Source organism: Neolamprologus brichardi, chromosome 3 (assembly GCF_056152115.1).
Source record: "Neolamprologus brichardi isolate AB-2024 chromosome 3, ASM5615211v1, whole genome shotgun sequence".
NCBI lineage: Eukaryota > Metazoa > Chordata > Actinopteri > Cichliformes > Cichlidae > Neolamprologus > Neolamprologus brichardi.
The window spans coordinates 14,084,065-14,155,527 of record NC_142106.1 but is presented as its reverse complement, the minus strand read 5'-3'; the positions used below and the strand labels follow the sequence as shown (position 1 = coordinate 14,155,527).

General features: G+C 41.1%; 6 protein-coding genes across 6 annotated transcripts in view; 4 read left to right on the top strand and 2 right to left on the bottom strand.

Moving 5' to 3' along the window:
* Positions 1-8,727, bottom strand: part of LOC148103583 (V-set and immunoglobulin domain-containing protein 1-like) — a 74,034-nt gene extending 65,307 nt beyond the window's left edge. The window contains exons 1-2 of the mRNA XM_087838146.1: positions 8,664-8,727; positions 7,549-7,884 (exon numbers count right to left, since the gene is read on the bottom strand). Of these exons, the coding sequence (XP_087694272.1) occupies positions 7,549-7,884; positions 8,664-8,727 (400 nt within the window). The remainder of the gene's footprint in view (positions 1-7,548; positions 7,885-8,663) is intronic.
* LOC118455764 (Fc receptor-like protein 5) lies at positions 362-1,458 on the bottom strand. Its single transcript, XM_087839505.1, has 5 exons — positions 1,453-1,458; positions 1,085-1,358; positions 763-1,005; positions 524-682; positions 362-452 (listed from the first exon to the last, which is right to left on the bottom strand). Exons 1-5 carry the CDS (start codon positions 1,456-1,458, stop codon positions 370-372), a joined length of 765 nt encoding a protein of 254 aa, XP_087695631.1. The 3' UTR covers positions 362-369.
* Positions 8,728-15,855: 7,128 nt separating the features above from the next.
* Positions 15,856-30,034, top strand: LOC148103582 (alpha-2,8-sialyltransferase 8E-like). Its single transcript, XM_087838754.1, has 7 exons — positions 15,856-16,030; positions 21,507-21,578; positions 21,958-22,032; positions 28,237-28,378; positions 28,649-28,761; positions 28,843-28,935; positions 29,015-30,034. Exons 1-7 carry the CDS (start codon positions 15,945-15,947, stop codon positions 29,490-29,492), a joined length of 1,059 nt encoding a protein of 352 aa, XP_087694880.1. The 5' UTR covers positions 15,856-15,944; the 3' UTR covers positions 29,493-30,034.
* A 10,796-nt stretch (positions 30,035-40,830) lies between these two features.
* Positions 40,831-45,423, top strand: LOC102798801 (butyrophilin subfamily 2 member A1-like). The gene is made up of 2 exons (XM_087838869.1): positions 40,831-40,891; positions 43,965-45,423. The coding sequence occupies exons 1-2, from the start codon at positions 40,831-40,833 to the stop codon at positions 44,402-44,404; spliced, it is 501 nt and encodes a 166-aa protein (XP_087694995.1). The 3' UTR covers positions 44,405-45,423.
* Positions 45,424-55,099: 9,676 nt separating this feature from the next.
* Positions 55,100-56,689, top strand: LOC148103581 (butyrophilin subfamily 2 member A1-like). The gene is made up of 3 exons (XM_087838902.1): positions 55,100-55,335; positions 56,003-56,335; positions 56,574-56,689. The coding sequence occupies exons 1-3, from the start codon at positions 55,278-55,280 to the stop codon at positions 56,687-56,689; spliced, it is 507 nt and encodes a 168-aa protein (XP_087695028.1). The 5' UTR covers positions 55,100-55,277.
* A 14,102-nt stretch (positions 56,690-70,791) lies between these two features.
* The window catches only part of LOC148103579 (hepatitis A virus cellular receptor 2 homolog), an 8,836-nt gene continuing 8,164 nt past the window's right edge, over positions 70,792-71,463 (top strand). Inside the window, exon 1 of the mRNA XM_087838145.1 lies at positions 70,792-70,960. Within this exon, the coding sequence (XP_087694271.1) occupies positions 70,888-70,960 (73 nt within the window). The 5' untranslated portion in view covers positions 70,792-70,887. The remainder of the gene's footprint in view (positions 70,961-71,463) is intronic.

Below are 71,463 nucleotides of genomic sequence, written 5' to 3'. Positions count from 1 at the left end.
ACTGTCATTTAAAAAAGCCAAATACAGGAACAAAAGTGTATAGACGTTTGACTAAATGAATTAAAGCACTTTTTAAGTGTCTCAGTTACAGTTATTATGCTTAGACAAATGAAGAATGATACTTAAAAAAACAGGTACATCTTTCAATGACCGACAACAGTCATAAACTTAATCAATTTCTCTGCTAGTGGTAAAAATCACTGTAGATGCTGACAACAAGTTTCTTTGTGTCATCACATAAAGGGGCTTTGGCTCTGCACTTTACTATGTTTGCATTAGTAAACAGTGTATTGTAGATTTCTTTCATTGGTTAATCACGGTGATGTGACCACCTTCTGATTAAATGAACAGGAACTCTTACTGTGCAACTCAGAAGTGATGCTCAGTGGTCACCTCCACAATGTTATCAAAGTCCTCAGTGTGTCTCTGCTCAGCTTGGGTCGACAGGGATGCTAGCATAGAGAGGAGGTAAGATGAGACTTTTCTAATAGAAACAAAAGAAACTGATGAAAAAAATTGTTACCTTTGGCTCTGCGTCGATATAAAGACACCATGAGCAGAGTGGAGATGAAGTATGGACAAATTACCACCAGGTGAGAGACAACGCTGAACACAAGGTTGAGGGAGGTGGGGTCAGGAGGTGGTGCTGAGGATGGGTGTAGGATTGTGTTTGCAGGTCTATCTGCAGAGAGAATCCCACCTGTTCAGGTGAATTTCTAGGTGAAATGGTAGAAATGGTAAAATGTGAGTGAAGCTCCTCACCTGTGACAGTGATCCAGCTGGATGGAGACTCTCCATGACCGCTGATGTCACACTTGTAGAGGCCTTCATCAGACCTGGAAACATGCTGGATGGTCATGTAACCTGTCGTCTCGTTGCCGATAAGGGAGCCATCTTTATAGAAAGCAGCTGGGAGGCTGAAGTAATTCTTTTCTTCGCAGAGCAGAGTGACGTCATCTCCCTCCATCACAGGGAGGACAGGACTCTGCAGGATCACTGATCCACCTCAACACAGAGACAAACTACAGCATTTCATCCATTTACACACAGCTTCATCAACACTAACTCCACACACTCAGCTTACCAGTGACTGTCAGGTTAACCATGTTACTGATGGGACCCTCTCTGGACTCACACCAGTAAACTCCAGTGTCCCACGAGAGGACACTGCTAATGTTACAGGAAGAATCAGCTGCTGCTCCCCACTCCTCACACTCAGCTCTGATTTCTCTGCTTGTGTTTCTCCTCAGAGTCCATCCAGCAGAGCTGTCGTCCTCGTCACAGCTCAGAGAAACAAACTCTCCCCCAAACATCTGAGAGCTGCTGGGACTCACAGTCAGAAGAGCTGTGATGAAAATCTATATTAGTATATTTATATTATATTTTTCATAAACACTTAGGGCTGAAATAACATTCCTGGTGATCATCATTAACTATGTCAAACAACAGCACCTTCATCGTGATCAAACTTTAACAGAACTTTTGGGTTGAAAATATTCATTCATATTCACGAGAGTCAATAAATTTTAATCTTTCAAATGTGTTGTTTATTTCAGGTTTAAAATAGGACAAGAGAAGGTTACTGACCTTGGTTTGTGGTGTAGCTCAGCAGTGAGATCAGAACTAAAGAGAAATGAAACAGAGGTTGGTTTAGAGGTTTTACACAGTTTGATCGAGCTACAGACTCGTGCAGAATAAGCAGAAAAAGCAGGAAGTGATTCTCTCTTTGTTGTCTTCTACACAAACTCGATATTTATGTGGAGAAACAAAAGAAGTGGCATCTTTAGGCCTTTTCAAAGATGAAACCCATTACAGTATACTTACAAAGCAGAAGAAATGATTTCTCCATTTCTGTCTTTTGTTGATACTGAATTAATTCTTCTTGCATCAGTTCACTCACATAAACCTAGAACCTCCTCCTTCCTCTGTTACAGGGTGTTAGTTTATGTGGTTTTCCCCCCTCATCATTATTATGAGAAAGGATTCTTTGGTTGCAATACATGAGGAAATACACTTTTAATACGAGGCAGTGATCAAAAAGATGAAAAAAGGAGAGAAAAATACACAGAAATGTTCAACAAAGCAAACCTTTGTGGAGAGAAAGACATCTACTCCAAATTTTACAACCAACGACACTTTAGAAAGCACTGCAGCACTCAAGACGCAGGCTTGTGGGTGACAGAAACGAGGAAGGAACAGGCAGCAGAAGCAGATTTAAGATGAAAAATGAATTTAGTGCTGACGTTCGGGGAGCTGCATTTGCCATCATCAGTTAATATTACATATTTAAATAAACTATATAAAAACTATAGCAGTAATAACAGTTGAAGGTGAAAGTCCAGAATGCACCAAGATGAAAGAAGCTGCCAGCATGCCCAAAATAACAAAGCACAAAGTGTTGCTCTGTGTTGTCTGTTTTGTTTCATGTTGTAACCTGTTGTGGAGGTATTTTACAGCTCTAAATGAAAAAACTGCAAATAGTGATGTGCGTCATTGGATCCTCCAAGGAAATCCTGGTCCAGGTCAGCTGCTGGAAAGTTCCACTGGAAACGTTCTCCTCTGCCTGTCCCAGGGAGGAACTGTCTTCACCTTATCTGGAGCTAATCTGGAACAATCTGCTACAGATATTTAAGACCAGTGTTGCTGTCTCGTCACTGCCAGTTCATCAACTAACCCATGTTGGTAACAGGCACTCGTGCCTCAGTCTCAAGTCTATGTACTTACCTTGTTCTCTTGTGCTTCAATTCTCTCGTCACAGTGTAACAACCCTTTTGGATTATAGCACCACTAGGGGGGGTTGCCCAACTATTGTAGTAGCTATGGGGGTCTCCTAGTGGTTGTGTGTTGTTAGCGGCAGCCATTCCACGCTGCTCATGTTCCATTCTCCAAGAAAACACCTTACTGTTGTAACAGTAACAGCTGGCAATACCAATCCCCGCGCATGTATGCTCGGACGAGTACAGCCGAGGAGACCTGGCATTATAAAGTGTAATGTTGCTGACGGCGAATAAAGGTCTGTTATTGGATTTAACCGACTGGCTTCGGGTTATTCAGCTAACCCCCACACCACACGCTCACTGGACCTGCTAGCCGCTCCTTCCTCGCCAGACCGCTGTTACAACAGCTCCACTCTTTGGCTCTGCTTGCTACTCCGACACCTTCTCTCCTCAAATCACCACTGACTCCACCTGGAACGCCTTACCCCTCAGTTAAATGTACACCTGTAGGAGTTCTATAATACACAAACTCCCTTTGTTCTTTCTCCTCAGTGCCACCACACTTGTTACCAAACATGCCCTGTCCCTGCCTTAGAGCTCCACACTAGTTTTCCTAGACACAAATTTCGTGCCAAGCATGATTTTATTCTGTGTTCACACTGAACTTTTTGACACATTCCCATTCCATGTTGTTGCAAAAATAAAAGCATTGTGTAAAACTAACTCAACCACCTCTTCACTTGGTCCAGCACTTGAGACCAGTTTTAGTATAGGCCTCTGGTCCTTTGTGACACTCACAGGGTAAGGACTAGGAAGCACTGACTGAAAGGATAAAAATATCTGGCAAAGACTGGCCTTTTCCTTATGAAGTGGTCCCATCAAACAAGAAAAACCCAACAATCATATGAGCCCCTATGAGCAAGCACTTTGCCACAGTGGGAAAAACTCCCTTTTAACAGGAAGAAACCTCCTGCAGAACCAGGCTCAGGGAGGGGCGGGGCCATCTGCTGCGACCGGTTGGGGTGAGAGAAGGAAGACAGGATAAAAGACATGCTGTGGAAGAGAGACAGAGGTTAATAACAGATATGATTCAGAGAGGTCTATTAACACATAGTGAGTGAGAAAGGTGACTGGAAAGGAAAAACTCATGAAGAAATGCATCATGGGAATCTCCCGGCAGCCTATTGCAGCATAACTAAGGGAGGATTCAGGGTCACCTGGTCCAGCCCTAACTATATGCTTTAGCAAAAAGGAAAGTTTTAAGCCTAATCTTGAAAGTAGAGATAGTGTCTGTCTCCTGAATCCAAACTGGAAGCTGGTTCCACAGAAGAGGGGCCTGAAAACTGAAAGCTCTGCCTCCGATTCTACTTTTAAATACTCTAGGAACAACAAGTAGGCCTGCAGAGCGGGAGCGAAGTGCTCTAATAGGGTGATATGGTACTACAAGGTCATTAAGATAAGATGGGGCCTGATTATTTAAGACCTTGTATGTGTGGAGCAGGATTTTGAATTCAATTCTGGATTTAACAGGAAGCCAATGAAGGGAAGCCAAAACAGGAGAAATATGCTCTCTCTTTCTAGTCCCTGGCAGGACTCTGACATGAGCTAGTTTTTCAGCGTCAATCTGAGACAGGATATTTGTAATGACAGAAGCTAGTGACTAAGAAACCTCCGGCAGAACCAGGCTCAGGGAGGGGCGGGGCCATCTGCTGCGACCGGTTGGGGTGAGAGAAGGAAGACAGGATAAAGACATGCTGTGGAAGAGAGACAGAGATTATTATGCACCCATGCATGTGTACACACACACACACACACACCTTGGGTTCCCTGGCAACTGTTACGGGAACTTAAGAACTTAACCCGACCTGAGAATTGAGTTAGGCTTTCAGCTGAAAATATCATCCTGGATGACCACAGGATCTTCCAACTGTGCTGTATCCTGGATTGATGACATCAAATCCTACTTTCAAAAGTTCTTGAGTCCATCAAAACCATAGTGTTAAACTTGACCAATTTCGAGGGGACACAGACTTACAAAGACGATTGGAAAGAGGTAACCCAGAAAAGACACCAAAGCATACGTGAGTCTTTGGATGCTGAGTGCTGAGTACACATCCAGAAATGAATTTAAGAGCAGTTTATGGGATGCAGATTTTAGTCAGACAATTTTTCAATGCAGAATGTCACTCGAGAGATTTTGCCTCCCATTTTTGAAACATGATACAAGACCAGTCTGCCCTCATACAAGACAAGTGTGTGGGGTGACAGCAACTCATCTACATCCTCCAAACGTCACTGTAGATGAGCATCTGGTGGCTTTTAGAGGAAACTCTAAAATCCAGGAGAGATCCTCGGTGATGTTGGCTGCAAGGAATTTGAAGTTGCTGACCCTTTCGACCTTGACACCATTAATGTGGATGGGCTGGTGTTCCCCGACTGGTCACTTATGGTAGTCCACTATCATTTTCCTTGTTCTGCTGACATTAAGAGACAGGTTATTATCCAGACACCAATTCTACGGCACCATCACCTCCTCTCTATAGGTCGTTTCATCGTTGTCTGTGATAAGGCCTATGATGGTTGTATCATTCACAAACTTGATAATGTGATGGCCCTATGTTTAGCGACACAGTCATGTGTGAACAGGGAATATAGGAGGGGGCTACGCACACATCTCACATCTTCGTTTTTGAGTATTAAAGTTACAGCCTCACTGTCTTCCTGAGGATAGAGGAGAGGATCAGCTCCTCCCACTGAATACACTGTAGATCTGTGAGCACTAAGCAGATACTTCAAGAAGATCGCACACACACAGACACCCTGTAAAAACTGCTATTTGGTTCAAATATGCACAAACTCAGCTGAATGTGTTTGTGTTCTGTGGTTCTGACATTAATTTGTTGCTTGTTTTAGCTCATTTTATTTAAATTTGTTACTTGAACACTGACAGTATGTAACTGATCTAAAAGTAGTGACTTCTTCTAGTTTGAATTCTGGTCTGAAGTCTGTCGATATTTCATGTAATGCTAAAATCATTGAAAAATCTTTTTTGCCTCTAATTAATCTGCACTCAGTACCTTGTGACAATTTGTTGATATGTTTCTACGCCTTTCTGGACTCCATGTGTGGTCACTGACGGATTTGATTTGTGTCTTTTAGCTTTAGCTTCTTACTTTGGCTTTACATTTCGTTTTGGTTTTGTATTATTGACACATAATGCTAACTTACACTTAGTGACTTAACGTTACATTTAAAAACTAAACAGGTGAAGATGATTTAAATCATTAAAAATACCAACCATGTGATCTATTTTTCTACATCACATGATTAACAAAAGAAAAACACCTTAAGTCATGACTCTAGCTTCCTTAAATGTGCACGTTTACTTGCTTCTTCCTGGTTGATGTCACCAGGTTTTATCTTTTCTTTCTCTCTGCTTCAGTTTCTGTCTCTCCTCTCTTCTATCTGTGATCACTTGCTGTTGTTTGTTCTCTTGGATTCCCGCCCATGGCTTTATGCACCTGAGGAAATCCCCGACCGGTCATTGATGATCTCATCAGCATTGAAGAAATTCACCTCGTGTTTCCCTGTGACTCACCTCCCTGGAGTGTGGTGAGCCTGCCTGAGCTGAATAGAGTTGGATGTTTGGATGCCTGTTCCCTTTCCTCTTCCACTTTGTACATAACAGGTTTTTGGTGACCACTATAAATAAACACACCGAACTTTGATTCCTCTGAGTCCTGCTCTCGAATCAACTGCAGTATCTGTGACAGTCTTTCTCTTTACTTTTTTTCCAATGAGGTAAAATGAGACTGAAGATGACTTAAAGGATAACAGTCCAATTGTGATAAATCTAGAAGACTAGTGGAGCTTTGGTGAAGGAAACTCTCTGTTTGGTTTTACTTTCTTTTTCTGTGCTGACAGTGACTGAACACAGGAAAATAAATTGTTTACAGTGAGGTCAGTTGAATTCAATTTTATTTATAGAGGACCGAAACACAATAACAATCACCTCAAGACCCTACAATAATACAGAGAAAACCCCAACAAACAGACGCCCCACTGTGAGCAAGCATTCAGTGACAGTGGGAAGGACAAATTTCTCTTTAACAGGAAGAAAGCTTAAACGCACTGGGCTTTTTAAGCCTACCCTACAGCAGCACTATGACAGAGACACAAAGCTGGACAAACTGGAACACTAGCATAACTTAAAAATGTCACGTATTACAGACCTCCACACACTTTCTGAACCTTCTTGAGAAGAGAAAAGCTTTGAATCATTTTGACTACAGAACATTGTTAAAGATTAAGCAGCATCTTCAAACAAAACACATGAACACACACTGAAGTTCACAGAGCCACTGACAAACAGAACAAAACAGGAGGTTTGACAGAGATGAAAAAGATTTTACATGTTTGAAGTCTGCAGCTCATTCTCTACTGCGTGTCCAGACTGGTATGGCCCTGTTTGTATTTTGTAGATCAAACACCCAACAACAACAACAGCAGCAACAGCAAGGAGCACAACTGAAACTGGCAGACCAACTTTCAGTCCAACAGATCCAGCCTCCTTCCCTCCATCCTCTGTCTGACCTGCAGGTGAGAAACAGGTGTGAGGTGTCAGCTGTCAGGTAGGTGATGAGTGAAGAACAGAACAGAATCCATTTCCTCTTCAAACTGCTGTCAGACATTATCTACTGCACTCTGATCACATCACTCAGACCAGCTGCTTTCTACAAAGTCTCATCAACAACATCTTTACAAACAAACATCAACAACCAGGAAGCAGCTTCACCTCTGATCACACACACACTCAACTCTACTCACTCACCTGGAGGAACAACAACACTCAGGTAGATGATGTTGAGCTCCCACGAGTGTATTTCTCCCATTAAGACTCGACACTCGTACGTTCCTCTATCAGCAGTCGTCACATTCTTCAGAATCAAAGACACGTCTCCGTCCTTCATCTGTCTGTCCTGCAGATCCACCCGGTTCTTAAAAGATGGATGCTGGTTGTCTGGAGCAAACTGCCCATCCCGGTACACAACAACATGCTGTGTCCCCGGACCAGCTCTGCTCCACTCAAGAATTATGAAGTTGTTGTTTGAAGCTCGACATGGCAGAGTGACGTTCTGTCCAGACTCGGCTGTGATGATGTTTGGGTCTGAAAGAGAAACCAAGAGAGCAATGAGGTTAAAGGAATCAAAGTACACAATGCAGCTTTGCATTAGTAATGGTATAACCTAATAATAGCAGCCTATACTGTTTTCTTTGTGTTAACTATAATTTTTTATTTATAATGGTGAAGAACAGTTAAAATTGTCCTTCTGTCTGGACGTTTCTTTCCTGTCCTGTTTGTTTCCTACACCTGTTGCTGCCTGCCAATGAAGCCTGTGTAAGCCATAAAGACCTGCTCACTGTCCCTGCTGACGATTTGTTCGAGACTGTCGAGTCTCTGAGTCCCAAGGACGATGCATATGTAGCAAAGAAATATGATTCTATTTACCAAAAAGAACAAGTAGCGTGGATGGAGAAATGTTTTAAAAACAGTAAAGGCACAGTGGTGGTTTTATCATTGTGAAGAAGCGTCTATAACAGATGAACTGAATGAAATCCTGGCAGGGAATACAGCAAAGACGAGCCATGTGACGCCATCTGATCATTTTATTCCTGTCTTCAGAACAGAAATACACTTCAGTCTACAACTGGGGCAGAGCTAGCTCAGCAGGTAGAGTGTTCCCCCATGATCACAAGGCTGGGGGTTCAAATCCACCAAACAGCTACCCTGAGGTATCCCTGAGAAACGTACCGTGTCTACACACTGCTCCCCAGAGGACTAATTTCATACAGGATTAATAAAGTATGCATAATTACGCAAGAGGTGGAACCAAGTCACATAAATACGTATCAGAGTGAAATAGTTTTCTTATAGCTAAATCTCACCTCCAGAGACAAACACGACGAAGCCGACAAACAGCAAAGCCGAGCGGAGCAATGACATTTCCATGTTATCAACTCCTGCTGATCTTTCGGATGTTATTTTTCATAAATAACAGAGCCTCAGTTCAAAAAAGTGCAAATTATTTTATTTAAACTTTTATTTAAAGTTTAAATGAACCCATCAGGTCATCAACGATAACAACGACCTTGAGCGCCAGTGTCGCGTTAAAGTGACGTTCGGTGGGATGGGTTATGCATGCAAAATAAATTAAGCGTCATCGAAAGCAGGTCTGAAAGTTTAGCAGGTTCTATTCTTAAAAGATCTCCAGAGAAAAACGTAACATAATGTCACCTATCGACAATCAGCTACAAACTAAAGACCGCCAAAGTACTTCAAAATTATGTCACTATATAAAAATGTATATTCCACTATGGAGGAGATAGCATTTAGCTCTAGCCTCCAGAAAACCTCAGATATTCTGGAGAACTTTGTAAACTTTTGCTTTATAGAAAGAGACAAAGAAGAAGGAGAAACAACTACTCAACATGTTAAAGATTAGCAGCTGCAAATGGTTTGCAGGGAAGAGAACACGTGTCTCCTAATGCAGCTACATCAGCCATTTCCGTGTTTCTGTCTGCTAAGATTGTTTTAAATGTCTGAGGATATTTTAAGTAAACAACAGAACCCAAATTTAAAACCTGTATACATGAGATTACATTTAAGGTTTAATAAAGCTGAAAGTCACTGAGAGAACAGATCTCGGCCTTCAGCCTTTTGCTGTAATGCAACCCTTTACTCAAGGGGAAGTACCTTAGACTGATCAAAAGTAAGGGCACAAGACAAAAAGATGTGATATATAAAGTAGGAAAAAGTTTTTAACAGGCTGTGTTCTTAAATAATCAAAAGGAAGATATTTAAAGTAACTTAACTCAATTTCTGTCATCCTGAATGGACTTTTAATTTTTAAATTTTTTTTTCAAAGACTATTAAAATGGGGCTGTCATGAGTCCTATGGAGATAAATTTTGCAGGACTTATGGGCCTAGTTGACTCCTCCGCTCCACTGACATTTGCAAAGCTTAATGTTGAGGTTGACACATGTATGTCTACATAGTTAGATTGATGATTTTCTTTCTTTCTTTTTTTTTTTGTTTAAACTTACCCAAACACCACCACGCTATAACTTTGATTGTCCAACCAGCCAACACCAAGCAACACCGAGCTTAACGCCTGTTTAGTGTTGGTGGAAGTTTAGAGGTTGTATAAAACTGAATATAACACATCTTTCACCGCAAAGTCTGAAAGTAACTTTAGGAAAAGCAGAAGGCCATTTGGAAACACCTACCGTTGTTTTGAAGGATGTCTTAATTCCTCCAAAACTAATCGATACACGAAGAAAAAGTATTTTAAATAAGTTTCCACTGTTCTCTTCCAACCAGAAAAAGGAAGAAGCCAGCTCCAGCACCACTCAGCAGACTGCTACAGCCTGCAGTTCAGAATGTTCTGATCAAACTGATATGTAAATGCATATCTATAAAGGTTTTGTGTCAGCTTTGTGTGGTGAGTCTCTCTGACTGGTTGAAAATAACTGATAACATCAGTATAACTGCCAGACTTCCTGGACTAGTTTATAGCTTAGTAAGCTGGTGCTCATGATACTGACTTTCAGTTTTAACAATTTTGGTACCGTCTTACATTCTGAGTCACATTCATGTGACTGTTTGCTCGAGTGCAAATTGTATTGAGCTGGAATTGGTCTAAACACAAACAAAAACAAACAAACAAACACTGAGCTAGTGTGCACTAAACTCCTACACACTGAACCCTTCCATCTTATCTGAAAGACCTCAAAGTCACCCTATTAGAGCACTTCGCTCTCACTCTGCAGGCCTACTTGTTGTTCCTAGAGTATTTAAAAGTAGAATGGGAGGCAGAGCCTTCAGTTTTCAGGCCCCTCTTCTGTGGAACCAGCTTCCAGTTTGGATTCGGGAGACAGACACTATCTCTACTTTTAAGATTAGGCTTCAAACTTTCTTTTTTGATAAAGCATATAGTTAGGGCTGGACCTGGTGACCATGAATCCTCTTTTAGTTGCAATAGGTGTAGGCTGCTGGGGGATTTCCATGATGCACTTCTTTACTCAACGTTTTTCAGCCACTGTGTGTTTATACACCTCTCTGGATTAATTATTATTAATTTCTCCTACAACGTGTCTTTTGTCCTGTCTTCCTCTCCCCACCCCCACCATTCACAGCAGATAACCGCACCTCTCTGAGCCTGGTTTTGCTGGAAGTTTCTTCATGCTAAAATGGAGGGTTTTTTTTCCTTTTCCTTTTTATTCTCAACAAATTCTTGCTCATAGAGTGTTATCTTATTATTGGGGTTTTCTCTGTATTAATGTAGAGTCTTTCAGTATCAGGAGCCTTGAGGCAACTATTGAACTGGTGCTGTGTAAATAAAATAAAATTGAACCAAATTTAATAAAACTGACAATACAAGAGCTTTAAAGAGAGAGAGAGAAACGTGCCACCATGAGGTCAAACTGGAACACTCCCCTCCATAGCTTAAAAACTTCATTTATTGATTTAATCACATATTACTTATTCAGGTGGCCAGGTTTGTGGCAGAAGAAACAGAGCTTTGTTTTGGCTCTTGAAACCACGCCTGTATCGGCTTTGTTAGCTGGCACACTCCTAACTCTCAAGACTGACTGTTTCTGTTTGTAGGCCTCACAATTTGCTATTAAATGGCCAGACTTGAAACAGAAAAACACTTTATTTTTGCCTTGGAATGGGACACAAGTACCTCACCCTTTGGGTACTGTGTAGCTGGCACATCACTAACCTTCACTGAGCATCGTGTCGGTCGTGCTTAATAACACTAGTTTTATGGATGAGGGCAAACTCATCAGCCAGTGTTGCAGCCTGCTGTAATGAGGACACCTTATGTTCACTGAGGTACACTGCGATGCGCTCGGAGACACAGTTCTTAAACTACTCTATCAGCATTAATTTAAATTTTGTAAATTTTTGTAAATTGTGATATGTTTATTGATTAGCATTCAAATATCTCAGTGAAGACAGAACAAAGATTTACCACAAAGCAAGAAAGCATGAGACAAGGCTAATCAAAAGGTATTGGCTGAAGCATTTGCTTATTACGCCAACCCTTTTAACAAAAGATCTTTTAGCATGCAGCTCCTGTACACAGGGCTCGAAGCAAATAATAAAATTCAATTCAATTCAATTTCATTTATATAGCGCCAAATCACAACAAATGTCGCCTCAAGGCGCTTCATAGATACAGAGAAAAGCCCAACAATCATATGACCCCCTATGAGCAAGCACTTTGGCGACAGTGGGAAGGAAAAACTCCCTTTTAACAGGAAGAAACCTCCGGCAGAACCAGGCTCAGGGAGGGGCGGCCATCTGCTGCGACCGGTTGGGGTGAGAGAAGGCAAACAAAGCAAAAACAAAACAAACAAACAAACAAACAAGAAAAAACAAAAAACTTTCCACCTTAGTAAGTAACTACATCAAAGCAAAAGAATCAAGAGGTTTTTTTTTTTTTTTTTTTTTTTTTTTTTTTCGCTCTTTTCATTCTTGATATATATATTTTTCTAATACTCTATTTTTAAACATATTTTTAAACAAGGAAAATGAACTACACCTTTTTAAATCACTGTCATAACTATTCCACAGGTTAACTCCTCTAACAGAAACACATCTCTGCTTTATATTTGTCCTTATCTTGTTTTTTTTAAATAAATCTGTTCCCCTTAAGTCATATTGACTCTCTCTGACTTTGAACAGCTTCTGAGTACTGGGGCAAAGCAAGCTATTTTGTGCTTTATACATTATCTGTGCCATTTTATATTCAACTAAATCATAAAATTTCAGGGTATTCAGATTAATAAACAAAATGTTAGTTGGTTCTATATAGTTTGATTGGTTTATAATTCTTATAGCTCTTTTTTGCAACTTGAAAATAGGAAGAGTGTTCGTTTTATATGCATTACCCCATATCTCCAGACAGTAAGTCATATATGGAAGCAACAGAGTACAATAGAGTGTGTATAATGATTTTTTTGTTCAGGACATGCTTTGTTTTATAGAGAATAGCAATGGTTTTTGACATTTTTGTTTTCACATGGTTTATATGAGACTTCCAACTCAGCTTATCATCAATTATCACTCCAAGAAATTTATTTTCGTACACTCTTTCAATTTCAATTCCATTAACCCTGATTTTAGATACATTTTTCATTTGTCTAGTGCCAAAAATAATCAATTTTGTTTTCTTTATATTTAATGATAACTTATTTACATCAAACCAGTTTTTTAATATATTTAACTCCTTTTCCGCTGTAGTCAGAAGCTGTTCTAGGTTTTTACCTGAGCAATACAGAGTGGTATCATCAGCACAGACACAAATGCCATAGAATGACACCACCTCATGCAAATCCCTCTTCCTACAGGCGTCCAGCTGGACAAGCGAAGGGTTTGCTAGAAACACAGTAATATCAAAGGTAGCCATTAAAACTAAAACAAAAAAATACCTTAGGCTAATAATAACAACAAAGAAGAACCACCTCCAACAGACAAATCAAAAACAGGTGGGAAATATGTGTAGCCACAGGGTTAACCAATAAATAAAAATACCACCCTCTCCCCAGACCTGCCTACTAAAATCTTAGCCTAGTTAGCTTCTGGAGTGTACCAGGCTCGAGGCAACTTTAAAGGCTAAGCATCAAGTGCACAAAGCACCTACCCCCGACAGGGAACTAATCCCCACCCGGGATTACTCCGAAAATAAAAAAGGCAAAATAAAAAGTGAGTGCCTGAAGGAGGAGCTTACGCTCAGCTAGACACTCCCCTTTGCTAACTGGAGAGAGAGCGCAGCAGATACAATACAACTAAACAAGCCACCGGAAAACAACTCACTAAAACTCAATTGCTGTTCCTTCCATTCAGATCCCGGACGAGCCCCCACATTGTTACGTTCCCCTAAAAGGGTCCAGGAGATGAAGGGGGAAGTAACAAAAAGTGTCCGGGTCAGGAAAAGGAGTCATGGAGGCAAAAGGGTTAAATTAAATAGTTTTATTAAAGTAGCTCAACTAAAAGAGCTGCTATCACCATTTAAGGAAAACAAACACAACTCAAGCGGTGGTCAATAAAGTAAAAAGTAAGTCAAAAAAAGAGCAGCTCACTAGCTGCAACCACAGAAACACACAACTCACTAGCTGCAACCACACAAACACACAGCTCACTAGCTGCAACCACACTAATGGCACTCTGGCCCAGAGCTCACCTTTCCCTGGGCTTAAATCTCCTTGATTACTGACGAGAGTCAGCTGCACAAAAGGGAAAGGTGGCACCTCAGGCAGAAGAGGTGGTGGGACACGCCCACACAGGCACCTTCAGGAGGAGGCCCTGCTAGGGCCGTAGCAACCACCAATTACCCTGAGAGGTGATATAAGCTGGAGAAGAGCAGTGTGGATGTGGGAGAGGCTTCTGGTGGATTTCCTCTGTGCTGGTTAGTGTGTGAGTCTGGTCTAGTAGTGGAAAAGGCCTGCTGTGTGTGACCAGCCCCACCGTGCGTGTCTCTTTGTGAGTAGTTCTTAACTGAGCAGTGGTTTTCCTTAAGGGATGGCGGCCTCCATTATTTTGTGTGGCCTGCCTGGTTATTGTTAATAGCAGCGTTGCTGTCTTTTTCTGTTGGAGCCTTATAGTTGTTTTCTTTGTTGAACTCTTTGGGTTGACCTGTCTGATTTACCATTAAAGCAGCGGTGCTGTCTCTTTCTGTTGTTACTATTTATATGATTATTGAGTTAATTGATTATAATAAAGATATATTTTGTGTTAACTACCTCTGCCTGGTGTTCTTTTCATTTCAACCCAGATCCAACTGTTACTGTCCCCCACCCTCTTCGCCTAGCTTTCATGTGGGGACAGTAACAAGCTCCCAGTAGCTTCCAGTATTTTTATATGTGTGTAGTTTGCCATTATAATACACACACTGAAAGAGAGAGAGAGACATATAATAATAAAAATTGGGAGGGGAACATAATAAAATGGAACATAAAGGAATAGATAAGGAATAGATAAGAGCAGCACAGAACAGAAAGAGGTGTGGTTCCCTGTCAACTAAGCTCAATTCTGTATATTGTAATCAGTTGGCTGAAAGAAGACCTGCACAATAAAAGATTTGTAAAACCATTAAGAAGTTTGGCTAAAGTTAACATTTCCCCACTGTACATATAGGTACATTTATAACAGGAAGATTAGAATTCAGAAAAAGCCTCAAACATAATTACCAAGCAGGTGGCAAGTCAGAGAAGCATTACCACACAATATTAAAATTCCAAACAGTAGTAAAACTGTGAAACTTTGAACCAGCACTGCCACTTTTGTGTATTTGTGGCTCACTAAAAAAGCCATAAATCGAGCACTGGCTAGGCTATATCCATGAGTGTGCTGTAGCGGAATTTGTAAGTGGAAACAAAGAAGTGTTGCGCTTTACTGCTAAGAATGAATGAATGTCTGTATCTTGCTGAGAAGGAAAACAAGGTTTCCATCTTCTTCTGACGGCTATGTCGTGGTCACTAGTTTTCTGAATTATTATTTACTATTTATATTATATATGTATTCTACTTTTTAATATTAGAAAATGACACACTACGTGATGTCATTTAATGCAAGAACTTAATTGAAGAATTTAATACATTATATTCTACAGTTAACATCACAAGGTTGATTATTAAATGTTTTTTGCTTTAAAAACTTGTTTTAGATGTCATGTACAAGAAACAGGAAGTATAGTGTTTCCAAGGATACAGTGAAACACGGTCAAGCCTCATTTTGTTATTCCCGTTTTTCATTTTGAAAAATTGTATCCGCTTAATTAACCAATAATTCAATTCAATTTAAATTTATTTCTACAGTGCCAAATAAAAACAATGTGTGTGATTTTTGTTTTTCTTTGCTTTTATAAGGCACAGAGTCTCAAATATCTTGATGCATGCTCAACCAGCTAAAAAAATCCCCAAAGGTTGATTCTGTTCATCTGGACACATTTTCAGCGGGAGAAATATTTCGTCACCCATCCAAGTGACTTCTTCTTCTCCTATAGTAATGATTAACTGAGAATGCCTACTCATTCTATGAATCATAAACCACCAGACAGTTAAACCGGGCATATAACCGTATCAACATATGAGGTAAAAGTACATAAAAAAAGCTGAGTTAAAACTAAGTGTTAAGAAAGGTGAAGCACTAGAGCGACATGAGGAAAAAGCTCTCGATTATGATCAATCTCCTCTGTTTGGGGAGTCTGCTGACCACTCTTATCTGGTACACGTTCGAGGACGGGTGAGTGAGTAAATACCTTTGTATTTTACAGATAAAACAAAGTATTCTGATGAAAAGTAGCTTATGGCACTGTGATAAACACTTCCCAACAGTTGGGAAGCTGTGTAAAATGCTAATATAAGCCTGAGGTTGCAGAAATACAAACATGCTTAATTTAAGTAGAAATACACATTTCATATTTGTTAAAAAAATACTCTGGTAAAAGCTGAATTACATGTCTTCATGTCTTTGTCATTCATTCTTTCATGAGGTTTGTGGTCACACGTAACCACAAACCTCAGCTCTCACTCTGTATTTCCTTCTAAGGGAATAACATAGTATTTGGTATATGTTTGTTTTGTTTACATTGTTCTTTTGATACGAGTTTTGTTGTGCAGTGAAAATAAGGTTAGAGTCACATGTCCGGTTTACTCTGACTACACAACATTATTGGTACTGATTTGTAAATAACTGGACATGAATAACTTGTATATTACGTAGTATTACACAAAAGTATATTTCTAATGAATTTGGCTGCACTTAATTTCTTTTGACAATACTTTTTTTAGTTAGGATGCATTTTGAAAGAAAGGCAGACGTAAAGTATAAAAGTGAAATACAAAGTCATATATAGTATGGTGTTGTAAAGAGCTGAAAAACCACAAAGTTGGGAATCTACAAAGAGGTACTGAACCTTCAGATGTTGCTGTAGCCCAAGAGTGTGCAGTCATATTTATTTTGTTTCCACTAGTGCTGTCAGCGTTAATCTGAAATCATGTTAACGCCACAACGCGGCAAATCTCCGTTAACGAGCTACCGTGGATCGCCCCGTGCATGGGGCTGGACGGCGTCAACACGTTAACGAGCTAACATTAACGAGATTTGCCGTTTTGCGTTAACGTCATTTCAGATTAACGCTGACAGCACTAGTGGGAACACAACGAATATGACTGCACATTTACTCCGACATCATCCTAGTGCAAAGACAAGTGGAAGCAGACAAAAACAACAAGCACGCATGCTACAAACTTTACCCGAGTCATTTAGACAGCCGTTAGCACATGATTCTCCTTATGGGGACCTGATATGTTTAATATGCTGCTGAGAATATAGCCCAGAAGAAGCGTATAGTATAGCTTTTATTTTGGAAAGAGCCATTTCTCTGTAATAAACTCTCTTTTCCAAAGATGAGTGATTTCTCGATCAGATAAATTAATTTTTTTATTACTTTGTTGTTTCAGCAACATTAAATTTAAAAACTGTACTTTTGAGTTAAAATATATATTTTAATAAATGAAAAATTAAAAAAGCATGAACATTTTTTCGTATCGAAAAAATATCGAACCATGACACCAAAGTATTGAACTGAACCGTGAATTTTGTGTATCGTTGCACCCCTAATATTAATATATATATATCGATATACAAAAAACATACATAATATATTGATCTACTGTCTCATCTTGTTCTGTTCTGAGTTTTGTTTTTATTTTCTGTCCCACTGTTGTGTTTCCTGTTTTATTTTGAATGAAAGGCAGACGTAAAGTGTAAAAGTGAAATATGTATGTATATCTCCAAAAGTTGATTATGTTCATCTGAATGTAGCGTTTTCTGGGAGAAACGTTTCGTCACTCATCCAAGTGACTTTTTCAGTCTCAGCTGACTGCAGGTTTCCCCAAATCTTATAAACAGTACATTTGCATAATGACTGAAACCAGCCCACTGAAGGAACAATGGCCTGTGAGGTCAGTTCCTTAATCATAATTATGCAAATTCTCATGACCATTGATCAACAATCACTGACCAAAACCCACTGATCAAAGACCACTGATCAATGGCCATGAGTACCATTCACAGAGAGTTGGGGAATGGCTGCAATCACAGCATTGTAAGATGGCGAAAGATGTACCCTTAGGCCCCCTCCTCGACTCAGAGATGGTCTTTCCCTTTTCACGTAAATGGCTTCCTTGACTCCACGCTCAAACCAGCGTTCTTCCCTGTCCAGGATGTGTACATCCTCATCCTTGAAAGAGTGTCCACTAGCCTGTAGGTGTAAATAGACGGCAGAGTCCTGGCCTGACGAGGTAGCTCTTCTGTGTTGTGCCATCCGCTTCACCAGAGGTTGTTTGGTTTCCCCGATGTATAAATCCTGGCAATCCTCCTGACACTTAACAGCGTACACTATGTTACTCTGTTTGTGTCGGGGGACCCGATCCTTGGGGTGGACCAATTTTTTTACACATCAAATTCACCAGGGAGGATATGAAAAGTGGCAGGTTAGCCTTCTTAGACTGTAAGATTTCCATCAGTAATGGGGGACATCTAAAAGCTGACATGTACCGTAAACCTACACATACGGATCAGTATCTAAGGTTTGACTCTCATCATCCACTGGAGCACAAACTGGGTGTCATCAGGACGCTACAACACAGAGCGAAATCCATCCCCACTGACACAGCGGCCAGGGAGGCAGAAGAACAGCACATCAAAAAGGCCCTGAGTAAATGTGGTTATCCCAGCTGGACTTTTGTCAAAGCTGGAAAAGCCCCAAAAGAAAGCTCCAGCCGATCCAGGAGGACAATCGCTGCCCAAGTGAAAACCTGTAGTGATCCCATATGTGTCAGGAGTATCAGAGCAGTTGAGACGCATTTTTTTGAAACACCGGGTCTCTGTGGCTTTTAAACCCCAAAACACGCTGCTCCAAAAATTGGTCCACCCCAAGGATCGGGTCCTCCGATACAAACAGATTAACATAGTGTACGCTGTTAAGTGCCAGGAGGATTGCCAGGATTTATACATCGGGGAAACCAAACAACCTCTGGCGAATCGGATGGCACAACACAGAAGAAGGCCAGGACTCTGCCGTCTATTTACACCTACAGGCTAGTGGACACTCTTTCAAGGATGAGGATGTACACATCCTGGACAGGGAAGAACGTGGAGCGTGAGCGTGGAGTCAAGGAGGCCATTTACGTGAAAAGGGAAAGACCATCTCTGAATCGAGGAGGGGGCCTAAGGGTACATCTTTCGCCATCTTACAATGCTGTGATTGAAGCCATTATAAGATTGGGGAAACCTGCAGTCAGCTGAGACTGAAGAAGTCACTTGGATGAGTGACTAAACGTTTCTCCCAGAAAACGCTACGTCCAGATGAACAGAATCAACTTTTGGAGATTTATTTTCCTGGATGATTGAGAATGCATCAAGACATATATATATGTCCAGCAGCTGTCCAGCAGCGGGATAGCGTAGTGGTTAGACTACACGCCTTTGGAACAGAGGATCGCAAGTTCAATTCCTGCCTGGGGTGTCTGTATCCAGTAAGGGTCCTAAGACTAGACCCCCTATGGTAAGCGAGCCTACTGCAGACATGAGTGAGACAGATAAATATTAAGGCACGGACGTCGCCCGGATCAACAAGGTCCGCGTCAGGTTTTGAGGAACCAGGGCACCCTGACGAGAAGTGGGCTACTGGAACAAGAAGGCATCGGTGGGCAAGAGAGCAAAACAGGGCAATTTTGGAATGCTACTATGCAAGTAACCCCGGCGGAAGGGGCTATATAAATAGGATGAGGGACCTATGGATTCTTCGATACCCAACATCCACAATGAGGTGAAACAACTAGTAGCTTAGTGTTCCAACATTCGAAAGAAGGGGCTGCTCTCACAGTTAGAGATTGACGAGGTACAACATAAATGCTACAGCAAGGAGGAGTCAGGATGCCAGGTCAGGGGTGATGATATCTCCCCCACCCGAGATTGGGTACATAGCCCCAAGTGCGACAAGAGAAGGATCGTTGAGCTGACCTGAAAAATAGGATCATGGCCAAGCTTGAAACCTGGATCCCCCGTAGCCGGCCAAGATTATGCGAAGTACCAAGATTACGTGAAGTACCCTCAGAAGGTCTGCTAGATTACCGACACTAACAAGTATCTACAATACGGCAACAGTGATCAGTGAGGCTACAAGTTGAACAGCCACAAGGGGCAGTACCCTCCATGGAGAAGGCCTTGGAAACTGCCAAGCCAAGACTCACAGCCTTGGCCAGTCGCTTGAGGAGGAACACCAGAGAGATCTCCACAGTGTACTCTCAGTAGCAACAAGTAGGAACAATAATAAGAGAACAGCACCACCAAGGCTGGAGACGGAGCAATACTGGAAGAGCATATGGGAGAAGGACGCAACCTTGCATAACGGCAATGCTCAGTGGCTAGTGGATCTGAGGGCAGACCATAGCGACAATACAAGGGGCAGTACCCTCCAGGCTAGTGGATCTGAGGGCAGACCATAGCGACAATACAAGGGGCAGTACAATACAAGGGAGATCTCTCCAGGGAGACCCTATTGAACAGGATCCAGTAACCATCCAAGAAAGGGTCTCCAGTATGGAACCGACATGGTTCGCTAGTAGCCAGTAGGCACTCCACGAGTGTCTGGCAGCTGCTAGTTAACACCCGGAATGGCTAACTGGACCCGGAATGGCTAACCGGTCGGACGGTCCTGATCCCCTGGTCCCCTCCAAATACCGACCAATAACCTGCCTCAGTACTATATGGAAGCTCGGGTCCTCTACCAGAGGCATCAGGCATCATATCGGCTAAGATTAACAGGCACATGGGTCAATACATGAGCGGGACACAGAAAGGAATTGGCAAGAATACCAGAGGCTACTGGTAGACAGAACAGTCAGCCGGGACTGCAAGACCAGACTGACCAACCTATGCACCGCCTGGATTGATGTGACTCCCAAGCTAGGCGAGTGGCTCCAGCAGATCCCGGGAATAACATCGGAGATTTGAGCTCTGATTTTTACACTTACTCACTAATTTTCAAACACCATCATAATCTTAAATTGAAACTGATCTCTGGCACCACTGATGTGACTGTGACTGAACTATGACTGTAAACACTAAAACTGTTCTGGAACTGTTCAACATCAACAACAGCAATACTGTAGACTTCAATACAATACTGCAGACTAACTAAATATCCCCTTGTGGGGAGAGTTAAAGGATTATTCTATTCTATTCTATTCTATTCTGTTTAGCCTGCACCAAGCTGTCTGTGTTTTATAGCACAGCAGCTGCCAATAACACAGTTGGATATATTATTATTATTATTATTATTATTATTATTATTATATTAGTATATTTGAGTTGATTTTTAAGACTATTAAAAAACAAAACAAACAAGCAAACAAAAACCTCATTGTGTATAGATACAATATTTGACACAAACATCTCTCAAGTGAATTAAGGCATTACTTGTAATCTTTAAATTTCCAACAACTCATATACCCCTCTAATAATATCTTAAATATTTAACATACACAAGAACAGGGATCAGATTTAATAAATGAGTTAAGATCACAAATTACCTCCCGGAAGATGTAAACAAAACAAGAACAACAGAAAAAAAACAAAAACAAAAAAAAAACAAGACCAAAGAAGGGTTCAAGAAAGAGTCATAATTTTATCTCTTATTTGTTTCTCACAGTTTTGTCGAGCTTCACCGACCAATTCCTCAAAGAAGTGCCCCAAAGCCGTCTGAACTTTGTAAAGGCTGCAAGTAAGAGCAAACATTGCAATGACTTGTTCATTAAAAAATATTTTTTTTATGTCAAGATTAAGTCATGTAAGCCCCCTGCAGGAAGGAGTAGGTCTAAGGAGCTTGGAAAGAAAAGTGTCAGAACTTCTTTATTTTTCTTGAAGACATCAACATGGTCAACATGACCCCCCTTGGGGGACACTGCCACCACATCCACCATTTGCTCTTTGAACTGAAGAAGCTTCTCGGGTGAGAGGTGAAACGTCTTAAAGAAAAAATTTAAAAGTCCAGACGCTTTTCTTTTCAAGCTCCTTAGACGATGACCTGGATGACTGAGAACTTTCACAGACACCCAGTGCAGGAAGGTTACTAAATGTACTGGAATGCTTGTGCATTACAGGGAAGTCATTGATGAAGTGAAAAAGCTCTACAATCAAACGTGGAAAAAGCATGAGGAGAATTACCACAGATTCAGGTAAGACCTAACATCCTGATATTATTGATTGATGGTTGAGTTTTATTTTTATGTGAATTTCTGGTTAATAATAAATAAATAAATAAAAACTGCCTGAAGCTAGTATGTGAGTAGGAGCATGGAAGACGGCAGACTACAGGAAACAGCTGCTATTTATCCTCAAATGCAGATGAGGCAGGATTACTCCTAAAGGTCTTTAAACAAGCTCTTCAGTCAAGGCTAAGTGCCATTTGCTAAACGAATCGGCTAACCAAATTTTCCCGTCAATATGCTTAAACTAGTTTTAGTTAAGAAGACACGTGAAAAGGGGACCTTTGACCAGCCCACAATTAAAAGTCTAAGACCAGCCAGAAAGAAATAAAGGTTTGGTTTACTTGTTTAGCAGACTCACACTCAGGAGAGGAAGGCGGTAGTGAGGACAACATAATCGTCATCTGACAGACAAGAGCGGGCCCAAGGTTTTACAAAATTGTTGGGTTTTTGAGGAAGAAGACAAATATGCTCAAAGTACATTTTATTAAATTTATTAATCAATTCAAGGTTAAAGGTTAAAACGGCTGCCTTGCCTGTGCTCACTCAGGAGACCCAAATGAACAAAGAGCACCACACCAAGGCAGTGTATGCCTTTAAACAGAATCTTAACATGCTTGGTTGAAACAATTGAGGGTGGCCTTAGGTCTGATATCTGCTCAGGTTTCTTCCTCTGTACCTCTCTCTATACGTCTCCTTATATAGACATGAGCCTTTTTCAAGAAAAAAAAAAAAAACATTACCATAGCAACCACCTCTTGCACTCTGGTCAGGCCTGCATACAGAGATAGGGAGTGGGGGAAGGAAAAGGAAAGTGGGGAAGAGAGCTTCTTTATGGGCCTCTTTCTTCTAACAGAGTCAGTCTGTCAGACGTTTTGTACCTTCTGGTGCCATCAGCAGTCCAGGCAGACCATCCCCCTCAAATTCCTCATAGAAGGAGCTTCTGTCTGTGCCTGTTGTTGTCAGTGTTATAGACTACTTCCAACACTTCTTAGTAGTCTTCAATACATAACTGTGTGTGGTAAAGGATAAAACAAACGTGTGATGTTAATTTTGACATAATAGCCTTAAGGATAAAAATAAATTCCAGCTGGATCTAAGGGTAACTCTTTGATACTTTTATAATGGTGTGATTTCAGCCAATCCAGAACTCCGTGTGAATGATTCTAATGCCTATGGTCTATTGGATCATAACAATCATTAAAGTGTTTTGATATTCATGCAAAGGTACTGTTTAAGGTTGAGGAAACCTGCAGTCAGCTGAGAATGAAGAAGTAACTTGGATGAGTGGTAAAATGTTTCACCAACTGAAAAGCAAATATTCAGATGAACCCAATTATCATCCTGGGACTTTTGAGTTCACACACACATCGTGTTCCCACATCACCATTGCACTAACAATGATCATGCATTTTTTGACAGATGGCTGAGTGAGGCATAGAGAATTTAAGCCCCATGGGAGTGTTCCCTAAGAAACCTTGGCTAATCGTGGCCTACACCTGTTTTCACACCTTGACTCGTGTGATTAGGTAGAGAATCAATAGGGGGTCCATTGTCCCTTTTGGGGGGACACTACCATAGGGCTTAAATCTGGGACTCTCCACCATTTGACCTTAAATTAAAGAAGCTTCTCGGATGACAGGTGAAACGTCTTCAAGCAACTTAAAGAAGTTTTTTTCTTTCCAAGCTCCTCAGAGCACCTCATAAAATATATGGCTCTTAAAGTACCACCCTTATGACCGACACTAAAGTACACTGGTATAGGCCTATTTAACACCACATACAGTTTACACAAGACAATTTTATTACTTATATAAATGTCATTTATTTTAACTGTCATAAACAGGATGTGACAAGCGATGTTAATAATAACTGTACTGCATTAAAACATTCACAGCAGGTGGGATAACCAATCTTTAATTGATGACGTATGAACTCTTCTTCCAGGTCCAAACTACTATGCGTGTTTTTAACATATTTTAATGTTTTGGTTTCTTGTTCTATTTAATCTGAACAAGCCCTCTTTAGAGGAAGCAGAGATGAGGTAGAGGAGGGCCAGAAAGTAGAGCAGGAACGTGAATGCTCAGAGTAGGACAAACCAGCTTCTGGGAAGCTTGAGCAAGGGCAAAATGAGAACACGCAACATTCATTAAGGATAAGAAGTAATATGTAATATGTCTTGATGCATGCTCAGTCATCCAGGTAAGTAATTCTGTTCACGTAGTGTTTTCATTGGAAGAAATGTTTCGTCACTCATCCAAGCAACTCCTTGAGTCTCAGCTGACTGCAGGTTTCCCCAATCTTATAAACAACACATTTGCACAGTGACTGAAACTAGCACCACTGAATGAACAATGAAAACGGGACAACCTGCATTCAGCTGAGACAGAAGAAGTCACTTGGATGAATGACGAAGCATTTCTCCCACTAAAAGCGCTACGTCCAGATAAACAGACCACTCTGAAGTTGTGATTTGGTACAGATGTATGAAGACAATCATTCTTCCATGGTCTCGGCAGATTGAGTTACATTTAAGAGAGGTCTATGTTCAATCCCATCTCTATGTTCAAGATGGGCTTTACATCTTCCAACAGCTGCTCACACTGTCAAGGCAATACACCAGACAATTACATCCACGCTTTTTGGTTCTGTCCACCAGTGCAGAAGTTTTGGCACGAGATATGTGAAGACTTATCAAAGTGTCTGAAATGTAAAATTCCAACCTCCCCTTTAGTATGCCTGTTTGAAAAATTGGATGATGTCACTACAGAAACTAATACAGTCCACATGGTTTTTACTGCCCTATGCATCGCCAAGAAAACGGTCCTCATGAACTGGAAAATAAAAAAAAAATCTTAATTCTAGCCAATATAGAAACTATCTAATAGATCACATTAGTCTCGATATAGCCTCTGCCACCACATTAGATCAATCGATCTGGGCTCCTTTGATTGGCTGCATCCCCTTGCGGGGGTAGGGGGTCGTGGTTTGGTCCCGCCTTAGCTATTGTGGTTGATGTGGAGGTTGGGACGGGCTTAGGGCGCCTGGAGGACCCCTAGAGACGTTATCCCTGGAGAGCTTAACCCGGGGGTTGTGTTCATAACCTGGTTAGTGGCTCTGGTCGCTCTTAGAGGTTGTTCTCCTCGTGGCTGAGTGCAGCAGGGCTGGAGGATGGTCTGTGCTGCTCCACGTAGGTTACTGGCCTGGTGGCCTGGCTGCCCCTGAGTGGATCCGGGGCAGGCATGGGGGTTTGGGGTTCGGGGGTGCTTCGCCTCCGTGCTGGGGCTCTGGCTGGGCCTTGGGGGCTTCGGTCCTCGTCGGTGTGTCGCCGAGGTTGTGGGCGGGTGGGTGCATGGGGGCTCAGCCCTGGCGCAGGGGGCCTCTTGTGCATCGGCCTAACTGGGGGGCTCTTCAACTGGCAGGGAGGTTGTTCCATCCTTGCAGGAGTCCACTCTGCAGGTGGGGGAGAGACATAGGAGAGGTGGAGAATAAACTTAACCTGGGTGTCTGTTGTCTTGTGTAGTCTGGGAGATGATTGAATGTTGGGGTGGGTACAGTTTCCTCTGCGGTGGGGTAGGGTGGGCTGCCCCCGGTCCTGTGGGGCTTGGCGGTGCTGCTGCCGTAGGCCCCGGTCTGGATGGGCCTGGGCTCCCTTGCCTTGGTGGGTACCAGAGGATGGGATTGCCTACTGGGATCAGCGGGGGAGCTGGCCCTAGGGAGGGGCATCCTCCCCTCCCTTCTTTTCGTCCCCATCCCCAGCTTCCTCCCTCTTCCCGCTCCACCACACCCACCCACACAGGTAGGGCCTTGGGGTGCGGGTGTGTCACCAGGGTGCAGGGGAGACATTCCCTCCCCCCCCTGTCCCCTTCTGGCCACCTGTGCCTCAATTTTATCTCACAACTTAGACATCCACATTACTTACACTCTCATAACACACACATATATATAGGGCCTTGAGGGTGGGCACGTTAACGGCGTCAAGTGGACGGTCTGTGTATTCAAACCTACCTCTGGCGCCGGTGCCCACCTCTCAATTTTAAATCCATGTAGACATTGAGGGTTCTCGGGAGGGGCCGTGCTAACACCTGCTGCTCTCTGGCAGCAGCACCATGCTCTCCCTTGTTTTAAATGCACTTTAGAGCAACACGCAGCAACACTGCATCCCTGCTGCTGCGGAGCCTGGGACGGTCTGCTTGCCTCCACCCCCTCTGGGGGCGAGGGTACCTGGACCCGGGGTATAGAGTATGTTTGGGGAGTGTGATTGTGTGTACATGTCCATTTATGTTTATCCCTACGTTGGGTGAGTGCTGAGTGTTTGTATATGTGTGCATATAAAAACAGGGTGGGAATGCATGTCTGTGTCTGTGTGTGCCTGTTTGTCTGTGTCTATATGTCAGATCGGGTCTTAGACTCCACCTCTCTGGGAACTTCCAGGCCCTCCAAGTGTGGAGGCCTATCTCCCCTCACCACACTCCCTGCCGGTGACTGATGCCCTCAGGGGTCGGTGCATTGGTGGTTCTTGGTGTCCGGGGCTGGGCGCTCAGGTATGTACCAGCTCACTCGCGGTGGCTACTTGGCGGGGCCTGGCACCTGTTGCTCAGTCAGGCCTCTTCCGGGGCGCGGGGGACCCTCGGGCCTCCGGCCTCTGGGCCTGCGGCTCGGTTCACTCTGGCACAGCTGGCTGCCGGCAGAGCCGGCGGGCACGCCGGTGCAGCCCCCTCTGGCTTCTGCTCGGGGGCTACTGGGTGACCCCTCTTCTGGGGATCAGCCCTTCCCATGAGGGTGGCACGGATACCCCTCCGGTGGTCCTCCTTGGGCTCTCGCACTCTGGGGCCTCTGGATGTCTGGGGCCTGGATCTCCTCCATGCCTGCTTCATGTCCTGGGGGACGGGGCTGTGGCTCTCTACATCCTCTTGCAGACCATTACATGGGGAAACCATTTGAATACAAGCGCGCTGATCCACACAGGTGTGCACACGGGTGTTCACTGTTCATAGACTTAAATTACACCTTTCTTGGCTGCTACTTCAAAGCACATTGTGGGCTGTCTGTCCTGCGTGCTGCACAACAACATTCAATATTTAGTATTTACTGCTGTTTACACTTAGCTAGATTAATGCGATGGTGTTGTGTTTAGTATGTTGCTTTGTTTTTTTTTTTTTTTGCTTGTTTTCTATTCTTTCTCTCCCAACAGGTGATCCAGGAGATTTTTTTTCCCTTTCTCACTGTCCCTCTCCCCTTCTGTTTTTCTTTTCCTTCCTCTTTCTTTCTCCCTTTCCTATCCCTCACTCATGTCTGTCCAGTCTGTAACAACTGAAAATAAAATAAAATAAATAATAAAAACAAAGGTCAATCAAATGGACCAATACGGCAATGCCACGATGATCCATTTGGCAAAATAAATCCATTGGGTATCCTTGTTGGTCTTCAGACAACAATTCTGACGGCTAAAGAACCAAATGGGACAGGCAAAAGAAAAAAACAAAATAAGAGAGCTCTCACTTTCAAGAGGGCATCATTTGTTTACCCTGATCAGAGACATTAGGATCATTTGCTACTTTGAAGGACTGCCTAAATTTAAAGAATCTATCTTGACTTCTTGAATTGGCTGGAACTATTATATCCAGATCCTAGAATATCTGAGTCATGCTGTTAGCAAAGATAAGTTGAAAAATATTTTCAGCTTCATTTCCTCCTGTGTTCCTCCAGTTTTCCTCCAGTGACTAACTCCTCGTGTTTTCTTGTTTCCACGATATACCAAGGTTTCTTCCTACCCTTCAGGGGTTTGTGTTTATTTATTTAAATACCTAATTTAAATGTTCCTCAGTTTAGTTTTATCTTTTTTATTCCTAGTTTTGTAAATATGCCTTAATAAAAAATGCACTCTGACTTAATCTCAGTTTTGTCTCCTTTTGTCTGCGTTTGGTTTCTCATAAAATTACTGTTATGAACTGTTGTGAACTTTATCTGTCTCTGATTTTTCCACGCCTTAAGTTTTTACTGTCTTGCAAATCTATCATCTCAACACCAAAACTAATTTCACACTTTTTATGCTTTCTTTTATTTTTTTTTATTTTTTATTTTACCAAATTTCCCAGAGGAACCCACCCGAGGGATTAATAAAGTTTTATCTTATCTTATCTTATCTTTTTATCTTGTTTTTAATTTATCAAGATTACAGCTGAGCATCAATTGCAATGGATCCAACGATGGCATTGTCACTCAGGAAAACACTCCAGTGGGATCTAAGATTGTTTGTGACAAGGACAGGAGTGTCATCTCTGTGACCCCGGACCTTTTCAAAATCTTCATAAAAGTATGTTATTCCTAAACACAGGAACCGGTCTTGTAATTTGTTGTTTATGAATGAACTAGTATGAACTAAGACAAAATTTGCTGCATGTTTCATGTCTCTGTTGTTCTTCAAATTTTCAAACATGATATGACTACGTTTTGTCATCATCCTTAAAGGATTAAATCACATCAGTTCCTAAATACAATGAGTAGTTGTCTTTCACACACTGTATGTTACAAGCACTGTAAATGTTGCTCTTTGTTATTTATAATCTGTTGATGTCAATTCCAGGAGAATCCTTTCTCAAAAAAGAGATGGGACACTTGTTCAATTGTTGGGAGCGGTGGGATTCTAACAAACAGCGGCTGTGGAAAAATGATTGATTCAGCTGATTTTGTTATTAGGTGAGAAAGATGTTCACTGTACAGAATGGAAATCGTGATGAGGACTCTTCTCTCTGTAAGTAATATTTCATGTTTTTTCAGGTGCAACCTGCCTCCTCTGGAAAATGAATTTCACAATGATGTCGGCAGGAAGACTAACCTTGTGACAGCAAACCCAAGCATCTTCATGAATAAGTGAGCAATTAATGAACCTGACATTGAACTGACTTGTTAGTTTATGTCTTGTTGCTTTAAGTCATGCATTAATTTGCAGGTATGGGTCACTGATGGGACGTCGCCGGGCGTTTGCAGACAGTCTCCAACAGTATGGCAACTCCCTGCTCCTCTTTCCTTGCTTCTCCTATGGTTTTAGTCGTCCAGTGTGCCAGCGGGCTGTGTATGCCATTGAGGACATGGATATCCCTATCCAACCAATCTTCATAAACCCTACGTATCTCGAAAGACTGGTCAAATTCTGGGAATCTCTGGGGTTAAAGGAACATCGACCTAGCACTGGATTATTTATGACTAGCCTGGCACTGGAATTTTGTGAAACGGTGCATCTGTATGGATTCTGGCCATTTAGTAATCACCCAGATAGACTCTTTCCCCTGACTAACCACTACTATGATAATGTACCCTATAATGGGAAAGTCCATGCAATGCCAAAAGAGTTTTCCCACTGGGTGGAGCTGCATAATAAGGGCGTGCTCAAGCTTCACCTTGGAGACTGTAAATCAGATCAGATCTAGTTTGAATTTTGCAATAACAAAAGAATATGTTCAAATATCCAACTGAGAGGCCAAGACATTTGCACTCAAACCAAATGTATTAGTTTTTTTGCTAAAGTTTATTTTTAACAACATTTGCAATGTATGGTCATGATAAAGTTGATACACTCCTCGTTAGAAGGAGGGTACAATACGCTACAAGAAAATAAAATAGAGACTTTAAATAGAAATTGAGAAATCACCATTTGCTTTTAAGCCACTACTTCTGTTACAACCTTTATATTACTCTGCTAGTGGTCACTTTTGGTTCTGCAACAAAGACAATTCTCTGCAGCACTGACTGTTGACACTTTCAAACATAAACACTTTAAAGCATTTGCAAAAGGTTAAAAATGTGTGTTTAAGCCAGAAATATGAGTTAAACTAATAGTTAAAAAGTTAAGGGATAAGAAGCAGTAGGTCGCAGCAAACGGACGCCCCTCCCTGAGCCTGGCTCTGCTGGAGGTTTCTTCCTGTTAAAAGGGAGTTTTTCCTTCTCACTGTCGCCAAAGTGCTGCTCATAGGGGGTCTTCTGATTGTTGTGTTTTTTCATAGGGGGGTCATATGATGGTTGGGTTTTTCACCATATGTATTATTAATGGATATACTGTACAATATAAAGCGCCTTGAGGTGACTGTTGTTGTAATTTGGCGCTATATAAATAAAATTTAATTGAATTGACTAGAATAGAAGAGCATTCATAACTTATGGGGATTTAAGTTCAGTTCATGTCTTCAAACAAGGTAAAAAAAAAATGGACACCCCCGTTATATTTTTTGTGCTTATTATGTCTTATTATATTTGCTGAATCAGTGTTATCCGCTATACTTTACATGTTCTATGGCATTACTTAAAGATACCACTAGATGGCGCACAATGCTCAGGAGGAACGTAAACCCTCTTCGGAGGCAAATCTGCAGAATAAATCCTGCAGTTGAAACTGTAAACAAGCTCATGAACTGTGCCTCTTTATTTTAATACACAGCTGCAGGATCTAGGACTGCACACCTCCCAGCCACCTGTCAGACCAGGGGGCACAACACAGTCAACTTATCAATTATAAATCCACAGAAAATTTACAGTTTTAAGACTTTGAAAGTACTGATAGAATTGTTTACCTGTGAGCCTGTAGTACATTGCATTTGTTACGATGCAGCTAAAGAGTCAACTGTCACAGCAAGCTAGCTTTCACTAGATTGTTCTTTAAAACATACAGATGTGGCTCTGATCCATTTGTTGTCAGTTTTTATGACAGGCACAGATTCATCATTGTCTTTATGGAAACAATGTACAAAAATGCCGTTTAAAATTTGTCTAAAGAACTAATATATATGATAAAAACCTGATTTATATCTATTAAAGTAGTACTTTGCCCCGAACAATGAATTTGTTTTGTATTTGTATCCATGAAATTAAGTCAGTGAAAAAAACACTTTATATTTGAATTTATTAACTTTGCTGCTTCACATGAATTTTGTTAATAATAAACATTACATTTGTTTTTTTCATTTTCATTTAATTATACACAGCAACATAATGACTCACAATTGTGCAACTTACAGGCAAATATCACAATCAAACACGGCACTTGCAACTGCATCAAAAACATGACCTGTTTGAACATTTATACTCACAATATATGTAATATTTACTTCTTTTTCTTTGATCAAACTGACATAATAGCAATAAACTGAAGAACAATGTAGGAGCAAAGCAATCAGCCATATAAGTTTAAAAGAAAATCTATACCCTGTGTCCACAGACACTGAAAAACACGCTAAGATGAATGTGTGCAGCTGCATAACTCGAAAGATATAATACTATGGAGGCATGCTTAGTTTGAAAAAACACTGAAGTAAAGTCTCATAAATTCAATTTCCTTGAATCAAAATGTACAAATAGACACGTACAGTTTGTTCTAAATATATTCTGTGCACTGTCGACCTTCTGAATGATGTTCATGCTGTTTACAGTCTGGTTAAAGTGAAGAGAAGTGCGCACGGGTTTGCCACAACGCCTCAAATTTTTGATCAGAAATCTTTGTAAAACCCACAGAAACACAAATAAGAACAAAGAAATGAGACCAAAGCGAAGCGATCCTGCAGAGAAACCAGATAATTGCTGTGGTGATAAAGACAATTATTATTATTGCTTTTTGTTTTAGTCTTTAGCATTTACATTTTTAAAGGTTTTTTTTAATAAAAAATCTTTTTCGCTGTTGAATTGATTCTCTTGCCTCACTAAAGTTGTGTGACTGTAACTCCATGTAAAGAACAGAAGATATCTACTAATCGGTTATACAAGTAATTGTCATCCGGGGTGTTGAGTGGACGGATTCGAGACCCTCAGCTGGACTGCAGTGGTTGGACTGGTGGACTGCATCTTTTAGGGGGGAGATGGCATCTGGCTCTGATGGAAACTCTGGAAAGACAAAGATCATTATGTCAGTTTAACAGGTTTAAACACAGTTATTGGTGTTTTCTTTTTCCTGCTCCACTAATTAAAGAAAGTGCATCTCAGCTTTTTCAATACTGACGCAAAACCCCAAAATATGCTGCGCCAAAAACTGGTCTGCCCCAAGAATCGAGCGCCCCGGCACAAATGCCAAAACGTCACAGTCTATATATGCCTACAGGCCAGTGGACACTCTTTCAATGATGAGGATGTACACATGAAAGCTGGTTTGAGCAGAAAGTCATGGAGACCATTTATGTGAAAAGGGCCCAAAGGTACATCTGTCACCATCTTACAATGCTGTGATTGCAGCCATTCCCCAACTCTCTGTGAATGGCACTCATGGCCATTGATCAGTGTCCTTTGATCTGTCATGGTCTGGGTGTGTGGCTGTAAAATTCCATTGAAGGTCTGGTCCTCCCCTGGTATCCAACCATGGGCAGGGCCTACATCCCTCCTCACCTGAAGCTGATTGAGGCAATCAGGTTGGAGATTTAAGCTGCTTGCTGATACTGCTTCCTCGCCAGTTCGTCAACTACCCTATTTACTCCAGGAAAACTCCATCATACTGAACCACTCATCTCGGAAATCTGGTTAACCCGCCAGCTCTTGGAATCATCTCCTTGCCTCACCTGCCTGCCCTTACACCACCTTGGGACCTTCACCACTCAGTACAGCTGCCACACACCACCTAACCCACCTGGACCGCACCACCTCTCCCTCAACGCTTCCATCTCCCACCTGCACAGTAAGACGAAGATTTTCACAGCTTCCACTCTCTCCAGAACTCCTCATTGGCTACCGCTGTAACACTGCTCTCCTCTCTTCCAGTACTTACCTAATCACCAGCAGCTGCCGTTGCTTTCTTGGACCTGTCCCCTTGCTTGTCCCTCTCCCCTGGCCAAGACCCTCACACCCCATATATCAAGCCTTAAATCAACTACTAACGTCAACGTCATTTTGGTGTTAGTTAATAAACCTTTGTTAAACCCTTTACTCTGCCTCCGCCTTGGGTTTCCTGCACGTGGGTTTGATTTTTGGTGCTCGGTCTCTGGCCGTTTTGTGACAGGATCATTGTTTTTCATCCCGTGGTGCTAATTTTAGTCATTATGCAAATGTTTAAAGATATAAGGTTGTGGAGTTGAGACTGAAGAAGTCACTTGGATGAGTTTCACCCACTGAAAACACTACGTGCAGATATACAGAATCAACTTAATGGAAGGAACAATCAGAAGGTTGGTGGTTTAATCCTTAGCTGAAAATGAAACCAGTCCATTTACAGTAACAGTGTCCTTTTGATACAGACTAAAATATCAACGTGCTGGAATCTTGTTCTGATTCTGAACAATGACAGAGACAAAGGAGAGAAGCCGTACCTGTTGACTTTGATTTGTTTCTCTTGTCTTTCACGATTTGTGAATAAGTGGTGTTTTTTTCCTCACTGTTGAGTAGAGTGCATACCGATTTATCCCTGTGGAACAAAACACACAGAGGACATCAATGCAAGTTATACAGCCTGAAAGCTACCTCTGCGGCTGATTTGAATAAGATACAAAGGTCATTCATGTCCTTTATCTATATCTATGCGTTCTTTTTAGTATCAGTCAATTTACATCTGTATATAAAAAGCTGGAGAGGCTGAGGACGATGGACAAAATTCTGGAGGCTCATGTCTATTAATAAAACAGCACTGGAGTGTTTTCATCAGAAACTGGAATCCACAGAGCTGTTAGTTTCCTGTTAATCATAGGCTAAAAGCAATAGATGCTCCCTGTTATGGTTAATCAACAAACACACAACAACTACTTTTACCTGTTTAAAAAAATACTTAGCGCTTTATTCTCAAGTGGGGTCTGAAGACTATCCCAGGCTTAGTGTGAAAGATGTGATACAAAACAGACTGTAGCAGGACAAACTATCCACACTCAATCACAATCACTCGAGAATCACCAAATAACTTCACTCATATGTCTTAGGCAGTGGGACTAAGCTGGAGCGCCCAGAGAGAACCAACACACACACAAGGAGAATGATGTAAACAGACAGGTCAAAGGTCAATTGGCAGTCAAAAGGTAGCTGAAGGATGAGCTATTTGAGTGATTTATTTATTCAATTCAGTAAAAGGACTAGATGTTGTAGTCCCTGATAATGCATTGCTTTAAATGGCGAGACTCTTGAGGGATGGCTGTTATGAGGAAAGACAGCCCAGAGACATCGTTGTGTGCCTCAACTTTCGGTCTTTAACCCAGGCCAATCTGCCATTTTTAGGGGGATTAGATTTCTGATCTAGATTATCATATTAAGATTTGGGACACATCGCCAGTAGTGGACCTTGGATTCATCGGGTGTTTCGGCCATTGTCACTAGACACCCTCATCAAGGAGGCCCTGCCAGGGTTGATCAGGCCCTGGAGTGTGTCTGTGGTTTATGTTAAATTGTTCTTTCTCTTCTTCTTTCTTCTGTTTAGTTTCCTACAGTTTATTTCTATCTATTCACTGCAACTGAGAAATAATGCTTAACTCTTTAGCATTTATGGAGCCTCACTTCTTTAAAGGGATAGAAAAGGTGATAGAGAGAAGTAAGACAAAAGGGACAAGATAGGAGAGCCGGAGGGGGGCGCCTGATCTGGCTTCCCACACCTCCCCGCCGGATCGGGCTGTACGCTCTACGTCCCCACTGCCTCCCAGAAAAGGGAAGAAGAGCAGATAATCATTTTCAATCATTTATTTGTTCATTAGTAGAAACAAAGAACAAGAACACCACCTCTGGTCTGTCCGATGTCACATAAGTCGTCACTCATTGGATTGTCTTCTATAGTTTCCACTTGATTAGCTGAAGCAAACCAAAAGGAAAAGCAGTATGACGCTGTGCAAGTTTTGATGACACGTTTAAAGTCATTGATATACTTGTACATAGTTCTGAAAAAACAAAACCTGAGTCAAATCCAGAGGTCCGAGTGTCACCTTCATGTTTTCTAACAACACAAAGTTTTATCAACAGGATTATTGAAATAAGTAGAGCTGCAACACAGACTGTTAAAAAGAATGACAACACAGAGACAACAGGCGGGGAGAGTGATGTATCACAAGAGGTGCAACCAGGAGGAGGTGTGGATGTAGGTGGAGGTGTGGTGGTGTTTCTCTCTAAAATAAAGCAAACACAGTCATTAAGTTGTCGTCACATTGTGAATGTTGAAAGCTGCAGAAACACAGACAGGTGAGTGTGTCACCTGTGACAGTGATCCAGCTGGATGGAGACTCTCCATGACCGCTGATGTCACACTTGTAGAGGCCTTCATGAGACCTGGAAACATGCTGGATGGTCATGTGACCTGTAGGCTCTTTTCCGATGAAGACGCCATCTTTGACGAAAGCAGCTGTGATGTTGGAGGGAGTGGTCTTTGTTTTACAGAGCAGAGTGACGTCATCTCCCTCCATCACAGGGAGGACAGGACTCTGCAGGATCACTGATCCACCTCAACACAGAGACAAACTACAGCATTTCATCCATTTACACACAGCTTCATCAACACTAACTCCACACACTCAGCTTACCAGTGACTGTCAGGTTAACCATGTTACTGATGGTACTCTGATTGGACTCACACCAGTAAACTCCACTGTCCCATGTAAAGAGATCAGTGATTTTACAGGAACTATTCTTTTTTCCCCAGTCGACCCCACACAGAGTCCTGGTTTCTTTGCTTGTGTTTCTCCTCAGAGTCCATCCAGCAGAGCTGTCGTCCTCCTCACAGCTCAGAGACACAAAGTCTTCTTCAAAGAACTGAGAGCTGCTGGGACTCACAGTCAGACGAGCTGTGAGGGTTAAAATAAAAATTATGTTGATCTTTTTTTAAAAATAATGCCACAAAATTATTTCTACTTTCAGTAGTTTTACATTAGTGACCCCCACTGAAAGAAGGAGTAACAGACTTGATCATTTAACATAATTGGAATAAATAAATGAAAAAAAGGTTACTGACCTTGATTTGCTGCGCAGCTCAGCACCAAGATCAGAACTGAAGAGAAATAAAACAGTTCACTGAATCACCGAGAGGAAAGCAATTTAGTTTTCTAAAGGTTACCAAGGAACATTAAACTCTGGTGTCTCCTTTTATTATGTGGCAACCACAGGAGACACTAGATGGAAGAAAAAGAAGATGGAAGAAGGCAACAACATCACCAGAGAAGTGAGGAGAAACAGGACTACACAGTAAAGAGCCCTCCAAAAGTACAGCGAGAAGTTTGGATAGGCCTGCAATGAGATCAAGCTGCAGAGATCCATGCCATTCATATATAGGTTGTATTTTTTAATGTGCAGGGTAAAGAGGGCGTACCATAAACAAATATAGACAAGAGGGGTATGTTGCATCTGGGTTACAAAGTATTGAACCTGGGATAGCATTTTATAGGGCAGACACCTCCAAGAACTACAAAGTAATGTCTTGATTTTCTTTTCTGCTACTGTGCAAGAAAACTCTGCAGTCCTAAAAATAAAACCTGAGCAGTTAAAGTGTTTTCATCAGAAACAGGAAACTAGATCACCGCACAGCTGCTCATTTCCTGTTAATCACAGACTGAAAAAATAGATGCTCCACACAGATTAATGCATCATCTTCGTGTTAAACGCAAACGCACAACAACTGCGTTTGCGTTTAACACTCATAGTGCTAACTGCTCTACTTCCTGAAATAAGGCTTTTAGTTTTATTCACTGAAGCTGAAAGTGACTTTTATGCTTTACTTGTATTGAGAATGACTTAATAATCTTGAATTAGAATATTGATTGTTAATTTAAGCTGGCAGCTGTTTAACAGACAGTCTGAGCCACAGCTTGCCTCATTGGTGAGACTGGTCTAACCCATTTACCGTAACATCAGAGGAAAGGACACCACACTGCTGCTGCATTACCAAACAAGATGTCTGCAGGCACCGGGGACATCATACTGCTCAATTCACTCACTGAGACCACAGCCTCACTTCAGGTTTGACAGCATTTCTAGCAGGTAGTGGCAGACAGCTTGAAAGTGAATTGAGGCTGCAGTTTGGGGGGAGGTCTCAGAGGGGATGGGTATATCCACAAATACTATCATATGTAGATAAAGAAACAGAAGGGATGAAACTGGTCTCCATAAATGATCTCCAATTCTAAATGGATACTTTATATAACATTTCTTGCTAGTACTGGTTTCAACCATCTTTTGCCTTCTTCATGGCATAAATTTATTCACCTCAGAGAATTTAGTCTATATTGGCAAGATATCATCACACAGTTGCTGAAGATTTGTCAGCTACTTGTCCACAATTCAAAGCTCTCCTTTCACCAAATCCAAAAGGTTCTTTAATGCATGTGGTGCTGTGGCACATCAGCTTTAACTTTCCACATGTTGGGTTGTCAGAAATGTTCTTCTGCACAACTTGGATGCAATAGGTGGTCAATCATACTGAGTTAAGCAATATGATTGGCCATTTGTTGTCGATTCAGTTTTGTTTATATAGCACCAATTTACAATGACATTCACCTCAAGATTTTGCCTAATATGGTTGGGTAGCAAGATAGTATACGTCAACACTGGCAACAACTCATTCTTCACTCATTTAGCCTACTTTTTATTTTATTGCTTATTTATTACTGTATATCTCAAAAATCTAAAAAAGTTTATTCTGTTCATCTGGACGAAGCGTTTTCAGTGCGAGAAACCTTTCGTCGCTCATCCAAGTGACTTCTTCAGTCTCAGCTGACTGCAGGTTTTCCCAATCTTATAAGGTATGACTGAAACTAGCACCACTGACGAACAATGGGCTGTGAAGTCAGTTCAGTGATTATTAATATGCAAATTGTCACGACCGTTGATCACTTACAATATTGATCAAGTTTGTTCTTAAGATGAATTCAGTCTGACGTAAATATTTCGTGCCTTCTCCATAACAACTCATCAACAGCAGATGGTTAAAGTACAGAAATGTAAACAGAGAGAATCTACTCACAGAGATAAAGTAGAAATGTTTCCTCCATTGTTGCTCTTAGTAATCTGCTGTTTCTCATCAGCAGTGACAACATATAGTGACCCAGTCCTTCCTCTTCATATATGTCTGTTTCCATATATAAAAGCATGTGTCATAGTCCCTGTTGGGTTATTTTAGGGCTTGCCGTTCTGGTTAGATTGTTGACACCTATAGTGGTAATCAGGATGTTAAATCAACTTCCCCATGCTTAGTTTTCTCTCTCTTTCTCCTTCCTTCTACCAAGCAAGAGCTCGAAATCATGTTCAGATTTCTCTGGCATTAAATTATTGTTGTTCAGAGAGAGAGAAAAAACTAAACTAACTTATGTTTGGGAGCTTGGGGATCCCTGCTGCTATATCAATCAATAGATCCCCCAAATACACAGACACGCCAGAAATTGGTTTGGTTCCACCCATAAAAAGCTAATTTCCTTCGACATAGTACATGTTTATGCTAGTGCATGTCCTAATCCCACAACAAATGTACAAACCTTAGAAAATCACAGAAAAGTATTTCTTGTATGGCTGCAAATTGCCATATGTGCCACCAGCTACAGGTTGAGACATAAACCATCTTGTATTCTTCTAATACATAATTATCCTCCCTTCTTCTTTTCTTTTTTGACTCTCCCTGGGTTAAGTGTTTGGCAGAAACAGCAACAGGCAATCATCAGAGCCTGAAAACCATCACACACTTAGGGTGATAGGAACTAATAGAAGCCCAGAAACCCCAAGTGGCTGCAGCCTAGAGTGAAGCCCAAGCCACAATGGAAACCAGTGTGTTGGACCAGAAACACTCAGAAAGGCCTCCCGTCAAGACCCAGTGAAGGCCAAATAGCACAACACGATCCCGTCCATGTAGCACAGGTGACCAGGAAGAGGAGTCCAAACTAATCTCCCTTTTTTAGTAAAGTAACTAGTGTATATGTAGTGATAAGCTGGGTTAGCTGCTGATGATTTTCAGAGGTGTTCCTGCAGTGACCTGTAAGTCTGTGTTTATTGCAGTGCTGCCTGAGGGCTTCAACACCTTCAGCATTCACAGCCTGCAGCCTGGTCCTTTGTGCACTGGGACGTCTCTGGATTCTCTGAAGATGAATGGGTTAACTTAAAACCTCCCTGCCTCCCATTCTACTTTTAAATACTCTAGGAACAACAAGTAAACCTGCAGAACGAGAGCGAAGTGCTCTAATAGGGTTGGCGCTCATCCAGTTCTCTCCCTCGTGCGCGAGTAACACAAGAACTTTGTCTACTTGTTTCTTGCTTTGCTGTGCAGTAGAATTATCTTGACAAACCCATCACTGGGTATAAGGATAAGCTACAGTTGTGGCTGGGAATTCATACAACTACAGAGACACATGTTGGGAATATGGAGTACTGACCTCTATAAAACTAAAAACTATAAATGTGCACAGGAGGTGAAATGCCATGAAGTGGTTTTGAGTGGAGTTGAGTATAGAGGCCTGTACTAGAGCGGTCAGGGCTCTGTGTGCGGTCAGGCGGAGATCAGGATCCAAACGAACACAGTGAACAGAAACACACAAGCAAATCTGAGGGTACAACGCAACCCTGACACAAAGAAACACGGGGCTTAAATACACTGAGGAAGTCAGGAATGAGAAACAGGAGGGAGACATCAGGGCTAACGAGACAGAGGGAGCCAAGCTAGACCCACTGACATGAGACAAACCTTCACAATAAAACAGGAGACAAGAAACAGAGACACAGACTTGACACTGAACTAAACCTTTACTAAACACCAGACACAACCTAAGAACTAATCTCTCACCAAGAATACCTGAAACATAGATTAATAATAATGATCAACAAAACACCAGAGAATCAGAAAATAATCCATAATGCGAAAACAAACCAAAACATAAGAAACTGAAAATGCTTGGTCAAAATCACCCAGAACCGTGACAATTGTAAAACCACTTATGTGGATGGAGGTTCCCAGGCAATCCCCTTTGGGGTGGTTCTGACTCACACTGACCTAACCTCTAATTATATGATTCATTAAGCGTGTTCTGTCTGCAGATTGGAATATTTTTGGTGCTTTTCTACAAAAGCTGGAAAGGAAAACTTGTGTCCTGTTGATGGGATTACCACCAGTAAAAAAAAGAAGAAGAAGAAGAAAGAAACACAGAATACAAGAATAAAATAAAAAACAGTCTGTGATTTTAACTATTGAACTTTAATAATGTAACAGATTTTTTCAGCTTTGCTCAGTCTGTGGTTTAGGTTATCATTATTCTCATTGAAGTGTTTCTAAATTGCATGCAGGGAACAGGAAAAGGAAATGAGAAAGACAGAGGGGAAGGAAGCCTACACTGAATGAATACACTCCTGCTGCAGAGCTGGCCCTCCCTAATAGTTAATTCTTGAATGGAAAAATAAATAAATAAAGGCTTCATTTTATTATCAGAAAAAAATGCTGTGTAACGGCTCTCAGAGGACTGGAAGAGGGGGCGGTGTAGTTTTATTGGCATGATTTTCCCAACTGTAAGAAACACACAGGCAGAGCCGCCACACTGAGACCTGATGACCAACGGCATCAGCTTTCACACTGGCAGTCATTTCGCTCTCAGTGCCTGGATTTTTGTTTTCTTTCATGGATTCAATAGAGCAGGATCAGGATTGTCTCCTAGCAACACATATACAGATATAACAAAATACTGTGAGTAGTGTAGTTCTGCCATCAGTGTTTTATTAGTCTATTCATTTATTGACTCACCACAGCCTTTCACACACGCCCACTGCATTGCTCCCACTTAACTCCTCCCACTCCTTCTCACAGTCAGAATTTTTAGCTTTCTCAGCACTTTAGTTTTCATACATCATTTCATTTATCGGAGGGTGAGAATGGTTGTGTTTCTTGGCTGGACTCTGCTCTCTGTGTGCCTGCTGGTTTGTGCCTCTCAAGGTGAGCTGTGGTCTCTACCAATTTTAAAACATCTGGGTTTAATAAGTAAGACAGGATTTACAACTTTTTTCATTTTTTTTTAAAGAAAATTCTTTCTATTATCTAAGATGTGCAATTAGAATTAAATGCAGCTTAAACCTGGAATGGGCGCCTTCAAGATAAAAGTTATGAAAATCAAGTTAAGAAAGTATCAAATATTGAGGGGGAATTTGGGATGTGGATTTTTAACCCTTAGTTGGTGTTCGTGTTTACTTCAAATGTGTTTAAAGATGTTTTCCATTAAGACTTTAGGAGTTACAGAGATTTCTATTCACAGTCAATCATTTTCAGATGGGGGACTGTCTGTACTTGTAGTTTTATGAGCAGGTGAGGTCTGGTTCCTGGTTATTTCATGACAAATGAAGTAGACATAATAGTTGATTCATAGTGTTGAGTATGGACCTTATAGGGAGCTCAGCAGAACTAAAAGGGAGAAGAGAGAGAAAGGAGGAGTATTATTCTCAAAGTCTAGAACAAAGATATGCCTTTAATAATGTTAGTGCAGTCTACAGGGCTATACTTGGCTGAGCTTTAGCCAAATGCTCTGAAACAAATGATTTTTTTAAAACTATTTTTAAACTATGCAACGTAAGAGTTTCTCACGGTGAAGAAGATGACGAAATGGGACAGTCATCAGCAGCAAAATTAATCATCTAATTTCAGCCCCACAGGGCAGCTTTCAGGGTGAATACAGACAGACACACAAGCAGCAGCTGAATGTGGTCGTCATGATCTCCAGGTCTTGGAACCAGGGTTTTTAACTTTAGGTTGTTTAGGGTTTGTCTGCGTTTATAGTTTAAATTAAATTCAGTGTCTTGCTCTCAGATGGATTTATGACTGTACATGGTTAATATCTGATATTTAGCTTTCAGTGTGGCGTGTAGTCCCATACACTCGAAATGTGAGGGCTAGGTTGCTGGGTCTTTTGGGTAAGCCATCATAGATAATTTAGCTCTCAGAAGATAAATTGATAAATTGTTGACTAATTTGTTAATTAATCTAACGTGTGGCAAATCACTGAAATAAAGTTCAGTGCATAGCTGATATAAATTGTCATGTTCATGTCAACGCCTTGATAAACAATGCTCAAAAAATATACATTTCTTGTGCCGTGATATTATGTCACAGGAGTGTAAATCTGTAAACCCTCAGAGTCACATGATCAGTAACACATGTGAATTTTCTGTTTTAAATTAAACCCTGTTTTAAATTCATGATGGTACATGTGCATTGTAGCCTCTGACAACGACACTTCACTTTACTTATTTTCAAAAGTAATTCGTTTCTTAGTTACTTTTTAAAAACATGATTTACAACCTGAATAGGTGATAAAGCGATAGATCTTCTACTCTTCTACTTTCTGCCTAATCCATCATATAAAATGTGATCAAAAGGAAAAGTTTCTTTTTAACATTCATTTTATTAGTTTTAATCTTTTAACTTCATGCATCAAGCAAAAAATTAATTATATGCACCATTCTCTGACTGGAAGAAATTTGTTTAACATTTAAACCTATTTTCTGCACATTCCAGCACATAAAATAAAATATTTTTACTAGCGGTCCTGTTGGGTTAGGGTTGCTCTATTTTCACCTGTAAAGCAAGAGTAGGGTAGGCGGAGGTTTACCCTGGTGTGGTCAGTGGAAGAATCTGGGAGTTTCTCTGTGAGTTTCCCATTACGTCATTGCGCACTCGGTGCTTGCTCGGAAGTTTAGGGGTTTTTTCACTGTCAAAAGAAGTTTTCTTCCCATGCACAACGGATGCTAATGGTTTTGTCACTTTTTATGGAATCAAACTCAAAGTAAGCGCTGCACGCTCATACTTTCTCCCGCACTCGATATATTATCCATTGTTGATCACAAACGTCGCACTCACTTACGTCACTGTCATGAGACCAGTGTTGCCAACTTAGCGACTTTGTCGCTATATTTAGCGGGTTTTCAGATCCCCTTAGCGACTTTTTTTTCTAAAAAGCGACTAGCGACAAATCTGGCGACTTTTTCTGGTGTTATTGGAGACTTTTTATGACGACTTTTTGACGTGAAAGAGCGTGTTGCTCTTACTCTCAACAAGCAGCGGGTACTGCCGTGGGCACCTCACCCGTGCTAAAGCGCTCACAGGCGGAGGATATTCCCCCCAGCTGCAGGAGATGTTCACACCAACAACATCGTCCAAACTGCAAATGAACCGTGCATGAGTGAAGCTGCTGCTCCCCCACTGACTGTAACGCAGTCAGTTCTTCTTTTACTGTTATGCTGTTTTGTGGATCACAAGGTTTAAAACTACTTATAAACACACACACACACACGCACACACACACACACACACACACACACACACATAAAGTAACCCCACCAGAGTGCCTATTTCGGGTCACTTTTGCCAGTCCAGGCCCGGGTAGGGTTGGAATTGTGACATTAAAAAAACAATAATTGCTAAAAGAAATTTAATTTGTAGTTCTAAATCAATTCTAACTGCATTTAGGACGTTTTTTACTCACTTTATGTGTCTTCCACGATGTTATTTCTCTTTCCAAAGCATGACGTCATTTAGCGACTTCTAGCGACTTTTAGGACAGCCAATAGCGATTTTCCTGAGGAGTTGGCAACACTGCATGAGACCCTCTCGCAAAAAAAATCACGGTTTTAGTAAGGCAGTAACACAGCGTGCTTACTGGAAAGTAACGGTAATCTAATTACCTTTTTTTGCAATAGTAATCCCTTACTTTACTCGTTACTTGAAAAAAGTAATCGGACTACAGTAACACGTTATTTGTCTATGAATAACTTTTGTGAGACTCTAAGATCTGAAATTTAAATGAGCTTCTCTGCCTTAAGAAACTCTTCACACTCTTCCTCAGCATAGAAGAAATTTTTAAGGGCTATGGAAAAGAAAATTCACCAGTTAAACTTAAACTTTTGCGGAATTCACCTTTGAAATTAGAGGGAAATTCTCAGCAGAAGAGTTCTAGTGTCTGCTGTAGAAGTGAACATTTGTACTTTAACCTCTCTGCTCTGTATTGTTTCTCTTTCAGGCCAGAAAAACTTCACAGCTGAGTCTGGACAGAACGTCACTTTGACATGTCAAGCTCGAAAAAACATCCAGACTGTGAAGTGGAGCAGAGCTGACCTGGGACCAGAATATGTTTTTTTGTTTCGGGATGGAAGGGAAACTTTAGTGCGCCAGCATCCATCTTTTAAGGACCGGGTGGATCTAAAGGACAAACAGATGAAGGATGGAGACGTGTCTTTGATTCTGAAGAATGTGACGATTAATGACACTGGAACATACGAGTGTCGTGTCGTTGAGACAGGAACATCTGGTTTGAAGCCCATCAGCAACATCACACTGAGAGTTGTTGTTCCTCCAGGTGAGGATGGATCTGTTGGACTGATAGTTGGTCTGTTAGTTTCCGGTGTCCTCATTGTTGCTGCTGTTGTTGGCTTTGTGATCTACAGAAAGTATAAAGGATAAAAGAGTCAGGCTTCACACTAACCTACTGATGATCTGCAGCACATCCAAATATCTCAGACCTCTGAACAGCTAAACTTTGTGTCTCCTGCTGCTGTCTCGACTTCCAAGTGATGTCAGTGATCAGGGGGACAGACACCAGGGACCTCACGAAAAAATTAATTATGAAGTGTCACCATAAAATGTTATTCTGTCTTATCTCTGGGTATGGAGATGATGGAAAGTCTTTGTGAGGAACGCAGAGTCAAGAAAAAGAAAAGAAAACAGAGAATTCTGCTGATTCAACAGTTATTGTCCAATTTTGCTGCATCCAGCTTACACAGTAAAATTAGACTTGCCGTTGTTCACAAGTTCCAATTTTAACAAAAACATGGTGCTTCTGTTTATTACTAATGCTATGGCTGCAGATTAGTGTCTCACACTTTAACTCAGCACTTTATCAGGAAATTGCTTTAGTCTGTCAGCAGATCAAGTGTGAAGTGAAGTTAATTTGACTGATTCAACGGTCGTTCTTGGAGCTTGTTCAGCAGCGTTACATGTTACCATGTTGAGAAAAATAAAATAAGAGCTGCTTTCCTGATACTTTAAACTGTGACTGTAAGCCTGACACAACTTGCTAAACCATTAATCCCGCTTTTGAACTTCATAGCAAGACCATAAAGGTGCAAAAAAAACCCCAAAAAAACCAATATCCAAACATAATATAATAAATAAGGGTGGAAGGGCTTTAGTCATTATCCTTATAATCCTTATTTATGGTGCACTACTCATCAGAAACACAATCATGTTTAATTCCTGTGGAAATCAAAAGAACAATTTCAACAATAGTGATAATGGTAAAACAAGAGACTGAGGAAATGTCAGTGGAAACAAATCCAGGAAGTTTGAAAGTGTGTGTGTTGGGATGAAAATCATGTAATCACATATTTGCCATGTGTGGTTTGGCAGTGCCAGGAGCTCTGTCATCTATAAACACTGCATTTACTTTTACATGAGTATGAATAAACCCATGAGGAACAAAAGATTGTGCAAAAGAAGTGCAACCTGATTAAGAACTGATGAACAACTGCTGCAGTGTAATCCTGTAACCTGTCTGTCATTGTTTCTTTGAACATGTGAGAATGATCAGTGAAAATCATCATCACAGCGTTTCTGGTTTTCATTGTGACACTTCTATTTATTTCTGCCATAAAAATCAAGTATACAATCAGGCTTCATGTCTGTTTTCACACAGAATAAAATCCTGAAGTATTTCTGTTGTTTTCCAGTCTTTTTCTTTCAGGCGGACTTTAACTCATCACCCTGTGACTCATCCAGCATCTGTGTGGCAGGGTGACAAATCAGCTCTAGCACAGACTGGACTGCCGGCTCTGTCCGCAGTTAATGACTAAATCCCTGTCATAAACTGCACACAGTGCAAAAACATTTTTATTATAATTTGGCTCAGTGTAAAGAGGGGGAAATACATCGCTTTTAAATTCAAAATAGCTTTTTCTTATCATTGGGAGGAAGAAACCTCTCCTGGGCCTTTCTGGATGGAGATTGCGTGTTCTTCCTGTCTAGGCTCTCAGTTGTCGTTAGTGTGGTTAGGTGAACTGGTGATCTAAATTGCCCACAGGTGTGAACATGAGTGTGTGGTTGTCTGTCTCTCTGCATCAGCCCTGTGTCAAGCTGGTGACCCGTCTAGACTGTATCCTGACTCTCGCTCTGTGGCATCTGGGTTAAGGTATATCTGCCGTAATGGTTGCTTTGCTCACCACCGCAACCAGTCTGACAGTCGTTGGCTGTGTCCCAATTCAGGGTCTGCACGCTTGACATACGCGCACTACGCGCACTACGCGTACTGCGTACGGTGCGTGCTATAAGTATGAGAAGTGCGGAAGTGAGAGGCTTGTGAAATGGGACGGTCTAGCCTTCGTCGCGTTGTTCAGGTTGCCTAGCAACCATGATACTAACCGCGAGACACGTTACATACAGCATTGTTTGACAGAAATGAAGGAGAAAAAATGTTTTGTTGGTCAATCATTTTTGTCATGACATCACTTTGATTAGTTGAGTATCTGAGGCTGAGACCACAGGACTGTAAAACATGATTCAAGGGCTTCATTTCTGTACTGAACAGTCATTTCAAGAGTAGCTAGTAAATAACAATTAGTTAATGTTGTTCATGAGACTAAAATCATCTCACTGTGGTAATGTAAATATAATATGGCCAATATTATAGTATTGTCAGATTATTATGATATTTAAATATATGTAAAGGCTTTACAACCAAGTTAACGCTGAAAGTACAAACATCACTAATGTCACATAACTTTGCCGACATGTGGCGAACAGTAATGTTTTAATGTTCTTTGTTATTAAACATTTGCACATAAATAAGTGACGTCATGTTCAGTACTTACCTTCGACAGTTCGGCCGCTCCCTTCTGCCGTATTTTGCGGCAAAATTATCCACACCCACCGCCGCGCTATGAATTGTGGGATATATGGGACCACGAAGGGTGCACCGGACCACGCTTGATATTTGGGGAAATCGACGGCGCATTTGGAGTATGCATTTGAAGTACACTTCAAATTGGGACAGCCGTCGTCGCGTGGCGGTGACGTAATCACACTTAAAATGCGTACTTCAAGCATGCAGACCCTGAATTGGGACACAGCCACTGATATTTATACCTGCAGGAGGCGGGTGTAAGGCGCAGGAAGGTGTCGCCACACTCCCTCTGTGTGACTGTATGTGTCTGAGCTCCTGATCTAAAGTATCATTTAGCTGTAGGTCAAAACCGACACAATCATATATTTTATCTTCGATGCAATGCACCTTGGAGGTGCCACAAACATCGTTTTACATGATATGATATCAAAATTGGCACGCAACACCCGTGACACAGGCAACATAGCATAAGTCTTAGGCTCCAGCCCTTTACCACGAAGGAAGGAAGATGGATGGATGTAAGATGACTCATCTGGGTCAGAGGACATCAGAGCTTACGTGACATTAAAACTGTAGCTGCCTTCCCCAGTGGGTCCCGAAAAGCGCTATATAAATGCAATCCATTATTATTATTATTATTATTATTATTGTTATTATTATTGTTATTATTGTTATTATTATTATTATTATTATTATTATTATTATTATTATTATTATTATTAAAAGAATTAGAGGAAACATCATAAAGTCATGGATGAACAGATTTCTGAGTGTGTTGCTTCCTTTGGAGGAGGAATGTATGTGAGAACCAACCAAATTAGTCTGGATATCAGGAGCAAGGAATTCATTAATTCCTGATGGTAATTAATATTTTGCCCAGATTTGGCCATAATCTCTGAAATCTTTGGACTTGACTGACCACATTAACTGAGGGCTGACATTACGCTGACTGCCTCAACTCTGCCTCACATATTCCCAAGTGACATTTAAACAAAGTCAGTTTAGCTTAGTTAAATAGTGTCAAATGACAACAACAGTTACCTTAAGGTACTTTATATTTTAAAGTAGAGACTACTATAAAAGAAATAAAATAAAATAAAATAAATTAAAAAATAATAATAAAAAAAAAAATAAAAAAAAAATAATAAAAATAAATAAATAATAAAAAATAAAAAAATATAAAAGAAAGAAAACTCAGCAATCAAATGATCCCCGTTCTGTATGAGCAGTCACTTTGACGACATTGGGAAAGAAAAAATCTCTTTTATGCAAAAACCCTATAAAACCACCAGGCCGAGGGAGGGGCGGCCATCAGCCAGTCAGAGATCTGCCTGGACACGTCGTGCTTAGCAGAGTAAGTGGTATAGATGAGATCCAGCTGTGTCTGTTCCTTGGGATTTTACTCTAAAAAAAAGAAATCGCTGGAAATGTTTCCAAACTCCAAGAGAGCAAATTGGAATCAGGCTTCATAGCACGTATCTGTGAACAAGAGAGGGAGCTCTGCTTTTAAAGAGACCATGATGGATGGATGGACAAGCTTCATATCAGTAAATCAGTGTTGACATATAAAATAGGAAATAAAATATTCTGTGTCTGTGTGCGTCGGCCAGAAGACAAAAGACAGAGTTTTAATGTGATCCCTTTAGAGCCTGACTGAGATAGTGTTCATTGAACCTTATAACAAGTTAAAAATAATAGTAATAAAATTTCCAGATATGAGTTTCAAACAGGATCATCTGCAATCTTTTGTGCGTGTTATTGCTCAGTTCATCTTAAACAAACAAAAACATAAACAGGCAGGGCTGGTGTTAATAAACAACACTGATGATGTACAAGTCTAAGAAATAAACTCTGCCCATCAAATATGTATCTGGTGTCACATTTGGCATCCTTGAACAACTGAAACAGTTATTTTTAGGAATGTGTGGGCGTTATTTCTATAGTCCTCCCTGTGTGAGTCACACATTTCAGCTGTGTTTCAGTCCTCTTTCCTGTGTCACAACCAAAAACATCATTTGTGGGAACACAAAGAAATGTTTGATGAGAAGGAGAAAGAATTATGATAATTTTGTCACGGTTCACTTTTTTATTGCAGTTCCACCAGGGTTATATACAAGTTGTGCAGGGAAACGTTATATACGGAGTGGTGATTGGGAAAAGGCTCTGGGGAATCCAGGGAGGGGGGAAAAAAAACACTTGCTCTTCTTCAGGCGCTCTCACGATCAGTGTCTCTCCAAACACTCTCAAAACAGGAATGCCCCTCGGGAAACACAAGAAGAAGGAATGCGCTGAGATGCCTGAGTAGACTTGCTCAGAAGGGCTGCAGCGATGCGAGTCGCACAAAACGATCCAGCGATGTATAGGCTGTATCCCAATTCAGGGTCTGCAGCCTTAACGGTCCACAAGGGCCGCATACTTACAGACCGCTAAGGCCGGAAGTGAGAGGCTTGTGAAATGGGACGGTCTAGCCTCCGTTGCGCTGCCCAGGTTGCCTAGCAACCATGATACTAACAGCTGGAAACATTTCATACAGCTTTGTTTGACAGAAAGGAAGGAGAAAATCTTTTGTTCATGTGTTTGTTTGTTTCTACATGAGCTTTGATCATTCTCTGTGATTAGCATAATGACCCTACTATTGCTAAAAAAAGCAACGAGTTCAAGGAGTATAAGATTATTTTTATTAGGCCCAGAGATGGATAAATGACTGGCAGTGACATTGATTTTCATGCATTTTTATGTTTTATACAATGTCAGATTTATTTTTTTATTTTTTACAGAATGTCATATTTCAGGTTCTTACATTTAAAAAAGAAATGCCACCTTCCCACGAATGGCAGTACATTTTTTTTTCCTTTAAATTACTGTCTTTTAAAACTTTACTCCCTGCACTAATGAGGCCCTGGTGGGCCGAGGTTGCGAGAGAGAAAGAAAGTGAAAACTACTGATCAGTGACCTGCTGATCCTCTGGACCGTGACATATTTATATGTTTGAAGCCTTAAAAATACACAGGAAGAATGAATACTGCACTGCCTTTGAATTTCAGCCAGCAAATATATCAAAAAGGTACTAATTACCAACAAAGTCCATTAAACTTCAGAGATGTTGTTCAGGTCATACAAATGGTTTCCTGACAATGATTGCAAACGTTAAATTGCATCGAGAGCCACACACAGCTTTAATGACTGCCAGACAAGGGAAGTTTCTTTTTTCTGTCACTGTACAGAAGTTTCACTGCACTTTTAAACCTAATATGAGAAGAAAAGAAGTTAAAACTTAAGTTTGACACCTCTGTTTTAGAGCTGTCGAGGTCCTGGGTCGCTGGAAAAGAGTTTTGAGTTTGTTGCTATTATTTTTTTCCATTTTGTATTAGTTCTTAGGGTTCAAGTCTTGTGTTTAGTTTTTCTATCATCCCTACCTGTGTCCTCTCCCGGTATTCTGTTCGTGTCCCCGCGTTTGTGTCGTTTGTGTTTTCTGTTTGACTTTGAAGGTTTGTGTCTCGTCTTGTGACTGATGACACAAAGTTTAAAACTTTCTGGGTCACCAGAGATTGAAGTCAGTTATGTCTGTTTCATTTCTAAAACGGATATACTTTCTACTTAAGATGTGACTCAGCAAGTTACATTTTCAAGGTCAAAGTCAGCAACACCTTTGTAGTGTGGCTCAGAGAAGCAGTAGTAGTGGTGCAGCAGAGCTATGAGCAACGCACCGAGGCCCAAACGTCTGATAAAAAATCATCAGCTGATTCAGAGAAGAGTCAGGAAACACAGGCTGAGTCATAACAGTAAAGTTCACACAGTATCTTCCAAGTATTTTTCCTGGAAACAAATGGGCATGTTCATCATTTTGGGGGGAAAGGGGGGAAAAAACTAACACAAACTTGCAGTGACACACATGTTACAGGTTGCTCCAGTGGTGTGATGTTGACCCTGGCTGAGCCATACTGAGCAAGTTCCAGGATGACTCTGTTACTTCATTGACAACATGCAGCATTCAGCCACTTTTGGACGTTAAATATTCTTCTGGTGCCAAATGTATTGCGCCCAGTAATAAAAGCAAGCTCCTCAGCAAATATAACTCCACAGGAGCACTGAGATCATCGAGCCAGATGATCTTATTACAACTCACGTCTGGTTTAAAGCACAGAGGAATTTGGGGCTTCGCAGGATCATTTATTATGGCAGTCCCGACGTTTCATATCGCAGCTGCAGTGCTTAGACTCTGGAATAACTTAATATTAGTAATTCAGAATCTATCCAGTCTTTCAAATTCTCACTTTTTTATGTCAGCTTTAATCTGAGTTCAGTCTGAGAACCATCAGGTTTGTTTTATGTTTGTTTTTATGTTAAATACATTGTATTTGCGTCATCTCACGTCTTGTTTTCTGTATTTGTTCATAACTAACTAGTTTGGTCAACTTTGTTGCTTTTAAATGTGCTATAGAAATAAAATTGACATTGACTGATACAATACTGGTCTGCCCAGCTATTGGTTGGTAAATTTATTTATGTAGTGTTCTCTTTGCCCGACTCTCCCCCAGTTTAGTCCATGGTAAATGTGAACTCACAGAATGCAGGCTGCATAAACCATATTTTACTCTCACCTCACACTCAAAGCACTTTGCACTCCAAGCTGTAACAGCAGACACATTTTAACATCTAGGTTATTAGATACACACAGTGTTGGGAAGGTTACTTTTAAAATGTATTCCATTACAGATTACAGAATACATGCCCCAAAATGTATTCTGTAACGTATTCCGTTACGTTACTCAATGAGAGTAACGTATTCTGAATACTTTGGATTACTTAATATATTATCATGCTGTTTACAACTACATGAATGTACTATTGCTGTGATTTATTACTGTTACTGAAGGTCCGCGGCTCCGAACCGTAGTAAAGGGACCTCTGGCTAATACGGTGGGTTCTGTGTCGGCTCGTAGCTGAAAACTAGCTTTACTTTGTTGTCTGGGTCAACTTTGCTAGCAGAGACAGAGAGAGGTGTTGAAAGGCTGCTCCAACAGAACTTATTGTTTTTGGAGGAAAACACGAACACGGTGTACAGTCGAGTCTTAATAGCTTACTTACAACTGGGCTCGTCAGGCACTCTTCTTGGCTGCAGTGGTTATTATTATATTTACATGCTTCCAGCTCCCGTTTTTGCTCGATGACAGCTCGTACTTTTCCTTTTTCTCCCTCCCTCGCTCACAGACACATAACGTGTACAGCAGTCCATTCTCCCTGCAGCACGGACTACACTGCCTATGATGCTACATTCTTTAGAGCTATACCTGTAGCATTCTGCCTGTTAGCTTAGCACAACAACAACAACAAGGCCTCTCTCACCCAGGAAACACGCAGAGAGAGAGCGTCACCCTGTAACCATGGCAACCGTAATGCTGCCGCCTGGAACAACAGAATGTAGCTGTCAAACAAAACCCAAACAGTCCTGACCCGCCACAATATGAAACAGGGAAGTACCGCCGTGTAATCCATTTATTTCAACAAAGTAACTGTATTCTAAATACCACCTTTTTAAACGGTAACTGTAACAGAATACAGTTACTCATATTTTGTATTTTAAATACGTAACGGCGGTACATGTATTCCGTTACTCCCCAACGCTGGATACACGGCCCTGCTTTAAAATTATTCAGAAAAAACAAAGAAAAACAAAAGCTTCTAAATAATCTTGGTGTAAAGTCGACTTCCACATGGCTGGAAAACAAAGGCCTCCAAAAAGCAACTCTTGTTTACTTAATCCCAAAGAAGACAAGAATGGCATTTTGTCCTTGTTTATAGCCAGATGTTGTCCATCTTACGTTCTGGTTCTTGTTTGTGCTGTGATTTTTTTCATGATCATCTACTAAAGTAAAACACATACTTTTTACTTTGATTTAACAGCATGAATGGCTGTTTGCTTCTCTGTAGTGAGCCTGCGATAGACGGATGAAACACATCTGAATTACATGGGAGAGAAATGATTGTGAAATTTTCCATCTGTTAACATTATTCTCTTACAGTGTTCTCCCTCCTGTAACTAAAGGTCAAAGGTCAAGTGAAGGCCTGCATGTGCTTTGCAAATAGAAGCTCCTCTGATGCCACCTAGTGGCCGTTATTAAGCAGTGAATGATGTCTGTTCATAGCGCTTACACTCACCGGCCACTTTATTATGTACATTTGATACTACTAAGCTGGACAACTTTTACTTTAGGAGCTGCCCTTTTTTCTTTGTAGTATACAGACAACAAGCTGGTGGAAATAATACAAAAGGATCACACAGAAGATTTATTGGCTGCACATCTGTGATGTAAATCTCGTTCCCCGACGATCCCAAAGGTGCTCTGCTGGGTTGAGGAAACCATTTTGACATGATTTGAGCTTTTGTGACATGGTGTGTTGTGATAAAAAGTCATATAAAAATATGTCTCACAACACTACATCACCAACACCAGCCCGAACTGCTGATGCGAGGCAGGGCGAAGCCGTGACCTCCCATCCAAATGTTGCAGAAAAATGGAGAGTCGTGACACCAGGCAACATTTTTCCAATCTTCTGATGTCCTTTTTTAGTGAGCCCATGTGAACTATAGCCTCAATTTCTTCACAGCAGTGACTTCTACTTCCTCTTCTTGCCTGGAAGTTGAGGATCACAGTTATTTATGTGATAACCTGGCTGATTGTGGCTCAAGAGTTGGCAGTTTGTCTTGTAATCGGAAGGTTGCTGGTTCGAGCCCCAGCTCTGACAGTCTCGCTGTGGCTACAATGTAGCTTGCCATCACCTGTGGATGTGTAAAGCGCTTTGGGGTCCATAGGGACTAAGTAAAGCACTATACAAATACAGGCAATTATCATTTAATCAACCTCAATAACCCTGTGGAAAGGATGAGATGCTGGAATTTTCTCATACTAGATGATGACAGATGCTGTAGATATCCTCAATATGGAAAGATCCTCAGATTAAACCTGATTTGTTTCATTTGTTTCATTTTGATTGAGAATAATTTGACCTATCAGAGACCAGCAACTTGATTCTGGTGGTTGGATATAATAATGTCTAAAAAAACCCCACAAACTTACAATAAACAGACAAAATGGGGAACCGGTAACAGTTAAGATAATGTTTGAAACTTATCCGAAACATTTCCATATCTAAACTCTTCCTGGCCTATTTACTGCAAGACAATTGATCATAAGAGCAGCTTCAGCTGTTCCACTGGAACAATGTCTAACTGGCATCTGTGAAGCCCCACACTTACTTCAGTCCTTACTCTGTACTTCTAAATATCAGCTTTAAACTGAATTTATCATGTGAATTGTTGCATCATTTAACCTCATTACCTCACCTTCTTCTGAATATCAGATTCCCCCCTGAGTAATTACAGTATTTTAGTAATAAATAATTAAATTTGCCAGATCTGTATCATGGTTGAGTTGTGCCTGAAGTTGTGGAGGCACAGTAAACATGCCTCCTCTTTCCCAGCAGCGCTCCAAGTAACAGTCCTTAAAAAAAGAAAAGCAAAAGGACTGTAGAGGCATAAATCAGTATAATAAAAACTAAATGGAGTTGCTCTGGTAACATCTGTTTTTTAATATTTTATTGACTGGTATTTGTATCTGTATTGGTTGTCATGGTCTGGGCGAGCCTGAGTAACTTTCCACAGCATCAGCTCTCCTCCTCTAGGTGGAGCCCTCCCTGCCCCTCCCCGTTCCTCAGCTGCAGGCAGTTATTCTGGCAGTATTTAGGAGCAGCGCACACAATGATCTCCAAAAGTTGATTCTGTTCATCTGGACGTAGCGTTTCCGGGTGAAACGTTTCGTCACTCATCCAAGTGACTTCTTCAGTCTCAGATTCACTCACAATGAGTCTTCGCCAGATCGTCTGCTAACCTCAGTTAGTTCACAGCCTCATGTTCCTGTGTATTTATCAGTGTGCATTACTTACCTCTCTTTTCCTGTCTCCTAGTCGGTACCTGGACTCGTCATTCCAAACCCTGCCATAGCCTTGTTTCTGGATATCCGGTCAGCTGCTGCTTAGTCCTTTCAGACAAACTGCCATTCTCTCCTGCCTGCCTACCTGGACTCGCCTGGACCTCGCCTCGCCTCCACCTCCAGCTAATCCCCGCCTGCAAACACGTAAGCCATCCCAGCTTGTCAAATGGGGAAACACTCACAACTCCTTGGACTGTTCTGATTTTCCTCTCCTACGTTTCAGTGCCCTGGTCTGCCACAGTTTTCCCCGCACCTCACAGACATCACGCTTTTGCACAAAGCTTAATCTTGTTTTTTTGTCTTGAATATTTATGTTAGGAACACTTGTAAATAAAAGTTTTTGTTTTCGCAAATCACTTCGAGCTTCCGGTCTTTGAGTCCATTCCACGCCACGGGCCTCTGAGCCCTGACAACGGTCTAAACATCTGGAAAGTCCTGGAGGAAGAGAATGGCTGGACTCATCTGGATTCTGCTTTCTGCGTGCCTGCTGGGTTGTGCTTCTCAAGGTAAGCTGTGGTCTGTGTACCAACTTTAATCAGTCTGCGTGAAATTATAGGCGGTAATCAGGTAATAAAAGTTTTAGGTGGAGTTTGTGTACAATTAGAATTTAACCACACAAACCTGGAGTAAATCAAAGTTAACTAAATAAGGAATTCAGGACTTTTGGAGTTGCTGACATTTTTATACACAGTCCCTTATAGTCAACGCAAGTCTAAAACCAAAATATGCCATTTATAATGGTAATACAGTCAAATTAAACTCTGTTTTAAATTCTTGAGGGTGTTTCTTGGTTGCAAACTTCTTTAGTTGTTCTGATCATAGAAATAATTCTGTTTATTTAATCAGGCATTTTTATTTTCTTTGATTTGTCAGGCCTTCTGTCGAACTGGTCAGTGGATTTTCTTTTTTTTTAAATAATCAATCAAATTGTGAATGTTTTGCTCGATTTATTAATAATCTTGTTTTTCCTTTTTTCCAGAAAAAACACTTTTTAACAGTTAAATTTAAAGGAAGATTCCCTGGATTGTCATTGAAACACATTATATTGTCCCAAATGCTGCTACCCAAGTGTTAACTGTACAGTCCATGTCCAGTGATCCTGATGCTTTCTGTGGAAGTAAACAGCTGTTTGAAACCTTTTAACCTCTCTGCTCTGTATTGTTTCTCTTTCAGGTCAGAAAAACGTCACAGCTGAGTCTGGAAGGAACGTCACTTTGACATGTCAAGCTCGAAAAAACATCCAGACTGTGGAGTGGAGTAGAGCTGACCTGGGGCCAGAATATGTTTTTTTGTATCGGGATGGGAGGAAAACTTTAGTGCGCCAGCATCCATCTTTTAAGGACCGGGTGGATCTAAAGGACAAACAGATGAAGGATGGAGACGTGTCTTTGATTCTGAAGAATGTGACGATTAATGACACTGGAACATACGAGTGTCGTGTTGTTGAGACAGGAACATCTGGTTTGAAGCCCATCAGCATCATCTACCTGACAGTTGTTCCTTCAGGTGAGTGAGTAGAGTTGAGTGTGTGTGTGATCAGAGGTGAAGCTGCTTCCTGGTTGTTGATGTTTGTTTCTAAAGATGTTGTTGATGAGACTTTGTAGAAAGCAGCTGGTCTGAGTGATGTGATCAGAGTGCAGTAGATAATGTCTGACAGCAGTTTGAAGAGGAAATGGATTCTGTTCTGTTCTTCACTCATCACCTACCTGACAGCTGACACCTCACACCTGTTTCTCACCTGCAGGTCGACCAGAGGATGGATCTGTTGGACTAATCGTTGGTGTGGTAGTTGCTGCTGCCCTCGTTGTTGCTGCTGTTGCTGGATTTGTGATCCACAGAAACCATAAAAAGGCAAAATAAGACCTCTTGTCATTAAAACGTCTCCTGCTGCTGTTCCCACTTCCCAGTGTTGTCAGTGAACAGACACAGCTGGAACTTCACAATGAAACTGATTTGTGAAATGTCACCGACAGTTATAGGTTTTTGTTTAACTGTTGACCTAGTGTGTGAGAGCAAAGAAAACAGAGGATTTTGCTGTTTTATCATTTATTATCCAGTTATTGCTTCATCCAGCTCACACAATATAATTCTGACTATGAATCACTTTGAATAATCTCAGCATTATTACAATGTTCTGCTCTTTACACTGGATGTCTTTGCTTTCAAATATTCAGCTTAGTTTTACAACCTGTGCCTGTGCAGATGTTATTTAGCAGTAGCTTGCAGTTGTTCAGAAGCTCCAACTTGAACAAAAACACAGTGATTCTGTTTTAATAGCTGCTCTGAAACTTGAACTCGATACACTTGAAGCTTTGCTGTCACAGCCTGATGGAGACAATGTGGAAATCGCTTCAGTATGCAGTGTTGGGGAGTAACGGAATACATGTACCGCCGTTACGTATTTAAAATACAAAATATGAGTAACTGTATTCCGTTACAGTTACCGTTTAAAAAGGTGGTATTTAGAATACAGTTACTTTGTTGAAATAAATGGATTACACGGCGGTACTTCCCTGTTTCATATTGTGGCGGGTCAGGACTGTTTGGGTTTTGTTTGACAGCTACGTTCTGTTGTTCCAGGCGGCAGCGTTACGGTTGCCATGGTTACAGGGTGACGCTCTCTCTGTGTTTCCTGGGTGAGAGAGGCCTTTTTGTTGTTGTTGTTGTGCTAAGCTAATAGGCAGAATGCTACATGCTATAGCTCTAAAGAATGTAGCATCATAGGCAGTGTAGTCCGTGCTGCAGGGAGAATGGACTGCCATACCCGTTATGTGTCTGTGAGCGAGGGAGGGAGAAAAAGGAAAAGTACGAGCTGTCATCGAGCAAAAACGGGAGCTGGAAGCATGTAAATATAATAATAACCACTGCAGCCAAGAAGAGAGCCTGACGAGCCCAGTTGTAAGTAAGCTATTAAGACTCGACTGTACACCATGTTCGTGTTTTCCTCCAAAAACAATAAGTTCTGTTGGAGCAGCCTTTCAACGCCTCTCTCTGTCTCTCACTAGCAAAGTTGACCCAGACAACAAAGTAAAGCTAGTTTTCAGCTACGAGCCCGACACAGAACCCACCGTATTAGCCAGAGGTCCCTTTACTACGGTTCGGAGCCGCGGACCTTCAGTAACAGTAATAAATCACAGCAATAGTACATTCATGTAGTTGTAAACAGCATGATAATATATTAAGTAATCCAAAGTATTCAGAATACGTTACTCTCATTGAGTAACGTAACGGAATACGTTACAGAATACATTTTGGGGCATGTATTCTGTAATCTGTAATGGAATACATTTTAAAAGTAACCTTCCCAACACTGTCAGTTTGTTAACAGATTAAAGTGAAATTAATTAACTTGACTGACTCAACCATCACTCTTGGTTTGTGTTCAGCAGCAGAAATGTGAATTTCAGAGATCAGAAGATCAGAATCAACAATAAGAACTTTTATACATTTTAATAATGTAATGTAAAATTGATCTCACCAGTGTTAGCTTTGTTTTGATACCGAGATTGTTTAAATTGATTTTGGGTTTGTCATTTTCAAAGAGCTCAGACAGCCTCGTCGGGGCTTAACAGGATAAACTTTAATCACTGAACTTTTGGAATAGGTGTTGGGGTGAAATTCCATTAATTATATATGTACCATGTGTGTTTTGGCAGTGCCAGGAGCTCTGCCATCTACTGTCATCTACAAGTATTGTATTGCACACAGGTACGAATAGACTCGCGAGCCACAAAAGATTGAAGATTATTAATTTAAGGAAAATATGAATCTAATGAGGACTTATGAGCAACTGCTGTAGTCTGATCCTGTGACGTGTCTCTTTCATTGCTTGTTATTTAGTAAAAAAAAATGCTTGCATGTAAAACTCGTAATCACAATAAAAGAATAAAAGCAGAAATGTGAAAATCATCTTCATCACTGCTGTTTCTGTTTTTGTCATGGTCCTGGGCCATGTTGGCCCAGTATTCTTAGTTTTTGTGTGTTTTGTATTTTGTTCTCTATTTATGCCTGGTTCCTAGGTTGTTTAGTTAAGATGTTCCTTATTTGGTTACCTCCTGTGTGCCCCTTTACGTATCTGTGAACCTTTGTTTCCCCTCCTTGTGTTTTATTCCATGGTCGTGTCCAAATTCATGGGCTGCATCCTCCTGAGGCCGCATTTGTAGACCGATTACGTCACAGCGACGCGCCGAAGGCTGTCCAAATTCGTAGACTCCTCCGTATGCAGCCGACAAATGCGTCCTCCTTTTCCCCAAATTTGAAGGATGGGTCGGGTGTGTCCTTCGTGGCCTACCATATCCCAGAATTCATAGCGCGGCCCAGCCAAACTCCAGTTTCCAACAATGGCGGCCGCTACTAAGTTTTAAAATTACTCATACTAATCTTTCTGGGTCACAAAATAAACTTTTAACATATTTTCAGGCGAGAGAGTAGCTGTGTAAACATCAAATATCTGCTCGGTTTATCAAGATATCGCATATTTGCAAAAGTGCTTCGACGTTTTCGGAGACGTCTGCTACCCACCAGCTCGTTAGCAAGCCGGGTGCTCGAGGGTTACTGATGCGGCCGAGAACGGCACAACTCCCGGCACATCATTTTCAGATCACCGTGGACTTTCGCTGCTCGGGTTAAACGTAATATATAAGTCACTTAGACAACCTAAAAATGTTATTGTTGGGCTTTTTTCAGTGTTTTGTTTGTTCGTGAGTAAATCGGTTTGGCTGAGATTAAAGTTATTTGATTAGATTAGATAAAATAAAACTTTATTAATCCCCCGGGTGGGTTCCTCCTTGGTTTTCACACAGCTGACTAAACGTCAAACAGAAAACTGATTAAACAGAAGTGTGAGACGGTCGAGAACGCCAGTGTCCTGTTATATTTTAGATAGCAAGGAGCAGACGGCCGAGTTTATTAAACTGCACCGTGCAGCGGTGACGCTAATCAGAAGGCTAGACCGTCCAATTTCACGGCCGTTTACTTCTGGCCTACCCGACCTTCTGAGGACCCGGCCCACGTAGACCGCGAAGGCCGGGTCCTCAGGAGGATGCAGCCCATGAATTTGGACACGACCCATGTTTTCCGTTATGTCCGTGCTCTCTCCTCCTGTTTGAACCTCTGTGTACTTCCTGTTTTACTTTGACAGTCTCTCGTCAGTATGCGTCACGTTGTGTTCACCCCTGCCCTGTCTCGTTACGATTATCTGTGTCAGCTGTGTTTCCTGTGTGCTCCCACTTCCCCCGCTTACCCTCTGTGCATTTATGTCCACATCTCCCTCAGTTCAGTGTCGCGTTCTCCCTCATGACTGTGTGCCCCTCCATATGTTTCCTCGTAAGTCAGTTCCTTAGTACTTCCCAGTTCAGTTTCGTATTATTTTGTATCGCCGTTATCTTTTGTCAGCATTAAAGCTGTATTTTGAGTTCAGTCCTGTTTTCCCGTGAGTTTGCGTTTGGGTCCTCATCCTGCCTGCACACAGCCTGATCATGACAGTTTTGGTTTCTTTCTTTCTGAAGAAGGTATTTGTGCATTTTTGAACATCAAACATTCATTTCATTGTGACACATCTTTACCCTGCTATAAAAAATCTGGTATATAATCAGGCTTCATGTCAGTCATCCACAGAATAAAGTCCTGATGCATTTTTGTTTGGTTGAATTTAGCTCATCACCCTGTAACTTTTAATGCTATGTGGGTGCACTCTGCAGCTCTGGCTGTTGCTGAGTAGAGTTTGTGACTGAGTGTGCAACAGAAAAAGAAGTGTTTAATTTCCAGTTAGGATCTAATGCAAAGCTTTCTTATGTGTGAGGAACTGGCATCACCCTACGAAGCAGTATTGCTGCCATGCAGAGTGTGCACAAGTCATTGTTATCAAATGAAAGTTGCATATTATATTTACACTGGTCACTTTAAATCAGGGCTAGAGGAAAAGTTTGAAACTCAGCAGTACACACTTTTCCTGTGTTTGTGATGTTTGGAGAATCATGTGAATGTTTGCAACTTGTGAAATAATTCGACAGTCACACCAATGACCACCGTAACACAAAAACACACTGGAATTCTCAGGCAACATTCCCTGACTGTTTATCAGGCACCGTCTGCGTTCCATCCGGATCCCTCGTGGGTGACTCAGAGTCTTGCTCTGCACATAAGGTGGAGCTTGGTAAGGATTTTCTGTTAGCAGCTGCACAGTTCACACTAATGTTTACTGCCAGATGTTTACTAAACACCTCATTCTAACTATTTATCCCTGGAATGTGAGTTTCTTCCCAGGTCTGTACTGTTGCACTCACTTTAGTCACAGACCCAATCGTGATATTTAGCTTTTAAAATAAAACTGTGTGAGATGCTGTCATGTATTTGACAAGGCAAGTTTGTTCCCATGCAATCTTTAATCAGACCCACATCATATTCAGATGAGGCCCACAGACCATCAGGTACCTCTGCGAGCAGTGGATGAGAGGAGCCTGTGCGGGATGTGGCCTGCAATAAATAGCAACAAACAGAGGAATCCAACAGTTCAACTGAGCAAACACAGTGAATAGTATAGTAATAAACAGCATAACTGTTTTATAAGCATTTAATTTTTAGGGAGGACAACACTTTTGGGTGCTCCTTGATAGTGATGGGCAGATGAAGCTTCATGAAGCACTGAAGCTTTTCATCCAATTGGTTCACCCCAGCACAAAGCTTCTTGAAGCTTCATTTGCTCTAGTAGGACACCTACTGGACGTAAAAATATTAGTTGGCATGAATTTGAAGTTTGTGGCCTTTTGCACACAGCCTGTAAATGTCAACAACAAAAGGAGTGTGTAAAACATCTATATTGTAGTGATGCAGTATACTGTGTATATTTATACTGGCAGTATGGAAAATGATCATTTGGAAATGCTTAAAATGGAAATGATCATTTACTGTGAGGTGAGGTGTGGTTGGGGTGTGGACAGTGGTTGTGCTTTTGTAACGTTGAGGTATGGACAACTACACACTGAGGCTCAGTCCTGCCCACATTTTATTCTGTAAAAACTAAATTTTCACTGCTTTTATGACCTTTTTAGTGGGGAGAACATAGCTAGGATTTAATGATTTAACAAATCTTTTAAATCCTTTGTCCTCCACAATGCTAAATGGCTGGGAGTCCTCAATCACCATGCTAACCAGGTCTTCATCTGTTTGAGATTGTTCTCCTGAGGAAAGACAACAAAAACAAAGCACAAATATAAATATCATACACGTAACTTATTAAAGTTGTATAATATTGTTATATCATTTAGTAACATTACTGCATGCTATATTATCATGGCATTTGATGGCTCACCTGGTCTTGCTCCACAATCGGTGTCCCCCCTATTCTCATGCAAAGCTCTGTAGTGCCTATAGGCATTATACTATATACATAGGTATATAGTATAATATTTAGTTGACAATCCTGAAATCAAATGGCTACAAGAACATTTACTAAACAGTTTATTAACTTAAATAAAAAACAGACATAAGCACTGTCACCTATAGTGTTATTTCACAGGAGATCACAGGAGTGTGAGACTGCTGGAAAGCTATCAGACGTGTGAGTGCTGAATCCAGAAACAATCAAATCTGCCACACGGAACAGTGTGTCGGGTCCTGGTCCTTTTCACAGTCATATTTAACAAAGAAACAACAGAAAAAGAAATGTTTAAAGACAAAATAGGAAAATGTTTATGTTTGGAGCCCTTCTATGTGGAGTCTGCATGTTCTTTCCATGTTTGTAGGTGTGTTCACTGGGTAGTTTTGCAGGGTTTCCTCAAACAGTCCAAAAACATGCATGGCGTTGGATTAACTGTCATCCTAAACTGGCCCTGGAGGGTGAAGACTGTTTTTTTAAATGAAAAAAAAAACAAAACATAAACTAAAAAGCTCATATAGGGCTTTCTATGGTGGCCCCAAGAGGTCAAAAGCAATGCAAATTAAGACATAACATATCAATAACATAAAGGAACAGATGCAGTGGTGACAGAAAGCTCTGTAAAGCAAAGCTCTGTAGTGCCTAAGCATGGATGAGGTGTTGTTGTTATATCCCAGCTCCCTGGCACATAGCAAACACTTCACCTTGTACAAAAGTAAAGCCGCTTAACATAAATTGTATTGCACCATCAGTATTATGAAAATACATCTTCTGTAGAAATTTACATACCTTGTTGGGAGGAATAAAATCAAAATGTTCCCACACAGGGGAGGACATCCTCCTCTTCTTAGCTGGCTCCATTCTCTCCTGACTTTCTCTCCTCACTCTCATAAACCTCCAAACTGTCTCCAAACTCTCACTAACCGCAACTCTCCATCAAACACCTACATTTTGAATGAAGTCTGAGGGGTTTATATCGCTGTCATAGCTCGGGGCAAAGTTCGAACCACTTCCTGAACCAGTCACGTGGTACAGCCGGGCAGCGAGGCTTCGGACGTCATCATTTTCAGTTCCTCCCATAAATGAAGGAAGCCTCGATACGCGCATCGCGGAAACGCCCCCTCAATTACACGACACAAGCTTCGAAGCCTCGATACAGAACGTCACATCACTACTCCTTGACTTGCTGCCCAGGTCTTCTCACCTGCAGTCAGCGGACCTAGCGAGGGAAACGTGTGGGGTGGATGCATCCATTATGAAAACTTTTTTTTTTTTATTTAGTGAGCGAAATTGCAAGCGCAGCAAATGTAAAGCTCTAAAATATACAATTCACTGGTAGTTCATCATTTTCAACTCTGCTCTCCCCCTCATGTCTCTCATCGGGAGCCTGTGAAGCGCTGTGAGAAGTGCACTGCAGGCTGTCAGCAGCCAAAAGCCACAGGCATCCGGAGACACTTGAAACACTGGCCCTTCCTCATGGAGCTCATAGCTCACTAAAATACACTGCCTGTATTTAGAAGCACGTTTATAGTCTCTGATCTATCACTTCTTTCAGCATTCGAATTAAATAACTGCAAGTTACAATTACGTACATCCTGACAAAGTGTGATACTCTTCGGTTAACAGAATAAATTGTAACTCGTGTTTGAACTTCTAACCAACTGAGCTGCAATACACACACAGGTTTTTTTCAAATGGGTAGGACACTCTCACAAAGTTAACACACAACAAGCTCCTGCTAGGCACAGCAGGAAGTGTGTAAATAAAACATTTGTTTTCACATCATCACTTCTTGTGACAGTAAAAAAAACAAATAAAAGAATAATTCTATAGCTAAACTAATACCTTATAAAGGTTATCCCATATTAACCAGTTTCTCCAGCTGGGTTACATAAAGTAAAAAATACACATGTGCACATAAGCATACACATAAACAAAGAAAGCAGAGAAAACTCCAGTAATCAGATGATTCCCTACAGTATGAGCAAGAACTCTGACATCAGTGAGACCCTAAAAACTCCCTCATAAGTACAGACACATCCAGAACCACCCAGGCTTTGACCTCCATCTGCCCTGAGCGGTTGGGACTGAGGGGAGGGAGACAAGCCAAAAGATATGCTGGAGCCAGAGACCATACTCCGTCCTTCCCCATGAAGGACGGAGTATGGGTGGATGAAAAGCAGACTCATTTAAGTTAGAGAACATTAGAGGTGATGTGACTTTAAAATGACCTAAATTTTAGATTTGGATGAACAGTTTTTGTAAGTCTGTTGTTTCCTCTGGAGGATGACTGTGAGATCCAGTCACAAATTATTCTGGATATCAAGAGCAAGAGATTCGTTAGAATTTGCAGATGGTAATGAATATTTTGCCAGGATGAGGCCCAAATGTCTAAATTTTGTGGCCGAACGTTTTGGACTTGACTCAGAGTCAGGATTAGACTAGCTGCCTCAACTCAGGACAGCTCCACCTCATATGTGCCCAAGTGACATTTGAGCAACTCAGTTTAGTTTTATTTATATAGTGTCAAATGACAACAACAGTCGTCTCAACATACTTTAAATAGCAATATAAAGACTCTACAACAAAACAAAGGAAGCAGAGAAAACCACAGCAATCACATAAATTCCCTACAGTATGAGCAGCATCCCCATAAGTACAGACACATCCAGAACCACCAGGCTTTGGTCTTTACCATCTGCCACAAGCGGTTGTGGGAGACAGAGACCATTTTCTGCTAAACAAAGGTTTCTGAAGTAGTGTCAGTTGGATCCAGATATGTCTGTCCTTGGGGATTTCACTGTGGGAAAAGAAACTGAGTGAAATTTCTTAAAAAAAAAATAGAGCTCAGACTGATGTTGTGTAAAATATGATTCTGTCTTTCCTCTCTGCACACAGAGACAATGAAAAGTCTTTGTGAAGGACACAGGAAAAACCAGCTTCCAGGGTCATCTACAAATGGGACAGTGAGGCTGTGGAGGTCCTGCAGGACTGCTTTGAGACAACTGAGTGGCAGATATTTGTGGATGCAGCTGATGGCAACATCGATGAACTCACAGGCTCTGTCATTGGATATATTGGAAAGCTATCACATAAATCACATAAATTCCCTACAGTATGAGCAAACATCACACCCTAAGTACAAACACATCCAGAACCACCAGGTTTTGGTCTTTACCATCTGCCACGAGCGGTTGTGGGAGACAGAGACCATTTTCTGCTAAACAAATGTTCCTGAAGCAGCTGCTGAGGGCCTTTCTGCATCAGCCCGAAAAGAAAAACAAGAGTAATGCAGCCGTTTTCTATAGAGAGCTGTTGTGTGATCACCCTTTAACATACAAAAGCCTGAACCATGAGATATTTGTCAGAAAATCCCCATTTTTTGTAATATGGAGTGTTTAATGACTATTCATAAAGCTTTTCAGAGGAAAATAAAATCACACTGAAGAAGTCTCATAAATTCACAGAAACTCATGTATCAAGTATAACACACGTGGCTTTGAAAGGGTAAATCATTTTCTTACTGTTTAGACTGTTTCTAATTTACTCTCATTTTCTAAATGGCTTAAATGCTTCTTCAACCCACAAAAGAAAGAGGAAAATGTGTAGCTTTTATCTGGTTCTTCCTCTGATCTTATCAACAATTCTACTTTTGATAGTTTCTTTAACCTCTTTAATTCTGTTGATATGAAACTACCTTGTATCAACGACTCTGGCTGCTGCTGGTGATGCAGGGGTGTGTGGTTGTCTCACTTTGAGCCTCTTTGTCCCAAATTACTTTTTTACGTCTGTGTATAGATGAGTTTCAAATCGTATCATTTTGTTACATCCAGTATTTTTCTGCAATTCATTGCTCACGGTTCATCTAAAGAAAGCATTATACATCTGGTGTCACGAGTCATGATAAATAATGTGTGTGAGATATAGAACAAGAGAACAAGTAGAAGAAGAAATTGTTCATTAGGTTACGTATGTAGTGTTTTCTGTGTCCTACTGTCTCCAAGTTTAGTACATAGTAAACAGACTGTAAACTCAGAGATTTCACTCTCACCCAAACTTTGCAATCCAAAGTTGTGCAGGCCCGGGTCATATCAATCATAAAAAAAAACATGAATAAGATATTTGGAGGGGTCATAGGTCAGTACCAGGTAACCCACGAGGGACATATATTAAAAAAGACAAAGCAAATTTATTTTAAAAATTTAGTTATAAAACAAAGCAAAAACAAAAAAACAACCCTAAATAATCTCGGTCTAAAGTCTCCATGGTAGTATGGACATGGTTTGAGAACAACTCTAGTTTAATCCAAACATTTTCTTGCCTTTGTTGATAGCTATTATAAAAATAGCTCTTGTGTTTTTGAACAGGTGATGGATGAGCTTGTGCTTTCATTAATAAAAGAAATAAATCTTGTCTCATGTCTCCTGCATGTGGTGTTAAACAGGCTAATACTGCTGCACATGTCCGTAGTTCAAAAGCCATTATAGTTTATGATGTGGAAAGTTTGAGAACTGCTGATTTAGAGCTTTAAAGCTTTAAGAGTAAAGACCTGTAACTAAGGGTCAAAGGTCAAGTGAAAGCAGGCATGTGCTAAGTAGAACCACCTCTGCTGCCGCCTACTGGCCTTTATTAAGCAGTCACTGATGCCTGTACACAGTGCTTCCAGTCACTGGCCACTTTATTGGGTACATTTGATACTACTAAGCTGAAACCTTTTTCCTTTACAAACTGCCTTCTTGATTCTAGTATAGATTTAACAAGCTGGTGGAAACATTCCTCAGAGAATTTAGTCCATACTAATATAAAAGCATCACACGACTTTAAACAGAGACTGATGGATGGATGAACAAGCTTCATATGAGTATATCAGCACTGGCACAATAGACTGCCTTTAAGGCTACGTTCACACTGCAGGTCTTAATGCTCAATTCCGATTTTTTGGTCAAATCTGATTTTTTTGTCTGCTCGTTCACACTACAAATAAAATGCGACAGCAAACGCGCTCTAGTGTGAACGCTCAAAGCGGCCCGCATGCGCAAAAGAAGACGTCACACACAACGTGCTCTGTTTAGACCCAGACCAAACAGTATTGTTTGACTGATGGCCGTTAATATAAAGACTTCGGACTTCACGTTTCCCAATTCTTGCTTCAAGTTATTTTGTTATTTATATGATAATGTAAATAACCTAATAATGATCCTTATTGCTGTTTTAGAGGAGCGGTGCTTCAAAGGATAGTTGCAGATTTCTGTCAGAATCTGCAGATTATACAGTACAAATAAAATGTTCACGTTTCTCCAACGTTGTCTTCCCAACAGTTTCACTAACATCTACACTGGATGGCCAGGAAGCGTTCACGATGTCTTCTCCGGCTCTGATAATTGGCGTCTCTCTTGTGTCGGTGACGTAAAAGACGGATTTAATGCGACATGACCGTTCAAACAGCAGTCGCTTTCTAAAACATCGGATATGTATCGGATTCAGTACCACATACGAAAGTGACTCAGATCGGATTTGTGCTGTTCACACTGTCGCACCATGATCGGATATGGGTCACATAGGGTCAAAAAAATCGGATTTGATGAGCTTTCGCCTGCAGTGTGAACGTTTCTTCAACCAACAAAAGAACGAAGGAAAATGTGTAGCTTTAATGTAGTTCTTCCTCTGGTCTTATCAACAATTCTACTTTTGATAGTTTCTTCAACCTCTTTAAATCTGTTGATATCAAACTACTAAGTGACTAAATCTCTCATTCCATGACGATCCCATAGGTGCTCTGTTGGATTGAGGCAACTGGTTTGGAATGATTTCAGCTTTGTGACATGGTGTGTTGTCATAAAAAGATGGATATGCTCAGCAACAAGACTCAGGCAGAGTGTGCAAAAATGGAAAATGTGTCACACCACTACACCACCAGCCCGAACTGATGATGCAGGTCAGGGTGGAGTCATGACCTCCTATCCAAATTTTGCAGAAAAATGGAAACTCATTAAAACCAGACAATATTTTTCCCAATCTTCTAGTGTCCCATTTTAGTGAGCCTGTGTGAATGATAGCCTCCACTTCCTGACAGCAGTGATTCCTACTCTTCATCTTCTTGCCTGGAAGCTGATAGTCACAGTCATTTGATCAACCTCAATAACCCTGTGAAAAGGATGAGACGCTGGAGATCTCCAAAATTCACTCAGATTAGATGAAGACAGATGTCATAGATATCCTCATTATGGAGAGATCCTCAGTTTAAATCTGGGTTCTTTCATTTTTATTCAAAATCATATTTTTTATCCAAAAGAAATGTTTCCATATCTAAAATCTTCCAGGCCTATTTCCGGCAAGACTAATTGATCAGAAGAACCACACCAGCTGGTCCACCTTTTCAGTGCTTACTCAGTAGTTCTAAATAATAGCTTTAAACTGAATTTATCATGTGAACTTCTGCATCATTTAACCCCATCTGCGATTGTTTTACCTGGCCTTCTCTACAAATACTGCAGCCTACTGCCTGGTATATAAACCATGCCAACATTCCCTTTCTATCAGGGGTGGGGAACTCCGTCGAGAGCCGGTGTCCTGCAGGTTTTACATCTCACCCTGGGCCAACACACCTGAATCGATGATTAGTTCATTACCAGGCCTCTGGAGAACTTCGGCTGTATCCCAATTCAGGGTCTGCAGCCTTAAAGTACGCAGCCTCAACGATCCTCAAGGGCCGCGTTCTTAAAGACCGCTAAGGCCGGAAGTGCGAGGCTTGTGAAATGGGACGGTCTAGCCTCCGTCACGCTGCCCAGGTTGCCTAGCAACCATGATACTAACAGCTGGAAACGTTTCATACAGCTTTGTTTGACAGAAATGAAGGAGAAAATCTTTTGTTCATTTGTTTGTTTGTTTCTACATGAGCTTTGATCATTCTCTGTAAGATTAAGCTCAGCTATTGAACGGCGTATATTTTAAAGTAAAGGCTTTAAAACCAAGTTAGTACAAACGTCACTAATGTCACATAACTTTGCCGACATGTGGCGAACAGTAATGTTTTAATGTTCTTCGTTATTAAACATTTGCACATAAATAAGTGACATAATATTCAGTACTTACTTAAAGTTTACTCTTCGGACGCCCCTCATCTGCCGTTTTTTTTCGGCAAAATTATCCACACCCACCGCTGCGCTATGCATTCTGGGATATGTTGGGCCACGAAGTCTACACCGCCACGTCCTTAAAATTCAGGGAAATGAAGGACGCATTTGAGGGCCGCATTTCAAGCAGCCTTCGAATTGGGACAGCCTTCGTCGCGTCGCGGTGATGTAATCGGCCTTAAAATGCGGCCTTTAAGGCTGCAGACCCTGAATTGGGATACACCCTTCAAGATATGTCGAGGAGGTCATTTAGCCATTTAAATCAGCTGTGTTGGATCAAGGACACAGCTGCAGAAAACCGGTTCTTGAGGCCTGAAATTCCCTACGCCTGGTTTATATCAAAACCAGTGCTTATATCCTGCTGTAAAATGACCTTAAGCCTTATGTCTGTGAAGTATCTCTATTCGGCTACATGCATCCGAAGTAGGGTTTTTATTTTTTTATCAGACTGCACCCAACACTTTAATGACCTAAATTCCAAGTACTGTGTGTGAAAAGACTCCTGACTCTGGTTGAGTCTTGCTTTAATTTGTACTTTTTCTGCAAATCTATGTAGAGTCTATTACGCAAGTGGCCAATGCCATTGGCAGCATTTATAGCTGTGTGGCAGTACCATTGTTGACATACATTCAGATTTGGAGCATGTGAGGTTATGTTGTAGGTTACGTTGTAGATTGTGGCTTCAAATGTTCAGAAAATCCAATATTTTGTCCAATAATTCAATAAATCCAATAATTTTCAATGTTGCAACGGACAGTTCCAGCAACTGCACAACTTCCACCGTTGAGGCAACACTACTCTGTTAAAATTTACGGGTACATGGAAGTATGCAGAGTACATTGTGTATCAAAGGAAGTGTCCTTATTGTGACCGTGATTTGCTTTTTATGTGGTTTATTTGGCTAGTTTTCAGCACCAGGTCAAATAGGATGCAAAGAGGATGCAGGTAGTGGTTTGCCAATTTCATGCTTCACTGCTATCACACTATTATTTCAAACCTACAACCTGGACGACGGGTTTTTCCCTCACCACGGGCAGTTGTCAGATAGTTGCAGACCAGTCTCTTGGCTTGGATGATTGGAGCCTAACAGGAAAGTCAAAATAGCGTTACTGGCCTTTGATGTAAATTAAAAGAAAGAAGAAAACACATCAAAAACATGAATTTATGTGAACTTATTGACATCAGAACAGACAAAATTACCCAGAGTAGCTCTTCCTTTATGGAAGCTGCAGCAAAAATGCTGCACACATAGATGAATGCCCCAAAATGGGCTATTCAATGCACATATTTCATTGTTTAGTCATTAAGTTTTTGACACTCAGAAGCAGTTTGCTTTGATTTCCCCTCACACCAACTCGCACCCTTACTCAACCTCCAGTTTCTCAATGGGAAGAGCGTAGATGTAGTAAACCGTCATGTTCCCTCAGTCGGTGACTTTGCAACTTTGCTTAATCTGACTTGCTTAGGGTAAGAAATTAGAAGCAGGTTCTGATTTTTTGTTTGTTTCTTCTAATTCTGTGCGAGATCAGAAGATCTACAGAAGGTGGAAAATGTCCACTGTAACATCTGTGTTACACTACTGGATTTGGATGTCTGCCTGCCTCCTCGTGCCTGTGTCTACATGTGAGTTGCATATCGGTTCGCGATTTGTATGTGCGACATTTTGGATCTGATTTTAGTGTCTGCATCAGCAGCATTTGCTTAACAAGTCCTACTAGGACATAGATATATAGATAGATATAAATGTAGCATTTGGACTTGTGAAAAGGATCTCTGCTGTAGCCATCTGGCTCAGGGGGTCTCTGTGTGGGCTATGACATGTTCTGAAATAATAAGAAATAATAATAATAATAATAATACATTTTATTTGAGGGCGCCTTTCAGAAACCCAAGGTCACCTTACAAAAAACACAATTAATAAAAGGAACAATAGTCATAAAATACATAAAATAAGTTAAAATTACAAAACAGAGCGTGACAACAGATAAAATCAGCATTAAAGCGAATAGAGAAAAGAAAGACACTTTTGGCAGCCAAAACACTAACGTTTTGTTCTAAGTGATCATATTTGAACTACAGGGTGGAGTGCTAAATTATGAGGTAATTACATTTGGCTTGGTTAGCAC

Bases quoted from the DNA above. Each gene is read 5' to 3' on its own strand.
- LOC118455764 (XM_087839505.1), bottom strand. The intron at 1,006-1,084 runs GTAAGCTGAGTG...CTCTGTGTTGAG, and splicing joins GGTTAACCTGACAGTCACTG to GTGGATCAGTGATCCTGCAG. The intron at 453-523 runs GTAACAATTTTT...TCTCTATGCTAG, and splicing joins ATATCGACGCAGAGCCAAAG to CATCCCTGTCGACCCAAGCT.
- LOC148103582 (XM_087838754.1), top strand. From the start codon at position 15,945: ATGAGGAAAAAGCTCTCGATTATGATCAATCTCCTCTGTTTGGGGAGT. The intron at 22,033-28,236 runs GTAAGACCTAAC...TAATTTATCAAG, and splicing joins GAGAATTACCACAGATTCAG to ATTACAGCTGAGCATCAATT. The intron at 28,762-28,842 runs GTGAGAAAGATG...ATGTTTTTTCAG, and splicing joins TCAGCTGATTTTGTTATTAG to GTGCAACCTGCCTCCTCTGG.
- LOC102798801 (XM_087838869.1), top strand. From the start codon at position 40,831: ATGGTTGTGTTTCTTGGCTGGACTCTGCTCTCTGTGTGCCTGCTGGTT. The intron at 40,892-43,964 runs GTGAGCTGTGGT...TTTCTCTTTCAG, and splicing joins GCTGGTTTGTGCCTCTCAAG to GCCAGAAAAACTTCACAGCT.
- LOC148103581 (XM_087838902.1), top strand. From the start codon at position 55,278: ATGGCTGGACTCATCTGGATTCTGCTTTCTGCGTGCCTGCTGGGTTGT. The intron at 55,336-56,002 runs GTAAGCTGTGGT...TTTCTCTTTCAG, and splicing joins GCTGGGTTGTGCTTCTCAAG to GTCAGAAAAACGTCACAGCT. The intron at 56,336-56,573 runs GTGAGTGAGTAG...TCTCACCTGCAG, and splicing joins CCTGACAGTTGTTCCTTCAG to GTCGACCAGAGGATGGATCT.